General features: G+C 33.0%; 4 protein-coding genes and 1 long non-coding RNA gene across 5 annotated transcripts in view; 3 read left to right on the forward strand and 2 right to left on the reverse strand.

Annotated features, from left to right (window-relative positions):
• Positions 1-5,193: 5,193 nt before the first annotated feature.
• Positions 5,194-9,209, forward strand: LOC126708155 (major strawberry allergen Fra a 1-3-like). The gene is made up of 2 exons (XM_050407965.1): positions 5,194-5,407; positions 8,914-9,209. The coding sequence occupies exons 1-2, from the start codon at positions 5,194-5,196 to the stop codon at positions 9,207-9,209; spliced, it is 510 nt and encodes a 169-aa protein (XP_050263922.1).
• A 714-nt stretch (positions 9,210-9,923) lies between these two features.
• On the forward strand, positions 9,924-10,962 carry LOC126710031 (pathogenesis-related protein STH-21-like). Its single transcript, XM_050410414.1, has 2 exons — positions 9,924-10,294; positions 10,521-10,962. The coding sequence occupies exons 1-2, from the start codon at positions 10,111-10,113 to the stop codon at positions 10,817-10,819; spliced, it is 483 nt and encodes a 160-aa protein (XP_050266371.1). The 5' UTR covers positions 9,924-10,110; the 3' UTR covers positions 10,820-10,962.
• Positions 10,963-11,276: 314 nt separating this feature from the next.
• On the reverse strand, positions 11,277-11,771 carry LOC126710032 (uncharacterized). The gene is made up of 2 exons (XR_007649557.1): positions 11,701-11,771; positions 11,277-11,600 (listed from the first exon to the last, which is right to left on the reverse strand). It is a non-coding gene; the product is annotated as an uncharacterized LOC126710032 (long non-coding RNA).
• A 50,698-nt stretch (positions 11,772-62,469) lies between these two features.
• Positions 62,470-70,808, forward strand: LOC126708869 (fumarate hydratase 1, mitochondrial). Its single transcript, XM_050408857.1, has 17 exons — positions 62,470-62,848; positions 62,956-63,073; positions 63,389-63,538; positions 64,081-64,191; positions 64,358-64,441; positions 65,593-65,691; positions 65,778-65,828; positions 65,919-65,968; positions 66,300-66,381; positions 66,541-66,635; positions 66,715-66,781; positions 66,877-66,927; positions 69,170-69,265; positions 69,673-69,771; positions 69,882-69,911; positions 70,010-70,075; positions 70,392-70,808. The coding sequence occupies exons 1-17, from the start codon at positions 62,694-62,696 to the stop codon at positions 70,476-70,478; spliced, it is 1,491 nt and encodes a 496-aa protein (XP_050264814.1). The 5' UTR covers positions 62,470-62,693; the 3' UTR covers positions 70,479-70,808.
• Positions 70,809-71,272: 464 nt separating this feature from the next.
• The window catches only part of LOC126709993 (protein EXORDIUM-like 2), a 1,230-nt gene continuing 413 nt past the window's right edge, over positions 71,273-72,089 (reverse strand). The window contains exon 1 of the mRNA XM_050410376.1: positions 71,273-72,089. This exon is cut by the window's right edge and continues 413 nt beyond it. Coding sequence (XP_050266333.1) covers positions 71,477-72,089 — 613 coding nt within the window. The 3' untranslated portion in view covers positions 71,273-71,476.

Raw genomic sequence — 72,089 nt, forward strand, 5'->3', positions numbered from 1 at the left:
TTGCACGACATATTCTTGATTTGCATAATGAGATTCGCAAAAAAATTTAGGTAAGTAATTTTCAATATAAAATTCATGCTGACACTCATCGGCGTCACACAGAGTTTCAGGTAAGGGATTATGTCATGATTCGAATTCAACCTGAACGGTTTCCCTTTGGGACCATTAAGAAATTGCAGGCTCATAGTGCCGATCCATTCAAGGTATTAAAACGAATGGGCCCAAATTTATATGTTATTGACCTTCCTCATGATTATGGTATTAGCTCCTCCTTTAATATTGAGGATCTAGTTGCTTATAAAAGCCCCACAGCTATTCCTGTTACCCCTTTTGATGAGCCTTTGCTTGATCCTATTGATGCCCTTATTCCTACCCCTTTACCTTTAAATCTGCCCTATGCACATAAAGAATCTATTGATGCTATTTTAGATGAGCAGATTGTTTCTCCCAGGGATGGAGGAGTTCATTGTTTCCTAGTTCGGTGGTGAGGGCGACCAGATTCTAACTGTACATGGATTACTCGAGATGAGCTACAACAACTGGATCCTGACTTGTTGGAGTACTATCAGAGCTCTTTAGATTTCCACTCGATGGGGTTGAGTTCTTTTCACCGGGGGGGAGTTGGTGCGGACACAAGGTACAAACCCCCAATTATACGCATGTATGGGAGGAAAAGCAAAAAAAAGACGGCCCAACCTATGGCCTTATGGATGGAGCTTGTTAGTTATTCGGTTTGAGATTAAGCAAGCCCGAGCATTTAATAATTAGGATTTCTTTATGCATTTTATTATTAGCTATTTAAGCACTTCTTTTGATTATTATAAGACAGTTTTAAGAATTATAAAATTATTGTGTTTCTTTTTATACTGGTGCCAACTCGAGTTTGCTTGGTGTCGACTCCATTTTGCTTGGTGCTAACTCCAAGCAACCCTTAGGTGCTGACTCCTAGGGTTTAGTCTTGATTCCATTATTGTTTGATTGTTCTATTGAAATAGTGTGGTTTTCCTACGTCAACATGTAAATGTCTTTATATTTTATAGTTTTAAATATATGCATTTCATGGGGAGGAAACCAGCAACGAGACTCCAAAACAAAATTTCAAGCATTACAAACACCAGAGTACCCCACTTTTCAGAATGAATCATGGCCTGCACTAATGATTCCGTGCCATCAACCTGCACACCAGATTTGGCCCAAAATTGTCTATCAGATAATGTGCCAAGTCAACCAATACATCAATTGTGTTCAACAATCCCATAAATCTATTAAAAAATAGTACAAAATAACATCACACTGTTGATGATACATACTGTAGTAACATTGTTGTCAACAATTACCCATCTCGCATGTCAGTCGATACACTTTCACGACATATAACTGATTTTAATTAGCAACTTCTCCAATCTCCACGCAACAATTGGAGGGCGCACTAAAAAGATGAAATTCCACAATTTTTATTTTTCATTTTGGAAAAAGAGAAAAAAGGAGGTGAGAGGGTTAATCTAAAGCAGTAAAAATTTCAGATTTTTTCCCCTTCAATACATTCCAGCCTGGTCCAAACTAACTTGCATGGACATATGCTTATTGTAAAAGAGAAGCATAATGACTCACAGGTAATACCCTAGTACAAAAGAAAGAGAATTACCCAGTTATTGTAACATTGTGGGCTTTCTAAAATGTTTGATATCAACCTGCATTTACAGAGGGTTTAATTTTTTGTTTTTAAAAGATGATTTAACTAAACAGGCAATGTTTTCGTAATTTTAGTGTCATTATTCCAATTAAACATTATGCATCACATTGCAGAGATGTTAAGACAAGCTAATGGTATGCATCATATAGGTCCTTGTTGTGAAAATTGGGTGAAATAAATCTGTTTACACAAGATTAAAGAAGAGAGAGAGAGAAGATAATATGACACAAGGAATTTACATGATTCGGCAATATGGTTACATCCACGAAAGGCGACAGAATAAATTTTCACTATAATTGTGGAGATTACAATAATGACTTGAAGACACTCTCACACAAACCCTTACCCCAAATACACTCTTGGTTCTCTCACAAATAAGTAGAGAACATCCTATTGTATTTAGATAAATTGAAAGACACAACTTCCTAGCTCTGGTGCACACAGAAGAAGTCATTTTGCTATCTCCCTAGCTCACGTAGGAACTCTCCTTTTCCCTCACTCCTCTTGGTCTCAATTGCTCCACCTCTATTTATAGCTAAGCTCCAGCCAAAATACCAACACATGAGAGACTTCTATGAAGTCAACAATAGTGGTTAAGCAATTTATTGCCACGGAATTCATTCAATTCGGCTAGCACACTCTTCTTGACAATTCATGAATTTAATGAAGTCACATATTTCAGTTGCATGTCAAGTGTTCTAGACCAATGGGAATGCAAGACTTCTATTAACCAAGAAGTTAATAATTGTTCAAGTCGGTTTTGTTTCCATGCAATAATTTCATGGAACAATTTCATGCAACTTTGAATGCATGAATATTGTTCAAGTCAGTTTTGTTTCCTTGCCATTTTCTTTGACTATTCATACAACATAGCATTTAATGCTTAGCCAAAATGTTAATCCACCATCATTAAAATTCAAGCCATTTCAACAGTCCTTGTCATAAAACCAAAGAGTAGATTTATTGGTGTTATATATCATAGTCACCATCTATGTTTGTGGATTCTAGAGGAAAAGGCTGAAAGCAAGCTTGAAGAACTAGCAGTGCCGACTAAATAATGGAGCAAGAGAGGTGGTCGTCTAAGGCCCCAAGTAAAAAAAAGGCCCCCAAATTTTAACCAATAGGGTTATTTATAATCAATAAATAAAATAATATTTTTTTACTAGATGAAAAACAAATAAAAAAATAGAGAAAAATGCAATGTCCACAATATTTTTTACAACACTTTTACAAATATGCTAAGTAGGTGGTTATTACAATCTATTATTGATGGCAAAAAAATAATTATAGTGATATTTTCAAAGAGAGAAAAAAAAAAAAAAAAAAAAAAAAAAAAAAAAAAAAAAAAAAAAAAAACTTAAAATCTAGGATTTGTTATAAAAAAATATTGTGAATATTGTACTTCTAAAAAAAAATAAGAATAATAATAAGAGTTTAGTTAGCAAACTTTTATTAGTTCTCATTTAAATCTACCACTAACACCACTCTTTTACTTACTATTATCAATCTACCATATCAATAAGTATGAAAAATTTTGTCAAATTTTTTTTGTTTATAAAATTTCTTTTAAAAAAAAAAATTTACGTAGTTTATGTTAATTAGTAGTAATTTTGCATTTAAAACAAGATAATCAATTTTCGCCTTAGGCCCCCAAATACATCAAGCCACCCTTGAGAACCAGATAGTATGGCAAGACCTTAATATTTTAAAAGATTGGAAATATATGGAAGAGGATGGTCTCCCATCATTGGGCATTCCACCCTTTAAGAATCAGGCACTGTCACTCAAAGGTAGAAAATGATGCCAACTCTAAAATCGATTCACTACACTTCCCACCTAAGTTTAGAGTCAATACATTCATCTGTGATATATATTTTTTGTGATAAGTTACATTCATCTGTGATATAAAGATTCTAAAAATTACATTCTAATCTCAAAGCACTGAAAGCCAAACGAAATCTAGGTACCTTTCAAGATTAACTTCTCTAATCCTATAGCTTCTTTGACTTCTCAACAAAGAGAAATATGAGCAACAGAGGGAAATGACCTTCAGAATTTGAAACTTTTATAGGTTGAAAATCTCTACATACTACAGGCAAAACTTGATTTGAGGTCACATTTGCACTTCTCCTGGACATGTCAAGAATTCTGCAATCAATATAAAGAATCTAAAGTCACACTTATTTCAGTATGCCATGATAATTCCATGGCTTTATGTTGAAATCAAGTTATATAATTTTAAGGTAGAGAAATTGCTAATGACCAGAACTTACAAGTGATGATTTCCTTTGACCTAATTTTTATTGAAAAAATGGATAAACAGCCCTTTATTGGAACCCCCATCCCCAATATATATAAATAAATAAAACTTTTTGAAAAATAGGTCAAGATAAACTCAAGCTTGAGTTTGACATATCAAGAGATTGTAAACTCTTCTATTTTCTCCATGATATTCCCAATTTAACAAATCAATTATTGATATGGGCTACTGGGTTTGATCTCACCTGATGGTACTAGTCATAGCAAGCTAAACTTGGGTCACTTTTACATCATGGGGATATTGGTCAATTAATCAGAGCACAATCTAGAATGATGAACTTACTATGAAAAAGATAATGGTTAGGAACAAGCCTGATGCTCCTGCCGTGATGCACATATAGCTCAATGTATATACAGTGGCTTACAGAAAGGAACACCTGATATACCTTACAGAAATTACTTGCAAGAAACAAAGTGAAATTTACAAAGAGCTAAAAGATATAAATCAGATCTCTATTACAAGAGAAAATACCTAGCAACTCCAAAACATTTCCTGCAATTAATAGAGGGAATGATAACATGGACCATAAATGGACCCTCTGCATTTGGTCCTGAAGAAAAAAGATAAAAGTTTATAGGATCAAAAAAAGCTATCAAAGAGTCACGTCAAGACTAACTGTAAATCAATAAGTCATAGCTAAAATTATGCCTACATGTTATGAAGCAACAGGAAGAACCATTGTACCTTAAAATGCACGTGTGTGCCCAAATTGCAATCCCACAAAACATGTGATAGCAGCCATCAATGAACTGGAAAATTTTGTAAGAAAAACAAATTAACAACCGAGTACCAACAACCAGCACCTATCGATGAGGATGGTAATGAATAACGCTTTAACATTTTCATTGCCATTTTTTTTTTGGGGGGAGGGGGGGGGGGGGGGGGGGTGGGTAGGGGCGGAATTGCAATAAAGAAAGTTCTTCAATTGTATTTAAAAATAAACTGTGCTTTGAGTGCCTTCTCTCTACTACATTATAAATTGTCACAGTTCACTAGTTAATAATATACAAGGAAACAGAAAAAAGGAATGCCATTATCAGACCTTAATATGCCCTGTGGATCATATGGTGCAAGGCACCACCCAGGTGCATTTTGTGGCAGAGGTCCATAGTCAGGAGAATTAATACTGCATTCCTGAGCAAAACTAAGATTAAGATAATATCCCCCTGATGATCAAACAATGGAACCTATGGATAGGGAGTTCAAGATAGCAATTACACAGGCCAAGAAAAATAATCTTTGTTCTTCTGTACGCAGGATGTTGATAAAGATGATGTTCACCAAGAATAACTTGATCAATCAAGCCAACCGTACTACAAGGAGGCTCAAGACTGCCCCTCACTTCACAATGAACCTATTGAACAATTTATCGTTTAAATTAGTTCCACTTGAGGGTAAATGAAATGAATAAGTTCCACAAACAAAATGGGATACAAAAAACATATACACGACTTCAAGCAGTCAGCAACTATTAGCTTGTCTGCAAACATGTGGGGAAGCACCCATCACATAGATCTCTAGATTCATATTTTTTTCCTTAACATAATTTAGTTAAAACAGTGGTTCCATGTATACAGCAATTACATGTTCTCACAATGTAGATCTCTCTCTTATGAAAGAAAATCATTTCTAATCGATTATTTGACAAAAATTGGGCCTAAAGAAGTGCTTTTGGGCCACCTTCAGATTCCAGGACAAGCAGTCAAAGCTGCTGGCTACTTAGACAATTCTAGTTGCAAGCAAACTTGGTTACTGGAATTTGAACGACAAACTATCCAACAAAAGAAAAACAAGAAACCAAATAATTCTATGTTAGAATAATGGTTTACAGCTAAATAATTGAATTCACCATTTCCTAACAACTTAAACTTCTGGGACAAGTGGTAATTTACCAAAGCAGGGTGATTTAGAATTCAAACTCCATCTCCACTTTACCTTCCATTAAAAAAATTAAAAATTCAACATGTTGGTCCGGCTTATTAAGAGGGAGTTTGAACCCACACATGATAAAAAGTGTTAGAATAATAGTTAAATGATTAAATTTATCATTGCCCAACAATTAATCTTTTGAGACAAGTGGTAATTTATCAATGTCCAATACACATGCCATAAGAAAATGGGTCATAAGATCAGCTTAAATTCACACGCTACCCAACAAAACAAGTGAAGCATGTGCGTCTAATACAATGTGGAAAATAGGCCCAACATAGGCATCCAGTGATTAATACTGACAACTAATCATTTTATGGCATATTGTTCAAAAATCAAAATCATACATGAAAAGATATGAAAGTAAAGAGAACATCTTCTGTTCTAAAGTACCAAAATTGGATTGGCCATTTTAGACATACACCATTGTTAGTTTTTTTAAGACATTCTCCACTCTTCTCATGTGTGTGCTAAAAATACTTAGTATTCTCAAAAAAAAAAAAAAAAAGTACCAAATTTGAAAGTCTCAGGCTATCTTCATCGACAGATTGACATATTGATAGAATGTTGCCAATGAAAAACTTTCAAGAAATTATATGATTCAACTCACAATTTGAATACTAGATGCATATCTAGTCAAATTATTTTTAAAAAAATAGCATGTAATACATGCATATGTATAGATACTTTTAAAATTAAACATAATTTGTATCATAAAAATATAAATAATTAGTCAAATTATTTTTTTAGAAAAGTAAATGTAATTAGTCACATATTAAGATTCTTACCTAAATTTAATACTACTTATGATTTTTTCTAATTTTTAATAAGATAGAACATGTGGTGATTTTTGTTGTATGGTGATTTTTATTGAGTATATGTGATTGGTTTTTATTTATTTATAGTTTTATAATTTATTAATATTAGATTCTTAGTATTTTGCACTCGTTAACTCACTTGGCACAAAGATTAAAAAACTTAAGTGGAGACATGGCACAAACTTAAGTAAATAACTAGTCGCAGCCCTACGCGTTGCGCGTAATAATTTTTTAAATAAAATACTATTTTAATCCCTAGACTTTATAAAGAGTTTTTTTTTTGTGTTATTATATTTAATTGTTGATTTGATTGCACTATAAAGTTTTTAATGTCCTTTGTATAGCCATCTCTATTTTATTTCTTACTCCTTTTTGCCACCATTTTATTTTCCAAATAACAGTTATTAATTGACATTTGATTTCATTTCTTTTTTTCTTCCTTCATTTATTCTTTATTACTTTGTATGTTCCTTTGCTAGTTGTAAATTTTATGGTTATTAATAAGAAATAAATATCATGGATGACTTAAATAGTTATAGTTGTAGTTATGTTAGTGGTATGTCAAAGGTTTTTTTTTTTTTTTTTTTTTTAATGGGGGATGTGGCTGAATTTAAATGTTAAATAAAATGATATGAGAAAAAAAATAAAAATAAAATACATAACAATAAACACTAACTTATCCAAATAATTCTATGTAATGTAATAATAGTACATTCTTATGTACTATTTTTAATTATTTATAATGCAATATGATAATATATAACAATCAAAGTCATAAAATAAAAATAAAAATAAAAAAACTTAAAACCAAAACTAAATCCCATCAACCAAAATAGAGTTCTAAAGCATAGAAAACTTTATCAAGCTAAAATAGAGATGCAAGAAAAATAAAAATAAAAATCCACCAAAAAATTGAGGGAGAAAGAGTATGAAATAACCACCTTTTTGTGAGAGAAAATTATGTGAAGAATGGAAAAGTGAATGACAAATTTATACTAAGAGGATGATAATAAAAAGAAACAAAATAAAGGAAGATAAAAGGAAAGAGGAAGAGTGATATCAAGGTAGAATGTTTGGGGAGATGAAAAGGTAAAGAGAAGGAGAAAGGTTGGAAAAATTGTAAATGATATAAAAAAAAATGAGTACAATTTGATGAGCACAATAAAAAATTACATTTTTTATTTTTTAAAACAAAAAGAGAGAGAAAATATAAATAATTTAATGATAAGGAGGATATGGTTGAATTTCAATATTGAGTAAAATAGAAGAGAAGAAAAAAATAAGAAAAATTAAAAGATATAACAACAAACACTAAATTATCCAAATTATGGTATGTAATGGAATACTATTTTATTTTTATCTACTATCTTTAATTATATATAATGTAATCGGATAAAATTTAACAATCAAATAGCAAAATAATAATAATAGTAATAATAACTTAAAACACGAAACTAAATCGTATCAACCTAAATTAGAGTTCTTAAAAACACAAAAATTTATCAATCTAAACCGGAGATACAATAAAAAACAAAAATCCACCAAAACATTGAGAGAGAGAGAGAGAGAGAGAACCTTTTTGTGAGAGAAAACTATGTAAAGAATGGAAAAGAGTGACAAATTTATAGTAAGAGAGAAGGGATAAAAAGAGACAAATAAAGAAAGATGAAGGGAAAGATGAATAGCAATATTAAAATAGATGGTAGTAGGGAGACGAAAAGGTAAGGGAAAAAGAAAGGTTGAAGAAAGTGTAAATATTTAAAAAATAAGTCAATGTAAAAAAAATTATAGGAAAATTGGAAATAAAAAAGAAATATATATAGTAGATGTTAAAACCGACAAAAATAAATATGTAAAGTCAATAATCTATTTATACATACATATATATATATATATATATTTGTAAAAAAAAAGGAATAAATAATAAATAATAATTATGTGGCTAATGACGTGGCGATGAGGTGGCACAACAGGAGCTCAGCAGTAATAAATGTCACGCTTCAACTTTTAGTAATAAATAGATAGATTATGGTATGATCTCCACATAAATTTAGACATATGACACAAAATTGGATTCTATTTATATCTATATTAAAGCTGGATTTTACAATTTTTGAAGTTTGATATAACATTTTTCTTTTTGATCTTCTTAGGAAGTCATTTTAAATACTTGAAGCACAAGATCGATGCCCTTGACACTGCGAACTTTGTGTGCAAGTACACCTTGATTGAAGGAGATGTGTTGGGTGACAAGCTTGAATCCGTTGTTTATGAAGTAGAGTACGTTGCCTCAGGTTCAGGTAGTGTATGCAAGACGACAAGCCACTATAATACAAAGGGTGACATTAACCTTAAGGATGAGGATATTAAAGCTGGCAAAGACAAGGCAATTGGAATGTACAGGGTTGTAGAGGAATACCTCTTGGCCAACCCTGATGTCTACGCTTAAGTAATCACTTACCAATCAAGTCACTACATACCATTTGTCTCTATTTCATATGGTCTTGGTAGAATGGTAGGATTGTTTGTTTTTTTTTAGGCTAAAACTGTCTATGATTTGTAATAAAAACTCTGCAGCTGAAGCGTTAGCTTTGGCTGATTTGTTACAGAGATGTACAATACAAATTGTGTGGGTATATTGTACTTTTCATGAGTGAATGAGACAAGTTTCAGTGTTTTATATATATATTTATATTACTATTTTTTTGCTATTTTGCAATCGTCAATCGCAATGTGTTCACCAGCTGGATACTCTCTAGAAACTATACAACTGTAATGAATCAATAATTAATTAAATAGTTTCAAAACCAATTACCATCCATATCTGAAAGAAATTTCTTTTGAAAATTGATTGAAATGACTTTGCTTTTAATTGACTAAAATTATAAAGCCACTGGCTGAAAAAAAAAAAAAATACTATAATTTTTACCCCATTTTCTGAATCAATAATTTTAACAACATTTTATCGTACTTATACCATTATCAGATTCACAAACAACTTTGGATGCTTATAGAAGTCTAGAAGACTTTGTCTGGCCAATGCCAGAGCAATGCATTAATAGCTGCGCAATGAGCTTGATTCCACTCCAGTTGCCACTGACTAAGAAAAGGGGGTCCCACTGCCACAGCTTGGAATCTCTGACTAGTTTTGTGTTCACTTCAGCCTGCCAGACTAGTAGAAATGTGGAACAAAATTCCACACCTTACATCTAAAATACAAGTGTACATCATTCTCAGTTAATTTAGATATACTTGGCATCTTATAAATTCTTTTGCTGATTAATTTATCAGCATCTTTTGTAAAACACTTTCCCACCCCCTGTTCTGTTTTCAATTTCTAGACTAGGAAGATGGGTGTGATAAGTTTTGCTCAAGAGTATGAATCACCAATTGATCCTGGTAGATTATTCAAGGCCTTGATAGTTGACTCGCATAATCTATGCCCAAAGCTCATGTCTCAGTCCATTAATAGCATTGAAATCATTGAAGGAGATGGAGATGTTGGAAGTATCAAGCAAATTAATTTTGCTCAAGGTATGTAACAAATATTGCTATTTGTCTTTGTTTTTTTGCTAGGAAGCTATGCTATTTGCCACAAAATATTAGTATTAGATCCTAGTAATTAAATAAATAAAGGGTAAGGCAGCCTACTAAGTAATTTTTTATTGGCAAAAGTGGGAGTTTTATGCATAAAAACAACCTTTTGAGATCTTAGTAGGTAAAATGTAGTATGTGCTTAAATTATGTCTACAATATGCAGGTATTCATTTCAAACATGCAACGCTCCGGATGGATGAGCTAGACACGAAGAATTACCGGTGCAAGTACACTATAGTTGAAGGAGATGTGTTGGGAGAGAAGCTCAAATCCATTAAGTACGAGGTGAAGTTTGTAGCTGATGAACATGGAGGCTGCATTTGTAAGATGTTGAGTGAGTATTACTCGGATCAAGAAATTGAGTTCAAGGATGAGGACATAGAGTTTGGCAAAGAAAGAGCAACAGAGATGTACAAAGTAGTGGAAGCTTACCTCTTGACAAATCCTCATACCTATGTTTAATTAATATTGCTATAACAAATCCTCATGTTATGCTTTCTCAACAGACGTCTGAATATCCTACTGTATGTTTGAATGATCTTTTATTGAAATTACACTACTAGGTTTTAATAACTGAAGTATTCAAAAAATTTCATAGCTCACAATTCTTCTTGGTCAGTAAGTCTTCTTTTAATAAGTTTCATCCAGAAGTGAGATAACATAAAAGCACAGTTTGATACACTCATGGCCATTCCAAGTCCCCTGGTTTTGGTTTACCATTGTTAGGGACTTTTATGTGCCTTTTTCTTTTAACTACCAATCAACCCAAAACCTCATCTTCACAAATCATAATCACAAGACAACAAAAAAGACGGTATTTAAAGCACTATTAACATCCTATATACAATTCTTTTTAGGGTAAAGTATATATTTCGTCTCTATTCTTTAAAAATTTGCCGTGTTAAATAGTTTAAATAAATAAAAAATTGCCAACACCTGGACTAATATGTCAGCATTTTTAATTTTATTTTATAAAATGTCGGCATAATTTTAAATTCGAAAAAAAAAAAAAAAAAACAGATAATTGAATTCCCTAACTCACATCTATCAACAACAAAAAAACTCCCTTTCATCAAAAAAACAAAAAAAATCCCTAAGTGAAAGTCACAGTCTCTTTAAGTGTCTTTACGGTCCCAGCGGTTATGATTGGTAGGAACCTGTAGAATTCCTGTTTAAAGGGCAGCTTGAAAGGGCCTTATCATGTCCAGATGCACTAATAGGGGGACTTATGACAAACCTGAAACTTGAAGATGATACTGTTTGTAAAAGTTGATAGAATATATCAAAATATAAAGATACAAATAAATAAAAAAGGAAAAATGAAAAGCAATGCAAGATCTTACTTTGCTGCAGTGACGAAGTCAGGATCCCAAACCCCAGATTCATCAAGGGATAACCCAGAAACTCCTAACTCCTGGCTCCTGCCCCCTGTTTAACGAAATAAGCAAAATTTTGAATCAAACTAAAAAGATTTGGATTGGGTTTTTTAATAAAAAACTGACGTGCTCTTTAAAAAAAGAAAAAAGAAAAATTGATGTGATAGTCTTAAGTGATACTTGATGTGGCAAATTTTTTTTTTTTTTTTTTCTTTTAAGGCTGTTGGATACTTTAAACTTTTCTATCTAAAAGGTAATGACAGATATTAAATTGACATACATTTAAAGGTTAGGGACTAAATTAACATAATTGAAAGATTAAAAACTAAATTAAAATATAATGTAAAAAATATGAACCAAATATGTAATTTATTTATTTTTTTATTTTTTTACAAAATTAGTAAATCCTGTTTTCTAATTAAATATGTCTTCCTAAAATAAATTGTATTCTGGTACATTTATCCTTATTTTTTAGTGTTCTACCAATTTAATGTATCATAAACAAAAAGTTATATAAAACCAAAAATTTCAAAATAATTGAAAAGTAAAATTGATTCATGAGCCAAAATTTTTAAGACACATAAGACACTGATTTTTTTTTTACGTACTTTGAGGTTGCACATGCAAAATATATCTTTTAAGGCGATCTTGGATGTAGCTTGTAGGAATGATGATGACTATTGTCTATTGACTATTGCCTTATGTAAATCTCGTTCATTTTCATACAAATTCATCACCTAGAATAAATTGACTTCTACCAAATTTGTCCCTTGTTTTTTTTGTTGATGTTCTATTTTATGTATCAATGAGATACAAAATAATTAGACAGTAAGTCTTTTACACACACAAGACTAATATGAATTCGGACTCAAATGTAATATATATATTCGGCAAACTCTCAAATAAGGTTGAGGGAGCTAGAGGGGAATATTATATCTCTATATCACTATTTGACTGACCACCACCAATACATATTTGTATGACTCCGAATTTGATAAGGATAGGGTGTAAAACTCATATTTTATACTATTCAATAAGAAATTGTCACATCGACTTTTTTACTTAAAACTCAATACATCCTACCACACCTAATAACATCTCAATAAACTCCCAATTTGATTGGATTTTTAGATGGGTATTAGAATTGATTTAGTGTAATTATGCTTATTCTTTAATACTAGTGTGTAGCCTCATACATATACACAGGTACAATTAAAAATAATCACAATTATACAGTTCAAATTATACATTAAAAGATATTCAAATTATACATAGTATTAGCTTACACTTTTTTTAAATCATACATTTCTAAAATATGTAATGGTTTCTGATATATGGGTTGGATTCAAGTTCTAAGTAATGTTACATCACCCAATAACTTGTTATAGAATTCATATTTTGAAAATCTTACTGTCGAATTACATGTTCTATATGTTTTTTAACATTCATGCCAATTTTCATGTCAATTGAATGTTATTTACCGTTCAATCCATACTCATATTTTATGCATTATTTTAAATTATAAAAACATGAATTTAAACAATTAATTGATGACATGACTATTAATTTTTTATCACTTTGAAATTTTGCAAGTATAGAAAATATATGAAGATAATGTAATCTAATGATGGATTTGTCAAAATTTGCATCCCATTAAAAAATATTGAGTGGTGTAACTTGAACCCAACCATATATATATATATATATATATATATATATTTAACATTCATGCCAATTTTCATGTCAATTGGATGTTATTTACCATTTAATTCATACTCATATTTTATGCATCATTTTAAATTACAAAAACTTGAATTTAAACAATTGATTGATGACATAGTTATTAATTTTTTATCATCTTGAAATTTTGCAAGAATGGAAAATATATGAAGATAATGTAATCTAATGGTGGATTTGTCAAAATTCGCATTCAATTAAAAAATAATGAGTGGTGTAACATTATTTAGAGTTATATTAGGTGTAACTTGAACCCAATCCTATATATATGTGTGTGTGTGTGTGTTTTAACATTTATGCCAATTTTCATGTCAATTGGATGTCATTTACTATTCAATCCACACTCATATTTTATACATTATTTTAAACTACAAAAACTTGAATTTAAACAATTGATTGATGACATGGCTATAAATTTTTGATCGCCTTGAAATTTTGCAAGCATGGAGAATATATAAAGATAATGTAATCTAATGGTGGACTTGTCAAAATTCGCATCCAATTAAAAAAATATTGAGTGGTGTAACATTAGTTAGAGTTATACCAGGTGTAACTTGAACCCAATCCAATAATATGTGTTTGTGTATGTGTGTGTTTTAACATTTATGCCAATTTTCATATCAATTGGATGTCATTTACCATTCAATCCACACTCATATTTTATGCATTATTTTAAACTACAAAAACTTGAATTTAAACAATTAATTGATGATATGGTTATTAATTTTTTATCATCTTGAAATTTTGCAAGCATGGAAAATATATGAATATAATGTAATCTAATGGTGAATTTATCAAAATTTGCATCAAATTAAAAAATATTGAGTGGTGTAATATTATTTAAAGTTATACCAGGTGTAACTTGAACCCAATCCTCTATATGTGTGTGTGTGTGTTTTAACATTCATGTCAATTGGATGTTATTTACCATTCAATCCATTTTCATATTATATACATTATTTTAAATTACAAAAACTTGAATTTAAACAATTGATTAATGACATGGCTATTAATTTTTGTTCACCTTGAAATTTTGCAAGCATGAAGAATATATGAAGATAATGTAATCTAATAGTGGATTTGTCAAAATTCGCATCCAATTAAAAAATATTGAATGGTGTAACATTATTTAGAGTTATACTAGGTGTAACTTGAACCGAACCCTATATATATATATATATATATATATAATTTAGAATTTAATTGGATTTAGACTCTTCAATTTTGCACCCAAAAATTAGCTTGCCACAAAAATTAAAAAAATAGATGGACACGTGGTGGAAAATAGGATTTTAATTGAAATCCAATTTAAAATCTAATTAGATTTGGACTCTTTGATTTTTACACTCAATAGTTCATTTCGTATAAAATTAAAAAATTAAATGGGACACGTGGCACAAAATTGAGAATCCAATCAAAACTTAATTGGATTTTCTCTGATCTTTGGCTATTAATATATATATATATATATATATATATGTGTGTAATAAGCTGATATGAGATGTTGAGAATGGAATTGAGAAATTGGGTTTTACGTCACATCTTTATAGAATTTTTTTATTACGTATATGTAATGATTTCTACACTATATTCCTAGGTAAAAAGAAATTACTATTTAAAAGTTTCATATCCTACAAGAGATGTAGGCTTGTAAAGATAATCAATAAGGTGGCTAGGTTGCTATATCCTGGGGGCGGCATGCCAATGTTGTTAATTTACTAAATCGGAACTAGTAGACGGCATGTATCGTCTCAAGATAGTGACCTGATTCACGCCTCAACTCCATCACCTAAAAACATTCATAAATTAATCGTAAATTATTTATCATATTATGAGCTGCACTTTAAGCACCACAAGTTAATATCTCCTAATTTTATTCCTGTTTTATGTTGGATCCACAACGTCCAAAAATTATTATTATTTAAAATGATATTTTGAATGTTATAAAATTCAATTTATTAATTAATTTATGTCTTAGGAACAACAAATGATGATGACTATTGACTATTGACTATTGCCTTATGTAAATCTCATTCATTTTCATACATTCTTTTCATACGAATTCATCAACTAGAATAAATTGTCTTCTACCAAATCTGTACCCTGTTTTTTGTTGGTGTTCTATTTTATGTATCAACTAGTAAGTTACCCATGCAATGCACGGATAATTTTGTAATATTTTATGTAAAACGGTTCTGGATAATATTGTACATATATTATAATAAAAAAAAAGTAAACTAAATCAGAGTAAAGAAACATATACATTTTGAGATATTAAAAATTAGTTTAGTAGCTTCACTGTATATTTGTAACCTTCTTAAGATAAGATTATTATTTCTTTTTTAAAATCATGAAACCAAAAATAAATGCAAAAAAGTAACAAGACCATGAAAATCAACTAATTTGTGTTGTGTTCATATATTTCATTCCAAGAAATAAAAGTATGTCCAATTGTCTGACCGTCATCTGCTCATCGATAGTGCGACATTAAGACATGGTGTGGGCAAGTGTACATGCATGTGTCTTATAGATAATTTAAAATTAAACCACGGTATCATATGGCTTTACATTATGCACCAATATTCTCTCTACTTATATACCCAAAAAAAAAATCTAGCCAAATTACCTAAACCTAGTTCATATTTAAGCACCTAATTTAAAAAGAAAAAAAGAAAAAAAAAATTACTCGTAGGGGTTTCAGCCTCTTAATGGTGATGGGAGGTTAGTATAACAGAGGTGGTAGATTCCTCTTTCTCCCTCTTTCAAATGTTTTGTTAGTCTTAGGTATTTTATTTTGGTAATATATAATGAAATAGTGCATTTTATTTAACAATCCACACATTTTTGTGTCTCTCTATCTCTCTCCAGGGCCTTATCTAGTTAATTATTACTAGTAGCATATAAATCCATGCATATGCATGGATACACTTAAAGATATATAGTAAAATATATAATTTAATTCCTATATATATTGTAGGTGCCCGAGGACCGAGGATGAAGTTGAAGAGTTGCAACATTAGTGTGAGGATGCCATAGACCACAGGCCCGAGGAGGAAAGCCGCCCGAGGAGAGGAAGAAGTGAGTCAAGGTACTCTAAGGCATTCTAAGTGGGAGCTTAAGTCTGAAGAGAGAGAGAGTCAAAGGGCATCAGGGAAGCTTCTGGTCTAGTATGGCTTGTTGCATTCGCATTAAATGGTAGGCAACAGCTTTATCAGCCGCATTGATGATGAAGTGACCTAAACAGTATAAGTCACAGCTAAGCAGATTCCTTCCACCACCTTCTTTAGATGTTAAAAGCAAGCTTGAGTCTGAAGAGAGAGAGAGTCAAAGGGCATCAGGGAAGCTTCTGGTCTAGTATGGCCTATTGCATTCGCATTAAATGGTAGGCAACAGCTTTATCAGCCACATTGATGATGAAGTGACCTAAACAGTGTAAGTCACAGCTAAGCAGATTCCTTCCACCACCTTCTTCAGATGTTAAAAGCAATAAGTGTCGTGAGAGGAGGGATGTTAGGTGAGAATGGATGGTTGAGATATGATGGAGGTAGAAGTATATAAGGAAAAGAAGGTGCATTGGAAAAGGGATTGAGACACAAGTATCAAAAAAGAGAAAAAAGATTAGAAGAACACAGAGAGGAGAGAGTGAACAGTGCCATTTTTCTGTATAGCATCGACCTCCTCGGGCTAACTTAGAGGAGGAGTTTAGCTCATCTATTCAATAATATAAGCCCTTTCCCCCTTATTGTCATCCTCAAATAGAGCCCCCTTTTGTTGTTTGTTTCTTTCTCTCACAAATTTATTGATTTGGGCCAAGGCTGGATTGTACCACTCACTGCTCAAAGTGGGTCTGGGCCGCTGGATCCTTTGGTCCTTACATATATAATTTAAATACTATTGATAGTCATTGTTATATTTTGTTAACTCTTTAAAAAAATTTATAAAGATATTATTAGATATAAAATATAAATTGTCCATTTTTTTAATTATTGTGAAACATTTCTTTTTTATGATTCATTTATTCTAGACTCTTTGGTTTTTGTACTTAATAACTCACTTGGATGAATATTTATGATGTGGTCCCACATTTGATTCTAAAATTAAGAAATAAAACTTTTTAAGAATAAATAATTTAGGACACATGGTGCAAAAATGGAACTCTAATTTGGAATTCTAATTTGAGTTTCTCTCAGCTTCATCTATTATTATTATTATTATTATTATTATATAGATAAGACCATGGTTGTCAAAATCGCGATCTGGATCATAGGATCACAAGATTTTTCGATCCCACCTCACCAAAATGTTTAGAATCGCACTATAATCGTAAAAATGGTAGGATAGTAAAAATGGTAGGATCCCATACGATCCTACCAAAAACATGAATTTTTGGTTTTTTTTTTATGGGATAATTTTTTTGTTTTGATGAAGCTTTAAGGGTTTTTATTTTTTTCATGTTGTGATGGTATGACTTTTTATTTTATTTTTATAAAATTATGTTAACTTAAGCAAATATTTTTTTAGTTTCTAGTTCACTTGTAATCAAAATGAATGAATGCTTCATCATTTCTAATTGAAGAATTTGATGTTGACTTTGTTGCCTTTTAAGTTATAATGTTGTTAAATTTGTTTGATCAATATACTAATTTGTGTTCTATTGAAGATGGTAGAGAGTTCTTCAGGAGAGATTTCAGTGCAAAGAGCAAGCACTTCCTTATGGTCACGGGTTTGGAAAGCAAGGGTCCCCAATAAGGTAAAACTCTTTTCTTGGAGAGCATGTCAAAATATATTGCCTACACGGGATAATTTGGTTCGAAGAAGGGTGGTGGAGGATGCGAGTTGTTGCTTCTATCATAGAGCTACGGAAATGGTATTGCATGTGCTTTGGGAGTGTGGGGCTGCATAGGATGTGTGGGCAAGTAGTGCTATCAGATTTCAAAAATTTGGGACTGAGCAAGTGGATTTTAGACAGCTAGTAGCTAGTCTCATGCCGAAGCTGTCATTGGAGGAATGGGACTTATTTTGGGTGATTTGATGGCAAATTTGGCTGCAGAGGAATACGATGTTGCATGGGGGTGTCTTCCAACACCCATCACGATCTCACCAACGTGCATCAAATTATTTAAGAGAGTTTGTTGATGCTCAAGACCAACTGAGTGTACCTGTATCAGTCCACGTCCCTGCAAGTCAAGCATGGCAGCCACCACAAGGTGAGTTCTTCAAGCTGAATTTTGATGGAGCTTGTTTAGATAATGGTTCGACTTCGGGCAATGGTGCTGTTATTCGTAATGGGAATGATGAAGTTATGGTTGCTATATCTGCCAAGGGTGGTGTTGTGAGGGATAGTGCAGAATTGGAGGTGATGGCTTGTCGCAAAGCTCTGGAATTTGCTATAGACCTGGTTTTATGGAGGTGATACTAGAAGGTGATAACGCTCTGGTTATGAGGACAGTTTCATAGGCTCAACCAAACTTCTCTCGGCTTGGATTAATCTATAAAGATATTTGGTGCTTGGCTGCAGGTTTTAGATCCATCTCAATTAGCTGTGTTAGGCGTAGTGCCAATGGTGTTGCTCATGCTTTGGCAAAATTTGCTAGGTTATCTGATAATGATATTGTATGGATGGAGGAAGATCCTCCCCCTGCAGTGGATCATCTTTATATTTGGATTCTAGTCTTTTGAATTAATGAAAGTCATTTGGTTCCGATTTCAAAAAAAAGATATTACTAAAATTTTTTTTTATGAGGTGGGTTCAAGTTACACCTTTTTTAAGCTATAGATTTCTAAGAGATCTAACAGTTGAAAAAATATCATTAAATGTTAATACTTTCCACCGTATTACCTAATTAATACTAGGGTTTGTTTTCTCTCACCTTATTTATTGCATTCCACATGATTAGAGTGCACTACCATTTTCAATAACTTGTAAACCTTACATATACTAGCAGCCCACCATAGCCAACCTCCCACATCTCTACAAAGAAGCTTTTTTTTTTTTCTTGAGAGAAATCTCCACAAAGTAGCTATTGAACGATACACTAGAAATTTTTTGTTAGAATTTCTGCTTTACATTCCCATTAATAAAGAGCTGGTCGTGGTGCAAATAGTGTTGTAGACAATTTCGTTATTGGATAAATTACCCAATTACTACATTTATACAACCAGCAAGTTTAGCAAAGACTTCATGTCAAACATACTACGGGAAAAAAAAGCATTTCATACCCATTTGGAATAGGAGCAAATTGCTATATTGACTATTGATTTGCAATATCTTGTAATGACATTTTGACTAGCTCTTAAGGAGCTTCAACTTGGAGGTGCTGGAGATATATGACCCATGTTTAGGTGATATAGGAATTATTCAATTGACATAATATTTAATTGTTATATTGCTTCTGTGCCGAAATGGGAGATTTGGCTATGGTGAGGTGCTTCTTAGTAGATTAGTATGTTTGGAAGGTTATTGAAAATGAAGGGTACACTCTCTCAAAAAAAAAAAAAAAAATGAAGGGTACACAATAAATAAGGAAAGAGAAAAAAAAATGCTAGTATTAATTAAGTAATAAGGTGGAAAGTATTAACATTTAATGATGTTTTTTTCAACCATTAGATCTCTTAGAAATCTATGGCTTAAAAAAGGTGTAACTCTTATGAAGTTACACCAGGTGTAACTTGAACCCATCTCTTTTTTATATATAATTTTATCAATTATAATTGTATTTGTATATTGATTGATTGATTTTTTTGAACATGCTCATTAATTGTTACTGAGTAGTATAACTTGAATAGTTGAATGTGAAATTGTATCTTAATATCTTTCGCAGCTCTAGTATACAAATATATAATGTCTACATAGATGATGAAATGGATGATGATGATTAGGAATTTAGGACGGTGGTTATAAGAATCTTAGAATGGGAATAATTAAATATTCACTTCGTCTTAATATTCATCTTACTTTTGGATTTCATATTGTAGTTAGCTAGTTTCCATTTGCTAACTTATTTTGGATTTCAAACTTAGAACTTGGAACTTGGAAAATGTTTTCCATATGTTTTGATAAATATTTTGGTATTTGATTGCTAATTAAACATTTATTGAACTTTTTAAATACATTGGATCAAAACTTAAATATACTTGTTTTGTTAGTATAGACTTAGCAATGTATAACATGCAAATTACATCATATGATGCAAATTTTAGTTTTTTTATGGATGAATTTATAATTTACGTGATTATTCAACATACAAAGTCATTATCAATGTGTTTTTTGCTTTAAATCTAAAAATATGTAAGATCTTACGATTCACGATCCAATCCTACAATCTACGATTCCACCTACCTTTAACGATCCTACGTAGGATCCCAATTTTGACAACCTTGGATGAGACACAAAATTAGACACTAATTCTTTTACACAAACACACAACACTAATTCAAAAGGAATTTTTCATTAAATTGATTAAGAAAGAATTTTGTTTTAATGGACATAAAAGTAAAAAACTAATTAATTAATTATCCTCTTTATATTATAATTAAGTTTGAAAACTCTTCAGATGGAGGGTGTGTTTGTAAAATGACAAGGGAGTACCACCCTGCTGGTGACTTTACCATCAATGAAGAACAAATCAAATGTGGTAAAGAAAGAGCCATGGCCGTGTACAAGGTTGTTGAAGCCTACCATTTGGAAAACCCCACTGCCTATGCTTAAGAATAATTCCGTACTATTGCCCCTTTAAAATTTCTATGTGCTCTGAGTTCTCTCTCCGCTGAGTATTGTTGTAGCTTGTAATGACTGATTAGTAATCAGAAATTCAAATAAAAATTTTCACATTTAGTAGTTATTTGTAAGCTGCTACCTATATATGCCGTAGTCTACAACATGTGCATATGCACGGTACAAATACAAACAATCACAATTACACATATATATATGAGTTCAAATTACACCTAGTGTAAGATTTACACCATTTTTAAGTCATAGACGAGTTTTACTCTCTCTTTCCCTTTCTTATATTACACTTTACCATCCTAAACTATATTCCAGATTACACTTTGCACCCTACACTTTTCGAACGCACGTTTTGCACCCTAAACTATAACATTTGTTACACTTTGCACCCTAACGTTAAATTTACTATTGACTTGGATAAAAATTCAAAGTTTAAGGTGAAAAATGTAATCAATGGTATAGTTTAGGGTGGTAAAATGTAATTTCCTCTTATTTTATTTTAGTTTATATATATGTATATAGACACACACACACACATAAGTTTACTCTTTGTGAGCGACCGCGACCCCGACCCACTAATTTTTTCTCAAACTGGGCCTAACCTGCGCGAACGGATGTGATCGTGATGCTCAAAATGTTGAATTCGCTGTAAAATGTACTCCCCCCTAGATCAAGGGTTTTAAATGGAGTCGTCACTTATTAATTTAAATGGAAAAATAAGAAAACCTTCTCTATAAAAAATGCTTCTGTTGTATTATTATATATGACAATTTATATCAGTTTTGTAACAAAAATTTACAATGCTTTTTTGGTTCTAGATACAATCTAAGAGAGTAAATTACATTTCTTTGTTTCCTAATTACATTCCAAAAAATGTAAAATTGCATATACAAGAGCCTAATTTAGAACCCTTGATCTTAGTTCGGAGGTTAATTTACGAGATGGGAAGGGATTAAGCACCCATCTCACCTGGTAAAACTGATCTCCTAAGTTAAGGTGGCCAATATCATGTCATGTCAAACAAATGCAAATAATATATCACATGATCATGTTAATTTGCAAGAATTGTAAACAAACATGTGTTGGGGAATTTAATGTAAAGAGAAACAAAAAGTGAAATTTGTTAGATAACAATGTAAATGTAAAGAAAGCATGAAAGTAATGGCATGTTCATCCAAGAGGTTAATGTAAAACAAAGAATTCCTAACCTAGACATGTTCATCTAAGCATGTGAAGGAAAACAAAATTGTCATGTTATTTGTCATCAACATAATTGCAAAGAAAAAAAAAAATTTTAGGCATACCAATCATCCAAGCAGTTATGAGAAGAACAAAGAAAATCACTCGGACATGTTCTTCCAATTATTTAAGCGAAAACCATAATGGTAATTAGACCTGTTCGTCTAAGCATTCAAAAAAAAGAGAAACAACTACCTGAGCATGTTCATCTAAGCATGTTATGAAAAGCAAATAATAACTTAGCAGTGTTCATCCAAGCATGTGAAGGAAAACAGAGAATTGTCATGCTATTTGTCATCCACAAAATTGCAAATAGAAAAGTAAAACATTTAAGCATATTTGATCAGCCAAGCAATTATGAAAAAAAGTAAAGAAAAATCCCTTAGACATGTTCATCTAAGCATTCAAGAGAAAGTTGCGCATTAGCCTAGAAGTGTTCATCTAAGCATGTAAAGGAATATCAATGAGATATATAGGAATGTAAATCCAAGCATATCATGAAAGAAACAAATAATGACTTGGAAGCATTTATCCAAGCATGTGCAAAAACTAAAAAAATCTAGACAGGTTTGTCTAAAGTTTTTAAAGGAAAGTCAAAAAATTATGTCATGTTCATGTCTCAATCGTTGGTGAAGAGAACCAAAAATCTATGTCATGCTATTTTGAGATGGAAAGCTAAAAATTCAGCATGTGAAGAAAATCAAGGTTGAGCAACAAAACATATGTAAGCAAACAAAGATTCAAGTCACGTGAAGGCAAACAAAAACCTAATAATATGACCAAGAATGAATACATCTGTCATGTTGAAAGCAAATTAAGATGTGATCACGCAATTCAAGATTTAATCACGGAGAACTAAAAAGATTAGGACATTCCCTAGCAAGCAACAATCTGATTTTTATGAAGAAAACCAAACATTAAGCATGTGGTAACAAAGCATCAGAACAACAGGCGTGAAAGACAATAGACATTAAGCATGTGAGATATCATGAGATGGTATTCAAAAATTTGAATTACATTAAGGGATACATTTAAGTGTGTAGCATATGAGAAGACACAAAATTATAAGAGAGGAACAGGACACCATGAATGAAGCATTATATGAGAATAAAAAAGATAACCATGTACTAAAACAAGCATGATTCCACCAAATTTAGAATACGAAGGACAAAATAAGGTAAGTGTAGACACTCGATTTTGCACCCATAATTTAATCTTGGAAGACGGCTAGAATGAACGTTCATATACCCGAAAAAATCATAATTGCATTACATGCATTAATTCATTCATTGCATATCATAAAAATGATCTTGAGATTCTAACGGTCGTGAAGATATGTCTGATTCTTAAAACAGACCGTCGAATTGAAAGATATCACATGATCAAAATTTCATGGTTTGCATGCATTTTGTTTGGGTGGAACCAATCACACATGATTAAATTAAATTAATTCTGATTGGTTAAACAATAAAAATTAATTAAACAATTGTGTGATTGGTTGTTGGTTTTTGTCACAAATAAGCTTGCTTGCATGGGAATAAAGTGGATAATCAAATAATTAAAAATATTTGTAAAATAATTAAATTTTTTTAGAATATTTATCTATCGGATAATTATTACTTTAAAGACCTGATTATCAAGAAAAAAGGGGATTAATTTTTAGAATATGAATTAAAAACGTGTCTAGGTACAATTCCCAGCCCAAAAATCCTCAAAAAAGGGTCCAAAACGAACCAAAATTGAAAAAGGGGCTCAGCACCCAAGAGGGCCAGTCGGCACTCTTGGAGTGCCAATTGGCCCAAATTCATGGCCTGGCTTGAGAACCTTCTGATTAATATAAAACCTATCTTTTTCGAATTTTTAGAGTTAAGGACGCATTCCAATTCATATCTGATCTTATTTAGCTTATTTTTCAAGCATCCCAACCTCTATAAATAGAGGGAAAAGATCATAAATCAAGATCTTTCTTTCTGGCCCTTCTTTTTTGAATTCTCTACTCCCTTTACGTTAAAGACGTTCTGGAAGCCTTGGCTCTAAGAATTTCTTTTTGGTAAGTAAAGTATTTTAGACCTCAAAGAAGTGAAAATTTCTTTGATGTATAAAATATTCTTCCATTGAAGGGTACGCTTATGCAAGTAGGTATTTAATTTCATTCTTGTGTTTATTTTTCTTGTCTCTTAATTATGTTGTGTTGTTCATTGCATGGTTTTTGTTAATGTGTGTTTGATTTCATTATGACCTTGCTCACAATTTGTATATGTCATGTTCACATGTTTGGTTGGGATTTTCTTTAATTGATTGACATGTTCGTGATTTAATTTTTTTTTTCTTTGAATTCAAGATCTGCAATTAATCACCAAAACTTAAAAAAAATTAAAAAAAAAATCAAAAACAATTCTGTATTTTCATAAAATACAGATCTAAAAATTTTTCTGGTCAAAACAGATCTGTATTCAATGGTATCAGAGCCACTCTTTTCTGGCCAGTGGTAGTGTGGTTGTGTTCTTTGTCTCTTGTCCGTGTCTACCCGAATGCTTGATATTCCGTTGTTGTGTTCCCTTCTTACCATCGTTGGCGCCACCCTAGTCGTAAAGTGAAGTCCTAGAACCTAGCTGTAAGGCCCGTTTGAGCCAAGAGAGGGCGTGTAGGGCATGAGAGGTATAAGGTTGGTTAGGGCATGTGTTACGAAATGCAACGGTTGTGAGAAAAACATGATAACTGAGTGTTGAACCTAGGATAGTATGGATAAGTTGTGGAGATCCAACTCCTCTATCAGCTCCAGGACTAGTTGTCCTCCTGATATTGTAAATGAAGAAGATCACACTATTGATGATAATGAGTTGATCCCTGATTTTCATAAATGGACTATTCCTAAAGTTGATACTAAGACTATTTATAAAACTAGTTTTGTTGAAAGTGCTTTTCATTCTGCTTACAAAGCTAGAACTGTTGAACAAATTTTCTCTATTTCGAGAATTCATGAAAAATGTTGTTTGTTTACTAAAAAGAATATTAATGACTTCCTTGCTGCTAAAAAATTCAGTTATTTGCATATTGGTATGGTTCAAGTTGCTATTAAACCACTTACCCGAAAGGGTATTAATGCTTCTGTTCTCATGTGTTTAAGAGATGCTAGATTTAAGATTTTTAAAGATAGCATTCTTGGTATGATCACTGCTTCTATGTATGATGGTCCTGTTTATTTTAATTGTTATCCTAATCTTACTCTTGCTTTGGATGATCCTAATATTGTTAAAGCATTGACATTGAATATTGCTTCATCTGGTTATCACATGGAAGAAGATAGTAAGCCTTTTGCTTTGATCTACCGCATTTATTATAAACTAATGGGTACTCAAATGAATCCTTGTGCTATGATTCCTAGAGAACCTTCGGGTAAAACCATGTTAATTCAATGTTCAACTCCTGATGCTAAAATCCAAGTTCCAAAAATGATTCAATGGCAAGATGTTAAACTTCCTAATGATTGGTTGTTAGAACAAGAAACCCCTCCTGCTAAACCCATTTTTGATGAGCTTGATCTCACCCATATTCAACAATATCTTGATGGTACTGTTAAAATAAGTTTTCAAAACAATCCACCTTTGAGGATCAACGAAGGAAGACATTCCTTTGCTGGATCTGAAAGTATTTCAAAAAGAGATCGAGAGATCAATGAATTTTTGAAAAAGAATTTGGAAACATCCTCTGATTTAAAGCTAAAAGGTATTTCAAGTGATAAATCTCAAATTAGCTCTGTTTACTATTCTACTAAACCTGAAACTTCCACTCCATTTAGTAAAACTGCTAATGAAGATGAGGAAGACATTGTTTCTGTTACTCCATCTGATTTTGATTCTCCTATTGAAAATCCTCCTGTTTACCAAAATCAATTAAGAGTTTTGACTGTTTTAAATGATGATTTTGAAATTGATTGGGATTCTTTGTACAATGAGTTTATGCTTGCAACAAACAAAACCAAGAGAAAATATTTCCAAAATAATTTTGCTCAGTCTGATAAAGACCGTGTTAAAAGAAAATGGTTAGAAATGATGAATCAATTGAAAAAACATATTTTGTTTTTTGATTTTCTTGAAAACTATTATGTTCCAAATAATGAGGTTTCAAAACAACATCTAAATGTGATAAAGAAATCAAATTTTGTTAAGATTGATAAAACCATTATTAGGTCTAGTCATCCTCCTCTTGATTCAATTTTGATAACTACTAAGAAAGATGAAGTGACAAAAGAGGAAGTGAAGGCCTCTCCTTTCAAAATTGCTGATGATCAAACTCCTATTGTTAGCCTTATTGAACAAAACAATTTTACTAATCAATCTTTGCATATTATTGGTCAACAGCTTAACCATATTGAAGAAAAAATTGTTGAAAAATCTGTCTCTGTTTTTGAAAAATCTGTTCCTGTTAAAACTGAGGAACCTTTGATTGATTTACCCAGTCAAAGAAAAAACGTTATGTTTAAAACTTCTCAATCCAAGACTCTTGAAATTGTTGAAAAAATGCTTTCTGATTTAAAAGTTAAAACTGAGGGTACTTCTACAAGTACTTCAGCTGCTCGGACTATTTCCAAAGAAGAAATTGTTTTTGAAGAAAATACAGAATCTGATACTGTTTCTTCTGTTCCTGCTAAAAGAATCTTTGATGATGATTTCCCAGAAATTAAAAGATTTGTTGGAAACACCAAACCCATGTCTTTTACTAAAAACCGGTATTCAAAACCTACTCCTCTTGATATGTAGTTTGAAGAGAGATCTTTTCAAACACAGTTTTCTGTCTCTACTGATAAGCCTTATGAATGGAATATTGATGGTTTGTCTGAACAGGAAATCATTGCTAAAATGATTCACATGTCTATGATTAGTATTGCTTATCAAAATAACCATGATCTTAGTCAACCTGATATTATTAACTTGCTTGTTACTGGTTTTTCTGGTACTCTTCGTAGATGGTGGGATTCATATATCACTGCAGAATCCAGAGAGTCTATTAAACATGCTGTTAAAAAGAATGATGAATGTTTGCCTATTTTTTATGAAAGAATTGTTTGTAATGGTGTCAATACCTTGATCTATACTATTCTCAAACACTTTGTTGGTACTCCATCAAATATTTCATCTCATGATTATTTAAATAATTTGAGTTGTCCAACTATGTCTGAATACAGATGGTATCAAGATGTTTTCATTTCCAGAGTCATGCTCCGGAAAGACTGTCATAAGTTTTATTGGAAAGAAAAGTTTATTGACGGTCTGCCTTCTATCTTTGCTCATAAGGTAAAACAAGAATTAATGGGTAAAAATGATTCTATTGATTATGATAATTTAACCTATGAAGATATTTTCAGCACTATTAAAAAACTTGGTACCAATAGGTGTAATGATAAAAAATTGTTAAAACACCAATCAAAGTACAGAAATAACTTTGTTAAACCTAATGATTTCTATGCTAAGAAGAGACGTGTTAACTGTGGAAAATCTGGACACTTTAGTAAAAATTGTAAAAGAAAACCTAGTAATTTAAAAAAACAAATTTAACATACTAAATATTGATAATTCTTCTGATATTGGTAGTAGAGGTTCTTGCTGCAATGTTATTAGAACCAATGTTCTCACCAAGAGTAAAAAGGATAAAACTTTGGAAAAATTTAATAAAAAGAAATCTAAAGAACTAACTGTTAATGATTTACAACATAAAATTAATATTGTTAAACAAGAGATAAGCGAATTAAAACATGATTTTAAAGATATTAAAAGTGATAAAAATAATCTTAAACAAGGACTTGAGCATAAAGATGGAGATGAATCCTGTCAACAAGCTCTTCTTTCTGGTAAAGGTATTCCTGATGATGTCACTATTTCTCAACTTGCTCTTGTTAATAAAATAATTCCTCCAAAATGGTTTACAAAAGTTAAAATTGTTGTTTCTCTTGATTATCATTTCACTGTTATTGCTATGATAGATTCAGGGGCGGACATGAACTGTATCCAAGAAGGACTGATTCCTTCAAAATACTTTGAAAAATCTACTGAAAGATTGGTTTCTGCTAATGGTTCTCAGATAAAAATAAAGTATGAATTGAATAATGCTCATGTATGCCATGCTAATGTTTGTTTCAAGATTCCCTCTGTTCTTGTTAAAAATATGACTGATAAAGTGATTCTTGGTTTGCCTTTTATAAATGCTTTATATCCTTTTCTTGTTGAACATGATGGAATTACTACTGATCCTTTTGGACAAAAAGTAAAGTTCAAATTTGCTTCTAAGTTTGATATTGATACTAATACTGCTTCAAACATGATTCATGCTAAAATTAAACATCTTCAATTTCTTCAGCAAGAAGTTAGATACAAGAAAATTGCTGAACAAATTTCTAATAAATTGTTGCAATCCAAAATTGATAATTTTCAGAAAATGTTGATTGCTAATGTTTGCTCCGATGTTCCTAACGCTTTCTGGCATAAGAAGAAACATATTGTTGATTTGCCATATGTCAAAGATTTTGATGAGAAAAATATTCCCACTAAAGCTCGTCCTATCCAAATGAATGTTGAAACTGTTGAATTTTGCAAAAAAGAAATCCATGATTTGTTGCAGAAAAAATTGATTAGGAATAGCAAGTCTCCCTGGTCTTGTTCTGCCTTTTATGTCCAAAAAAATGCTGAGATTGAAAGGGGAACCCCAAGATTAGTCATTAACTACAAACCCTTGAATAAGGTTTTAGAATGGATTCGGTATCCTATTCCCAACAAGAATGACCTTGTCCATAGGCTGAATGAAGCTGTTGTGTTCTCCAAGTTTGATATGAAATCTGGGTTTTGGCAAATTCAGATTAATGAGAATGATAGATACAAAACTACTTTCACCACTCCTTTTGGACATTATGAGTGGAATGTTACGCCATTTGGTCTTAAAAATGCCCCAAGTGAGTTTCAAAATATCATGAATGACATTTTTAACTCCTTCAGTCATTTCACCATTGTTTATATTGATGATGTTCTTGTTTACTCTAGCTCTATTGACGAACACTGGAAACATTTGAATTAGTTTCTAGATACTATCAAAAGAAATGGTCTTGTTGTCTCAGCCAAGAAGGTTAAACTATTCCAAACCAAAGTTCGTTTTCTTGGCTATGATATCTCTGAAGGACAGATTCGTCCTATAGATAGAGCCATCCAGTTTGCCGATAAGTTTCCTGATGTTATCATTGACAAAACACAGCTCCAAAGATTTCTTGGGTCATTAAACTATGTTGCAGATTTTTACAAAGATATGAGGAAACAATGCAAACCTCTGTTTGATCGGTTAAAAAGTAATCCTCCTCCTTGGTCTGATGTTCATACTTCTATTGTTAAACAAATCAAAACTCATGTTAAGACATTGCCTTGTCTTGGTATTCCTACTGTTGGTGCCTTCAAAATTGTTGAGACCGATGCCTCTGATGTTGGTTATGGTGGTATTCTAAAACAAAGAGTTTCTCCTGAGTCATCTGAACAAATTGTTTGTTTCTATTCTGGTATTTGGAACAATGCACAGTTAAATTATAGTACTATTAAAAAGGAGATTTTATCTATAATACTATGTATTTCAAAATTTCAAAGTGATTTGTTAAACCAAAAATTTGTGTTACGTATTGATTGCAAAAGTGCTAAATATGTTATTGAAAAAGATGTTGAAAATATTGCTTCAAAACATATTTTCGCTAGATGGCAAGCTATTTTAACCGTTTTTTATTTTGATATTGAATATATTAAAGGATCTCAAAATTCTATCCCTGATTTCCTTACCCGTGAATTTCTGCAGTGTCACAATGGCAAGTAGAAGACCAAAAGATAATCCTCCTGCTGAAACCTCTAAACAAATTGTTAAAAAAGAACCTGCTTCTCCCCTTGACATAACCAACCATTTCACCACCCTAGGAACCATCCCTAGGATTAATTACTCCATTGTTCTTGCTTCATCTTATGATCCTTATGCCTTAACCCCTGTTAACCGGCCCATTAAAACTGTTTTTCCAAAAAGTTCCCCTCAATACATCAAAAAACAATATTTCCAACACCTGTTTTATGTTGAACCCAATAGAGCCTCTATTTCTGATCCTCTCAGACTTGCTAAGAGTTATTTCCCTCCGAAGTTTCATTGGATTCCGGAACATAGGGAAAAGAATTTAAATTATTATTTTGATCTTCTGTGCCATGAAAGATCTATTATTATTAACACCATTTCAGATCATAAAGACACTTCCAAAATTATTTACCACAGTGTTTACTTGGTCAATTTTATTTCTGAAGAAAAATGGGGCTCTTCTCTTACATCTACCAGAACAATGCCAAGTTCCCCCATTCCTTATTCATATTATGATTATATCATGGCTTGGTCAAGATTCATGCTACACCAGAATGAAAACATGTCTCATTCCTGGTTTGTTAACTTTGACAAAAATTTCACTGGTGATTTGCCCCTTTGGTTCAACCGCTGGTGGGCCCAATTTGGTCCTACTACTGAGTTATTTCCTGTACCATTGCTTGATGCTTACGACTGTTTCAAGAAATGTTATAGGTGTGATGCTTATGGAGCCAAATTTCCTACCTTGCTCCATTTTGTTAAAAAATATAAGATACCTTGGATATTGAAATGGCAATATGAGAAAGATGGTGATGTTCTCTCTAGGCATTGGTATGTAAAATGGTGGGGCAAATTCCCTCACACTCAACGTATTATTACCGTTGTTGCCTCTATTTCCAGAGAATCTTCATCTGCTACTACTTTGCCCATGGCAAAAGATCATTCCCCTGTTCAAACCCCTGCTCCTGCTGATGCTCCCTCTTCTTCTTCCGGCAAAAATGTCCAGAATAAAAGTTCCTCTATTGACAATTTGAGAAAGAATCCTGATGCTCTTCTAGCTTTACTCAAATGGGCAGAAGAAGCTGTTGCTAATCAAGAAGAATCCAAAGCCTCCTCAGAAGAATCTGTTGCTCACAACCCCTATTTCCCATATGACCAGGAGCTGTTTGGACATGATGAAGATAACACTCCAGATCTTCGAGAAGATTGAGCTAATTTGTCTAGCCTGCATAAAGGCCAAATGCTACACTGTTTACTAGTGGACTTTTACTGTTAATTTCCACGCTTGATGATAATGTTCTAAAAAGTTGATTCTCTGTGTTTCCCGTGACTTTTAGTCACACCAAGATTGCTTTCTGTTTACTAGTGGACTTTTACTGTTAATTTCCACTCCTGATGATAATGTTCTGAAAAGTTGATTCTCCGTGTTTCCCGTGACTTTTAGTCACACCAAGATTGCTTTTAGTAATTTATCTTTTACTGTTAACTTTTACTGTTCACGAGTACTGTTTACTCAAAGCTTTGCCTATTTAAGGGGGGATGTCCCTTAAACATCTCAAGCAAAGTTTTAGTTCTGATTTCTCTTCCCTTAGAACTAGCCTTCTTAGAGAGAGAACCCACCTTGCTTCTACTACTACTACAACCTTGTTCACCTTTGTTCACTACAAGCCTTGTAATCCTACTACTGTAACTGTTAACCTGTAACTGTTGAGATCTTGTATTCACTACTACTACTGTAAGTGTTTATCCTACTTTCAATAAGAAGTATTTTTAGTTCTATGTTCATTACTTTACTTGTTGCTACCGCCACATTGGACGGATTACCGCCATACCAGACGGTTCTAAATTGATCTGTATTTTCATTAAATACAGATCTGAAAGTTTTTTTTGAAATTTTTCTGGTTAAAAATTGACCTGGCATACAAAACATATATGTATTTTCATTAAATACAGATTTGAAAATTTTTCTGAAATGGTTTTCTTCTTAAATAAAAAACTACAGATTTTGAATTTTCAAAGAGTGAATTAATAGTTAGGTTAAGGTTTTTTTATGTCATTCCATAAATATGTGATGCATGCATAATAGATTTAAATTATGAATATGAATCCACTTTTAAAAATCCTATTTTTTTTATCCCTTACAAAACATATCTGATTTTTATTAACCAAATCCCATTTTTTTATCCCTTACAAAACAAATTTGATTTTTGTTAATCAAATTTCTTTTTTCTTAACTTTCAAAGAAAACAGATCTGGTTTTCTTTAAGAATAGGGCATATTCATAAGACGAATTTGTTTAAATTAATTTTGTCAAGCAAGTGTTTGTTACATGCATTATAGCATATCATTCAATATCATACAAAAGGGTATATAATGGTCGTTTACCAAAAGGGTATATAATGGTCATTAGAGTCTAGAAGACCGGACTTCGTCTGGGCGGAATAGGTGCCTAACACCTTCCCATTCCGTAACCTAGCCCCCAAACTTAGGTTTTTGGATAATAGACTAGTGTTTTATCTTTTGTTTTGGTAGATTGTAACTAGGATCAAAGTTTTGTAATTTTTACATAGATTGTATTTTAGGACCAAAGACTTGTAAAGTTATTCTACCAAGTTGTATTTGTATAATCAATTAATGACATTTGAGGAATTTTTGGACATGTGGATTGTATTTTATTTTTTCTTATTTTTTTATTAAAAAAAAAAAACAAGTGGCAACTCCACACAATTACCCAAAAGAGGGGTGCCCTAAGCACCCAAATCTCTTTTAAGAGCACCCCTCAAGAAGTGCAATTTCTCACAATGGCGACTCCACTGGGGATGTCGAGGGCTAAACTTCGTGTTAGATTTTAAATGACCAATTATATACCCTTGTGTTTTGTATGATGTTTTTGTTTGTTTGGTTGCTTATGTCCTGAGATGTTTGTATGATATTTTGTTTGAATTTGCCATGTTGGTTGTTAAAAGCTTTCCCTAATTGTCATAGTGTGTGCCATCAAAACAACAAATATGAATGCACCCATCTCAACAAATGGTGGTAGTAACCATGGATCACCAGTCTTCATTAGATTCGGGTACCTAGTGGTGAACTCACCAACTCATAGCCCAACAAAAAATAACTCTCAAGACAACAAATTTCCAAATTCTCAAAAATTTTCAAATCTTCAAACATAGGATTTTTCAATTTCTTGCTTGTTCCGAATATATGTGATTCAGAAGCATTCCATTTCTTTGATTGAATTTGAAGACTTAATCTAAAAAATTTCATAATGAAGAAGCAAATTTGATTACATGTTTTTAATGATTTCAAATCCTTTTTAGCCAATGAGATCGAGTTAACAATTGAGCATTATGATTGGTCAAAGTTGTTCAAATGATCACCTTTTGTTCATTTGAAAAAAATAAAATTTCAAAAAATCTCATTCTAAGTAAATTGCTTTTTTTTCAAAGAGAGAGAGAGAGAGAGACTCATTTCAAAAAATTCATTGTTCAAAAGAAATTTCAAAATTTTGTTCGAACTACGTCTGGACTTAATCCTCTATGAGAGAGGTACGTAGACAGCCTTTTCAAAGGCCCAATTACAATCACCCAAAAAGAAACTTCATTTCAAAAAAGAAGATTTTTCAAAACTTCATCTTTGAAAACTTTTTTTGAACTACGCCTGGACCTGATCCTCTATGAGAGAGGTACATAGGCAACCTTTTCAAAGGCCCGGTCACAATCACCCAAAAAGAAACTTCATTTCAAAAAGAAGATTTTTCAAAACTTTTTTTTTCAAACTTTGTTTGAACCTGATCCTTTATGAGAGAGGTACGTAGGTAGCCTTTCCAAAGGCTCAGCCACAATCACTCAAAGAAAACATTTTTTAAAGTCTCCAAATCAAGATATTTCTTTGTGTGAATTTAGGCTAGGAGCATCTGTTTTACATTAAACATGTCATCAATTTTTTTTCAAGCATATCATCAATTTTCTGTACAAGCATGTCTAAACTAGGGGCATTGGCCCAAAGCATTTTTATAATAATTGATTACTAACAAGCTCATGGAAAGAATCTTTTGCATGAGGTGGACATGGATCTTTCATCAACTCAACGTTCACCATCAATCTTCAGTTTAGATGCTACCATATGTCCTAGAAAAAAGGCTGAAAATGCGACAACTGGACAAGGCTCAAGATGTGCCAATCGGCACTCCAACAATGTCGATTGGCCCATCATTCGAATAGTCCTTGTTTTGCCAAGTTTTGTGATTTTGATCCTGTTTTACTCAAATTTTGCTTTATTAAGATCCCTACACAATAAGATTTTTCGAAATTCACATTGATTGTTGAACTAGGGGCATTCGGCCATGCCTCATTCATTTTCCAAAAAAAAAAAAAAAAAAGACCATCATCATCATCTTTTCAAAAAAAATCAAGTTTTCCAAAAATCATGCATCATTTTGCAAACTAGGGGCATTCGGCCATGCCTCATCCATTTTTTTTTTTAAATCATCTTTTCCTCAAATATCAAGGTTCTAAAAAATCATGCATCATTTTTGCAAACTAGGGGCATTTAGCCATGCCTCATTTATTTTTCAAAAAAAAAAATTATCACAATCATTTAAAAAAAAAAAAACAAGATTTCCAAAAATCATGCATCAATTCGTAAACTAGGGGCATTCGGCCATAACTCATCCATTTAAAAAAAAATCAAAAATCATTTTGCTTAAAAAAAAAAATCAAGATTTCCAAAAACATACTACAAAGGGTAAACTATGAGCATTCAGCTACGCCTCATTCAGGTGAGATCACCCATATGAAGACCTTCCAAGTTCAAAGTTTTGAGTAACAAGGTCATATCAGGTAAACTCTAAACTTTTCTGAATCAAGTACAATTTTCTTTCGAATAAGTTCATACATGCTATACATTGTAGGATCGACAATAGTTCTCCTATACATTGTAGGATCAACAATAGCTCTCTTACCTTCAAAGGATCGACCTTAGTTCTCCTAAAACTCATAGGATCGACAATAGTTCTCCTATACATTATAGGATTGACAATAGTTCTCCTACCTTCAAGGGATCGACCTTAGTTCTCCTAAAACTCATAGGATCGACAATAGTTCTCCTATGTACTAGGATTGACAATAACTCTCCTACCTTCAAGGTATCGACCTTAGTTCTCCAAAAACTCATAGGATCGACAATAGTTCTCCTATACATTGTAGGATCGACTATAGCTTTCCTTCCTTTAAGGGATCGACCTTAGTTCTCCTAAAACTCATAGAATCGACAATAGTTCTCCTATACATAGTAGGATCGACAATAGCTCTCCTACTTTCAAGGAATCGACCTTAATTCTCCTAAAACTTATAGGATGGACAATAGTTCTCCTATACACTAGGAAAAACAATAGCTCTCCTACTTTCAAGGGATCGACCTTAGTTCTCCAAAAACTCATAGGATCGACAATAGTTCTCCTATGCACTAGGATCAATAATAGCTCTCCTACTTTCAAGGGATCAACCTTAGTTCTCCTAAAACTCATAGGATCGACAATAGTTCCCCTATGCACTAGGATCGACAGTAGCTCTCCTACCTTCAAGGAATTGACCTTAGTTCTCCTAAAACTCATAGGATCAACAATAGCTCTCCTACCTTCAAGGGATCGACCTTAGTTCTCCTAAAACTCATAGGAATGACAATAGTTCTCCCATGCACTAGGATTGACAATAGCTCTCATACCTTCAAGGGATCGACCTTAGTTCTCCTAAAACTAATAGGATCGACAATAATTCTCCTATACATTGTAGGATCGACAATAGCTCTCCTACCTTCAAAGGATCGACCTTAGTTCTCCTAAAACTCATAGGATCGACAATAGTTCTCCTATGTACTATGATCGACAATAGCTCTCCTACTTTCAAGGGATCGACCTTAGTTCTCCTAAAACTCATAAGATCGACAATAGTTCTCCTAACATTGTAGGATCGACAATAGCTCTCCTACCTTCAAGGGATCGACCTTAGTTCTCCTAAAACTCATAGGATCAACAATAGTTCTCATATACATTGTAGAATCAACAATAGCTCTCCTACTTTCAAGGGATCGACCTTAGTTCTCCTAAAACTTTTAGGATGGACAATAGTTCTCCTATACACTATGATCAACAATAGCTCTCCTACTTTCAAGGGATTGACCTTAGTTCTCCTAAAACTCATAGGACCGACAATAGTTCTCCTATGCACTAGGATCAATAATAACTCTCTTACCTTCAAAGGATTGATCTTAGTTCTGCTAAAACTCATAGGATCGACAATAGTTCTCCTATGCACTAGGATCGACAGTAGCTCTCCTACCTTCAAGGGATCAACCTTAGGTCTCCTAAAACTCATAGGATTGACAATAGCTCTCCTACCTTCAAGGAATTGACCTTAGTTCTCCTAAAACTCATAGGATCGACAATAGTTCTCCTACCTTCAAGGGATCGACCTTAGTTCTCCTAAAACTTATAGGAATGACAATAGTTCACCAATGCACTAGGATTGACAATAGCTCTCCTACCTTCAAGGGATCGACCTTAGTTCTCCTAAAACTCATAGGATCGACAATAGTTCTCCTATACATTCTAGGATCGACAATAGCTCTCCTACATTCAAGGGATTGACCTTAATTTTCCTAAAACTCATAGGATCAACAATAGTTCTCCTATGTACTAAGATCGACAATAGCTCTCCTACCTTCAAGGGATCGACCTTAGTTCTCCTAAAACTCATAGGATCGACAATAGTTCTTCTATACATTGTAGGATCGGCTATAGCTCTCCTACCTTCAAGGGATCGACCTTAGTTCTCCTAAAACTCATAGGATTGACAATAGTTCTCCTATACACTGTAGGATCGACAATAGCTCTCTTACCTTCAAGGGATCGACCTTGGTTCTCCTAAAACTCATAAGGTCGACAATAGTTCTCCTATACATTGTAGGATCAATAATAGCTCTCCTACTTTCAAGGGATCAACCTTAGTTCTCCTAAAACTCATAGGATTGACAATAGTTCTCCTATACACTAGGATCGACAATAGCTCTCCTACTTTCAAGGGATAGACCTTAGTTCTCCTAAAACTCATAGGATTGACAATAGTTCTCCTACCTTCATGGAATTGACCTTCGTTCTCCTAAAACTCATAGGATTGACAGTAGCTCTCCTACATTCATAAGATTGACTTTAGTTTTTCCAAAATCAATAGGATTGACAATAATTCTCCTACTTTCCCCAGGATCAACAATAGCTCTCCTACCTTCAATGAATTGACTTTAGTACTCCCAAACCTTTGAAAAAAATCAACCTCAATTCTCCCGATCCCTTGGTTCATAAATTCCAAATTTGAATAATCTGAGTTTTCAATCCTCATGATTCTAATATAAATTTTCTCATCTATGGCAGGAAAATTTCAGGCTTCAAAACACAGATTGGGCGAATAGAGTTCTCAATCATTCTAAGTCAAAATGGGCAAATAGAGCTCTCGGTCAACCCAGATTCGGATTGAGATAGAGAAACATTTCAATCACCTTAGATTCAAATTGAGATAAAGAAGCCTCTTAGTCACCCCAAATTCAGATCAAGATAGAGAAGCCTCTCAATCGCCTCAGATTCAGGTCGAGATAAGGAAGCCTCTCGGTCATCCTAGATTCAAATTGAGATAGAGAAGCCTCTCAATCACCCTAGATTCAAATCGAGATAGAAAAGCCTCTCAGTCGTTTTAGATTCAAATTGAGATAGAGAAGCCTCTCAATCACCCCAGATTCAGATCGAGATAGAGAAGCCTCTTGGTCACCCCAAATTTATATTGAGATAGAGAAGCCTCTCAATCGCCCCTAGATTCAAACCAAGATAGAGAAGCCTCTTGGTCACCTCAGATTCAGATTGAGATAGAGAAGCCTCTCAATCGCCCCCAATTCAAATTAAGATAGAGAAGTCTCTTGGTTACTTTAGATTCAGATTGAGATAGAGAAGCCTTTCAATCGCCCTAGATTCAGATTGAGATAGAGAAGCCTCTCGGTCGCCCAGATTCAAACTGAGATATAGAAGCCACTCGGACACCTAAGATTCATATTGAGATAGAGAAGCCTCTTAGTCACCCCAGATTCATATTCAGATTGAGAAGCCTCTCAATCGTCCCTAATTCAAACTGGATAAAGAAGCCTCTCGATCACGTCAAATTTAGATTGAGATAGAAAAGCCTCTCAATCGCCCTAGATTCAAACCGAGATAGAGAAGCCTCTTGGTCACCTCAGATTCAGATCAAGATAGAGAAGCCTCTTGGTCGCCCTAAATTCGGACTAGGATAGAGAAGCCTCTCAGTCACCTTAAATTTCAAGATTTAATTCAGGTTCATCAAATTATCAAGTTGATCAAGTATTCATAGTTCTCATTTTCAAAACAATAAAACACTAGTTCTTTGTCCTAAGGTTTTAGGTTCTAGAGTTAGGTAATCTTTGAAAAGTCAACCTCAATTAAATCATGGCTACTAAAATCAGTGTCTTTGTTTTACATTGACATTCGCTTTGCAAGCTCTATCAATGAGGGGCATTCTGTAGACACTCGATTTTGCACCCATAATTTAATCTTGGAAGATGGCTAGAATAACCATTCATATACCCGAAAAAATCATAGTTGCATTACATGCATTAATTCATTCATTGCATATCATAAAACTAATCTTGAAATTCTAACGGTCACGACAATATGTTCAATTCCTAAATCGAACCGTTGGATTGAAAGGTATCACATGATCAAGTTTTCACGGTTTGCATGGATTTTGTTTGGGTGGAACCGATCACGCGTGATTAAATTAAATTAATTCTGATTGGTTAAACAATTAAAATTAATTAAACAATTCTATGATTGGTTGTTGGTTTTTGTCAAAAATAAGCCTGCTTGCATGGGAATAAAGTGAATAATCAGATAATAATAAAAATTGAGGATAATTAAGTTCTTTTTTAATATTTATCTATCAGATAATTATTACTTTAAATACCTGATTATCAAGAAAAAAAGGATTAATTTTTAGAATATGAATTAAAAATGCGTCTAGGTACAATTCCTGGCCCAAAAATCCTCAAAAAATGGTCCAAACTGAACCAAAATTGAAAAGGGAGCTCGACACCTAAGAGGGCCAGTCGGAACTCTTGGAGTGCTAATCAGCACATGGCAAGTGCCGATGCCAATTGGCCTAAATTCGTGGCCCAGCCTGAGAACCTTTTGATTAAGATAAAACCTATCTTTTTCAAATTTTTAGAGATAAGGACGTGTTCCATTTCATATCTGATCTTATTCAGCTTATTTTTCAAGCATCCTAACCTCTATAAATAGAGGAAAAAGATTAGAAATCAAGACCCTTCTTTCTGGCCCTTTTTTTCAGACTTCTCTACTCCCCTTATGTTAAAGATGTTCTAGAAGCCTTGGCTTTAAGAATTTCTTTTTGGTAAGTAAAGTACTTTAGACCTCAGAGAAGTGAAAATTTCTTTGATTTCTAAAATATTCTTCCATTGAAGGGTACGCTCATGCAAGTAGGTATTTAATTTCGCTCTTGTGTTTATTTTTCTTGTCTCTTAATTATGTTGTGTTGTTCATTGCATGGTTTTTGTTAATATATGTTTGATTTCATTATGACCTTGCTCACAATTTGTATATGCCATGTTCACATGTTTGGTTGGGATTTTCTTTAATTGATTAACATGATTGTGATTTAATTTTTTTTTTTCTTTGAATGCAAGATCTGCAATTAATCACCAAAACTTTAAAAAAAAAAAAATCAAAAACAAATATTTAGTTTCATTAAATTCAAATCTAAAAGTTTTTTCTGAAATTTTTCTGGTTAAAAACTTATCTATATTTTCATTAAATACAGATCTGAATTTTTCAAGCATACAAAACAGAAATGGTTTTCTTAAATAAAAAATTGCAAATTTTGAATTTTCAAAGAATGAATTAATAGTTAGGTTAAGGTTTTTTTTACGTCATTCCATAAATATGTGATGCATGCATAATGGATTTGAATTATGAATATGATTCCTCTTTTAAAAATCCTATTTTTTTATCCCTTACAAAACAGATCTGATTTTTATTAACCAAATCCCATTTTTTTAATCCCTTACAAAACAAATCTGATTTTCGTTAATCAAATTTCATTTTTCTTTACTTTTAAAGAAAACATATCTGATTTTTCTTTGAGAAGAGAGCATATTCATAAGACGAATTTGTTTAAATTAATTTTGTCAAGCAAGTGTTTGTTACATGCATTATAGCATATCATTCAATATCATACAAAAGGGTATATAATGGTCATTAGAGTCTAGAAAACCAGACTTCGTCTGGGTGGAATGGGTGTCTAACACCTTCCTATTCCATAACCTAGCCCCCAAACTTAGGTTTTTGGATAATAGACTAGTGTTTTATCTTTTGTTTTGGTAGATTGTAACTAAGATCAAAACTTTGTAATTTTTAGATAGATTGTATTTAGGACCAAAGCCTTGTAAAGTTATTCTACCAAGTTGTATTTGTATAATCAATTAATGACATTCGAGGAATTTTTGGACATGTGAATTGTATTTTATTTTTTCTTATTTTTTTATAAAAAAAAATAAATAAGTGGCAACTCCACACAATTACCCAAAAGAGAGGTGCCCTAAGCACCCAAATCTCTTTTTGAGAGCACCTCTCAAGAAGCACGGTCTCTCACAGCACGTATTTTAATGTTAAAAACAGCCTAAACTAAACTAGTGCAAAAATTTAAAGAATATAATTAACTACTTACCAGCATAGAGCATAAATTAAAGGGGGGGTGATCACTTAAAGGGCTAGGGAGAAAGTAAGGAAGTACTAAACTACAACCAAAGTAAGAACAATGGTTGCACCACTGCTTTTCTTTTCTGCTTTCTCACTAGCTCTCTAGAGGGAATAGGGGTCTAGAAAATGGAAGAGATCTTCACTATTTATAGGGGAAGGGATGGCTTAGCTTTAAAACTATGTTATTAGCTTTAAAGCTAGGTTATTAGCTTTCTTTTGAAGCTAAGGGCCTGATTGGTAGTAGGAATTTTGTGTTTGTTTTTAAGACAATATAAAAACATTTTTCAAAAAATTGAACTTAAAAATAGTTTTTAGATAATAATTTTTATATTATACATGTTTGGCTCCCACTTTTAAGAACAATTTTCAAAATACTAAAAACAAAAAATAATTGTTTGGGCGACCATTTCTATTTTTTTGGATTTCCAAAAAAAAATATTTACAAAAGGTGACGTCTAGAATTTGTAGATTACTTATTTTTTATGGATAATGATAAGGGAGTAGAGCTCATCATGTATTTCTTTTTTTCAATGATAAGTTTTAAATTTGAAGTGTGGATAAGCTCCTTAATTTAAGAAATTAAAGAGTTTAGACAAATATATGGAATCCACTGTTTTTAATTTATTTACAACTATGTCATTAAAAACATTTTCTGTATCCTGAAAACACCTCCTTAGCCGTTTTCAAAATCCTATTATAAACTCGTATTTAAAAAATATTAGCCAATCAATAAATTCAAGTGTGGGACCCGCCATTTAAATATTAGCCAAGCAAAACAAAAGGTATATTTAAATATTCTTACCAAACAGACCCTAAGGGAGGAGATAAACCTATTTAGATAAGTTGGAACGGATTTGGTGTTGATCCCCATTTTAATTTTGAAAGGAAGTTAAAGATGATGCTAAACTTGTGTTATCTTCTACACCTGTTTCGTATTTTGACTCTAACTTTCTATTCAAAATTCTAATTGATTCAAGATTGATATTTTTTATAAGGAAATTCAATTCTCTACAACTTTTTCAGAAATAGAGAAAACCAAATTTCAACATTTTTCAGGCCATAAATGTGATTCAAGTTGCTGCTGAAAGTAGTAACATTTTTTTGAGCATTTTTTTGTTTTTCGAAATTTTTTATAAAATGTATCTTATGGTTTTTAGACCCCTTAAAAACACAATTGGATTAACCTAGGTAATTAGCCAAGTTGTTAGTCCAAATTCCAAATCTAGGTTATCGCAATCAAACAATCATATCATGCAAAGTAGCGGAAAGATAAATGACACAAAGATATGATCACCAGGAAACCAAACCGGTAAAAACTTGGGGAGGATTTAACCTAACTATTCTCAAGGTAAACCTGAATCCACTATCTTGAAAGAATCGAAGTTCATACAATAAGACTTACAAGCTCTCACGCTCGACTTCTTATTGCTACCCACCAGTAGAGCTTACTGACACGACCACATGCAAGCTCCCATGGACTCCTTTCTTGGATTCACCACCAGATACAAGCACACCTGCTTGTGTTTCTTTAAGCTTCAATGGTAGCAACTGAGTTGATCATCAAGGTGTAGATAAAATCTCCTCCTTGAAAACCCTAAGTTTATGTAAAGGAAAGCTCCTCTAGATCTCACAAGAGATTTACACAAATAGAAATATGAGCCACACTAAAACATGGCTAGGGATTGCCTTTTATACTTATGACAAATTAGAAAACCCTAAACCTTTTAAACAAACTAGGACTGAGTTGGAAAACGCATTCTGCCCGAGATTCGATCCATCGAGCCTAAGCTTCGATCGATCAAGCCAGGCCGAAATGCACAGTAACTTCTGTATTAGCTCGATTCCAACTTTACATAAAAGATACAACTTTGAACAAGACTAATCACTACTATACACATTGTTTTGATCATGATTTGCCAACAATACACATTAGAGTTCTAAATACATAAAAACCTAAGTCTTTAAAACCTAACAAACTCCCCCTTTGGTAATCCGTGACAAAACACAACTAGAAGCTCAAAGTTTACAAAGAAAAGCCCTTTACAAAACAAATGCTCATAAAACAAACTCAATCCTAACTACTATCCATCAGTTGCAAGTGTAGATAGCAGCTCAATTGAATCAACCTGTATATTTCCTGAAACACTAAACAAAATGCATAAACGCATGTGTGGAAAAATACAAGTAAACAAAATAAATTCTTGATTTCAAACAACACACAATAAAGACATATATCAATGAAAAACTCATAAATATAAATCAATAAACAGTTGAAAACAAGAAACATATAAAGCAATAAAAGTAACTCCCCTTAACATGAATATCCCAACAAAAATATGGCGAGAGCTAAAAAGATAAAAAAATCAATGTGAAGCACTTAGATACAATCTAAACTCCACAAGCTCCAACCAACAAAAATACTCTCCCCCTGAAAACAAAAACTCTACAAGCTCAAAATGTACTCCCCCTTTTTGTGACGGAATGCCAAAGGGCAATCAAAATCCATCATCAAAATGGAGGTGGCAGTGAAGATCGTCTAAACTATGCCAACTCTGCACGCAAAGCACGGATCTCATCGAGCACGTCCACCAAAATCTGTCCATGAGCCGCCTGAACGGTCAAGACATGATCCAACGTACGTCGAATGTCTGAATCATCCGAAGTAGTCGGTGGAGGAACATCAGCATCAGCAGCAGCACCAGATGTCTCAGCAGCATCAGCACCCGTAGAAGAGGGAGGAGGGGGAACGGCACCAGACAACACACCTCTAGGACGCGAAGGTGCAACACTCAAGTGAGCAGCCCTCTGCCTAAGAAAGGTGGCACCTATGGGAGCAACAACATGAACAGGCTCACCGGAAGAAAAACCATCTAGACCAAGAAACAACAAAATCCTATGAATGAAAATAGGATGAATAAGCGCATGCCCTACGACAGAACTCCTATGAACCTCGTTCAAAGAACGAAGGAACAGATGAGGGAAACTGATAGACGCACCAGAAACAAACGCATACAAAAACACACATCGCTCTAGAGGGATGGTGTGGAGATAAGAAATAGGCCACAACGAATGACACGCTATCCTAAAGAAAAGATAGGCAATCTCGGTAAGCTCAGCGGACGTGATCTGAGAATCAGAACCCCACTGGATAGAAGACCCAATGATGTATGACATGACAACATCTAAGGGTGGAGACTCATTATAGGGATAGTCAAGCTCCCGAACAACCGGAACCCCAAAAGCGTCAGCCACTACCCGAGGAGTAATGGTGAACTCAACACCTCGTATCCAACTCCTAACAAGAGTGTTGGAATCATAGACGTGTCAAGAGAGATTCGAGAAGAACTCTCTAATCAGGGCGGTCGGGGGTGGATGATCTATCTCTAAGAGAGACAACCAACCTCTAGACTCAAAGTTAGCCCTAATGGCCGGATCAATCTCATCTAAAATCACAACATGCTCAGCCCAAATCTTACGCTTACAGTTTAGAGTCTCAAAGGCCTCTCTGCTTTTATCATTTCTAAACACCTCACTCCTAAAGGGAGACTCAGAAGAAGTGGAGGGGGTCCTATGGGCTTTAGTTTTCCTAGGCATGGTGCTAGGATAAGGACCAAGACACAAAGTAAAGGAACAAAACAACAAAAAAAAAACACCAAGAGCAAACTACAAGTTAGCACAACAAAAATATAGAACAAAAATTTATATGATGCATGAACAAATTAAATGGCATGATGCATGTCCTAATGCAGTGCAATTAAGTTCAAATTAAGGCTGTGTTTGGTTCGCGTAAAATCATTTCCGGAAAATATTCTATTTTCCGAAAATGCTATTTTCCGGAAAGGAAAACGTTTTCATGTGTTTGGCTATCACAAAATTCATTTTACGGAAAATTAATTTTGGTGTTTGGTTCATTTCATCATTTTACCAAAAAATGCATCAAATCCGGCAAAACGCTCGTCCGACGAGCGGCGCTCGTCGATCGACGAGCGCGCTCGTCGGACGAACGCGCTCGTCTCTCGTCGATCGCTTGGACGAACGCGCTCGTCGAACACGATCGTCGATCGACGAGAGACGAGCGCGCTCGTCGATCGCGCCGCTCGATCGACGATCGCGATCGTGCACCACGCCGCTCGTCCGCGCGGTGCGATCGTCGGACGAGCGGCACAATCGTCGGACGAGCGGCACGATCGTCGATCGCGCCACTCGTCGGCGCGATCGTCCCTCTCTCTCTCTGATCTGGGCTCTCTCTTCTCTCTCTCTCTCTCTCTCTCTCTCTCTCTCTCTCTCTCTCTCTCTCTCTCTCTCTCTCTCTCTCTCTCTTTTTCCGGAAGTGAATTGAAGTGAAAATGAAGGCAAAAATGGGTTTCCGTGGTCAAAGGGGAAATTTGTGGTCAACCGGAAATCATTTTCCGGAAAATAATGTTTTCCGTGACAGCCAAACGCATGCATTTTCCAGAAAATCATTTTCGGAATCACTTTGAAGTCGATTCAAACGCAGCCTAAGTTCAAATTCACAAAATTGGCTTGAGCATAGAGTTTCTAACACAAGATAGATTGATCATCATACAAGATAGATTTCAGAAAATAATAACCAATTACATCAAATCAACAAGCCAATTTCATCAATTTAACCAAATTTGAACAAAATCCCCAATTCGGGTTAATTACAAGCCCTAGAACTTTCAATTTCTCAAAAACCACAAAATTGATCAAATTAAACCATAAGGATCATGATTATAACATCCTAGAACAAAAACCCAATGTTATTTTCACAAAATACGGTTTGTATCATCAAAAACCCCAAAATATGCTAAGTCCGAAAATAACCCCTCAATGCATGAAAAATGCATATAAAACTGAAAATAAATGAAAAGGAGAGGGTAATATGGACATACCGGCTTATGGAGAGAAAAACCTTGCAAAAAGATTGGTCGAAAACGACAAAAAAATCTCTATGGAGCCTTGCCAAGTCAGAGAGTTTTGAAAAAGTTTTGAAAAAGTGAAAGGAACAAGTCAAAACTGATATTTTTAAAAACCTGATTCACGAGTTTCGATTGATCGAAAATCAGTTTCGATCGATCAAAACAGATAGAGGCTCTTTAAAAAATTTAGAACAATTTCAAAACAATTTCGATTGATCGAAAATTAGATTGGATCAATCGAAATGGACAGAGGCTCACAAAGTTTGAGAAAAAAAACACAGTTTTTGAAAAGACATTTAGGAACAACTCAAAGCATTGACATTGAGAAACAAAATGCATAAGTATGTGATGATATGATTTTCAAAAACAAGAATTTAAGCCCAGATTTCCCAAAATTAAAATTTCTTGCATTCTCCATAACTTTTCAAGCGTCAAATCAATTTTGCATAGAATTCAAAGTAATTGCAAACTTGGTTGGTCAGACCAAAAACACACAATAACATGTACAATGTTTAGCAAAGAGTAACTTGTGTAGTGTGTGCAACTAGCAAAAACTTGAGATACATGTGAGGTGATATGTAAATAGCAATCAATCACAAAATCTACAAAATTCATCACATAGAATTTAAAAGAGACTATCACCTAAAGAGTTACATCATATAACTCCCACATCTTCTAGATCATAAGCTTGCAATCATGTAAGTTTCTTGAATTTTGCCTCGTAAGATATATACCAATTTTAATTTATTCAGAAACTTATTAAAAAGCCAGGATAATGTACACACCAATTTTAATTATGTGATTTGGCATCAAGCCTAATAGTACACACCAATTTTAAGTATTAAGCAATTAAACCGAGGCTACACCTTATGTTCTTTTTGTGCATGTGCTACATTTCTCGAGTACAAAATCTTACAATATGCACTAAGGTGTTCATGATTGACTAGTGAACAGTGATGAGATGGTTATTTATGTCTTTCTCTAAAAGTTCAAGTCCGACAATCGAAAAAACATGTGACTTCAAGATCAAGACAAAGTGATCAAAACCATAAACATCTTTTTCACACAACATGCACTACAAGGCTTCAACTAGTAATGTGCAATAAGTAAGCTCATCAAGGCTAAACAAGGTACAAAAGACATGTTATGTGAAAATAAATTGACCAACCTTGTTCTCAAAAACCAAGAAACTAGTGCAAAACACAATTTGCTTCCTTTTTCTTCCCTTTTCCCTTTTTTTTTTTTTTCATTAAAAAAAACACCTAGAATGAAATGCATGAATGTTATGCAATGCAAATCCTAGAAACAAAAAGAACAAAACCAAAGAACAATGGTCACAAAGGGTAGAACAATGAAGCACAAGGACCATGTCAGAAAGACTCAATTAGTTCGAGTCTTTTGCGTCCAAAACCTTTTAGATGCACCATGAGCATTGAAGTTCTTATTCACATGGGAATGATTACTAACTCCAGGATTGGAATAAAGGTTTAAAGCCTTTACCAATTCACCAATGAGTACCATAGGATCTTGTGCTTGAGGCACAGGTATCTTTGATTTGTTTGCTCTCTTTGCAGCTTGTAGCTTGTAACAGTTTGGACAAATGTGTCCAGACTTTCCACAAAAATGACAAACCCATGCAGGTTTATCATGTGTCTTGTCCTTAAATAGGGTAGGCTTTTTAGGTTTAGACTCTTTCAGATCAACCCTAATCTTCCTAGATGGTGAAACTTCTATGGGTTTGACAACCTCACTCACAAGGGGTTTGACAGTTTCACTCACAATCTTACTCACAGAAGGTTCAAAAGAAGATGAAGGGACAAAGTTTATGGAATGGGGAGCAGACACAGAGATGCTTTCAACATAACCTAATCCAGATTTGTCAGAAGGAGACTTTTGAACACTCAACATTTGATCAAGTTTAGAACTAGCAGATCTAGCAACAGATAAATCAAGTTCCAAAGATTTAACTTTATCAAGCAATAGCATATTATCAGTTTTCACATTGTTCAAAAGTTCATTAGCATCAAACAATTTTACAAGCAAATTCTTCTTATCAAGCTTAAGAAATTCAATTTTCTTCAAACCAAGTTCAACATTCATAGCATCCTTTGCAGCAACTTTGCAAAGTTTATTGTAGGCCTCTTCAAGATCTGCATCCTTAGAGAGTTCCCCATCAGAAGGGTTCTCTTCAACAGATATGCTCTCATTGACTACAGCACTAGCAGTGAAAGCAATGAAGTTTCCATCCTTGTCACAATCAGACTTATTATCAGAAACTTCACCATCACTAAGGGTTATAGCTATAGCCTTACCCTTAGACTTCAAATAGGTAGGACATTCAGATTTCATGTGACCATACCCTTGACATCCAAAACACTGAGGACGCATAGAATTATTAGAAGATTGACCTACTTTTTCTCTAGGTTTATCATTATTGTTAACCTTAGTGGGATCATTCTTCCTAAAGTTTCTAGGTTCAGCAGTGTTCGTGCCTCTTGCCTTTCTGTTACTATTCCTGAGAAAGTTTCTAAAGTTCTTGGCAAGGTAAGCAATCTCTGTAGCAGAGAGCTCATCATCAAATCCACCAACCTCAACATCATCAACTGACTTAAGAGCCATTGATTTGGATTTGTTAGTTTTGGGTAGGTCCAACTCATAAGATTAAAGAGATCCTACAAGTTCATCAACAGGGATGGAGTCCATATCCTTACTTTCAGTAATGGCAGTCACCTTGGGTCTAAAGTCTTCAGTTAAATATCTAAAAATCTTCCTAACAATTTTAGGTTGATCATAGATTTCACCCAAGTTAAAAGCAGAATTAACAATATCATTCAATTTAGCATAGAATTCATCAAAAGATTCATCATCAGACATCCTAATGCTTTCAAATTTTGAAGTCAATTGCTGCAATTTATTAATTTTGACAGCCTTTGTGCCTTCATGCACAGTCTGGAGGATATTCCAAGCAGTATGAGCAACCTCAACATTAGAAATTCTCTTAAATTCCTCCATAAAAACAACGTTAAAGATAGCATTCATAGCCTTGCTATTAAACGTGGCTGCTTCTTTTTGAGAGGTTTGCCACTCACTAACAGGAGTAGTGGGCTTCTCCCATCCGTATTCAACGGAGTTCCAGACTCTCTCATCAAACGATTTCAGGAATGCTTTCATCCTTACTTTCCAATAAGCATAATTATTCCCATCAAAGTGAGGAGGAATAACTAGAGAGTGTCCGTGTTCCATGACAACAGGGGTCAAGGATCAACTCAGTGATCAAAAGATCAACAACAAGAGAGTAACCCGCTCTGATACCACTTGATAGTTTTTAGACCCCTTAAAAACACAATTGGATTAACCTAGGTAATTAGCCAAGTTGTTACTTAGTCCAAATTCCAAATCTAGGTTATCACAATCAAACAATCATATCATGCAAAGCAGCGGAAAGATAAATAACACAAAGATATGATCACCCAGGAAATCAAACTGGTAAAAACCTGGGGAGGATATAACCTAGCTATCCTCAAGGTAAACCTGAATCCAATATCTTGAAAGAATCGAAGTTCATACAATAAGACTTACAAGCTCCCACGCTCGACTTCTTATTGCTACCCACCAATAGAACTTACTGACATGATCACGTGCAAGCTCCGAATCCATGGACTCCTTCTTTCTTGGATTCACCACCAGATACAAGCACACCCACTTGAGTTTCTTTAAGTTTCAATGGCAGCAACTGAGTTGATCATCAAGGTGTAGATAAAATCTCCTCCTTGAAAACCCTAAGTTTGTGTAAAGGAAAACTCCTCTAGATCTCACAAGAGATTTACACAAACAGCAATATGAGCCACACTAAAACGTGGCTAGGGTTTGCCTTTTATACTTAGGACAAATTAGAAAACCCTAAACCTTTTAAACAAACTAGAGCTGAGTTGGAAAACGCATTCTGCCCGAGATTCGATCGATCGAGCCTAAGCTTCGATCGATCGAGCTAGGCCGAAATGCATAGTAACTTTTGCATTAGCTCGATTCCAACTTTACATAAAAGATACGACTTTGAGCAAGACTAAACACTACTATACACATTGTTTTGATCATGGTTTGTCAACAATACACATTAGAGTTCTAAATATATAAAAATCTAAGTCTTTAGAACCTAACAGTATCTTTTCCTTTATCCAAATTTTTTCAAAAGAGCAAATAAGATGCCATAAAGGAAATAAGACATCATTTGATCGGGTGGTCTAATTGAGCCCCATGACATACCATTGTGATCGTTAGAGTATCAAGATTTGTTTTGTATCACAAATCTGAAGATCTAATTGTTGAAATTACGATCATGCCCCTGGTACAACATTACTATTTTGTCCTTAATATTTGTTAAATGCAAGTTGTAAAATAAGGTGTCACTCTTTCTTTATTTTTTTTTTGTTTATTGGGTTTTTGTTTTTTGATGGTTTAATTATATTAGATTCTTTGTCTTTTGCATAGCATTAACTCACCTAGAACAACAACAAAAATAATAATAATAATAATAATAATAATAATAAAACTTAAATATAACACATGACGCAAAATTAGACAACAATTAGAATTCAATTTAGAATCTAATTGGATTTTTCTCAGTTTTGTCTTTAATTATACTAGTGTATATCCCCGTGCATATGCACGAGTATAGTGGCGGACTCAGGTGGGGGCCCAAGCCCCCCTGGAGCCTTTTTTTTTTAAATAATAATTATTATATATTTCATTTTTGTAGTTGGACCTCATTCCAAAACCTTAGGCCCCCTTCTTCCCAATCAGCCTAGCTAGTCTAACCCAAATGGCAACTATCCAACTCAAAAACTTAACAAAAATAATAAAAACATTCATAATGATGATTGAATTTTAGCAAAAAAAAAATTTATTTTACCACTAAAGAACCAAAAAAATCATGTGTTATTGGAGAAGCTAAAGCTAAATTTTTTACAACTACAATTAACTGCAATAAGTCATTAAAAATAAAACACAATATTTTATTAAAATTATACCTCTTCCTTCAATTAAAAAACTCAAATTCTCTCTCTTCCTTTATTATTTTAATGAGTTGTTTATATTATTTTAAAGGGGAAATTTTACTTTACCACCCTAAACTATACCTCATGTTACACTTTGCACCCTAAACTTTTTGAACATTTTGCACCCTAAATTATGATCCCTATTACACTTTGCACCCCGACGTTAAGTTTGTTGTTAATTTAGATGGAAAAATATGACACCACGTGAAAAGACCTAATTGCCTCTCTTTTTAATGCTTTAAAAATAAAAGATAAATTACACTTTATGATGTTGCGGAAGCTACAAGAAAACAAATACGTTGCTTTCTGAATGGAAAAAGAAACTAAACTCATTAGCTTCTAAATGAAAACCTCGAATCCACGAGGGGTCCTTTGAGTCCACAAGGTAATAAGGTCTTGGAATCCACCAAAGAAAAATAGACAAAGTCTGTATTTTTATAAATCTGAAAACTAAATTGCCTTGAAGGTAACAATATGTTTATATAGTAAAAGAAACCTTAAGGCAGCTATGAAAATACCTAGAAACCCTAATCCGTGTTAATCACGTAATTAGGTGGCAAAAAAGTGATTTTTGCCAAAAATAGCAAAATTTAGATAATTATGGAAATTGAAAATACTGTCTTTAAGAGACGTCCCGAAACAGATAGGGCCTTATTCTGACTTTTAAACTAAAATTTATTAAGGAAAATCAAATATTACTATAAATAGCCAAAACACTGTTTTTGGGGCCTTAACGAAGAAATTTGCATAAATTTAGGCGACGTTCATATGAGTCTGGATCAGAATGCTGTTTCCCTTCAACCTGCCAAATTTCATGCAATTTCGACACTGTTGCTCCGATGACCTCTACTGGCTCCCCCCCTTTGATCTTGCGTTGTGACTTCTGGCGCTTCTACTGCTCTAAGAAGGCATGTGTTATCTGTTCTACATCACTTTACCACCTTAAACTATACTCCTTATTACATTTTGCACCCTATACTTTGAATTTTCATCCAAGTTAACAGCAAACTTAACGGCACGATGCAAAGTGTAATAGTGGTCATAGTTTAGGGTGCAAAATGTGGATTCAAAAAGTTTAGGGTACAAAGTGTAACATGAGGTATAGTTTAGGGTAGTAAAATGTAATTTCCCCTATTTTAAATAAAGTGATTAAAAATAGAATATTTGATATTGGGAATATTGTAAAGTGAGGTGGTAAAATAGATAAAGTAGCTTTTTGAGGTACTAAAAGCTAAAATTTTTAGCACCATCACTATTAATGCTCTAATTTCAAAACAAAACAAAAAAAAACAAAAAAAACAAAAAAAAAAAAAATCCTAGCTAGCCTAGTATTAAAAAAAACATTATTTTGTTTTTGTTCTTGTTTTTGTTTTTGTTTTTGTTGATAGATAATTACATCTTAATGTATTTAGAAACAACGATTTTATGTATTTATAATTTTTTTAATACTATATGGATGCCTATTTGGAGTTTTTTTTTTTTCTTTATACTCCAACTCCTACTAGTTTAAAATCCTGGATCCGTCTTTGCACGGGTATAATTAAAAATAATTACAATTATACAGTTCAAATTATACTTTTTTTATAGAAAATATTCAAATTATACATGATATGAACTTATACTTTTTTTAAACCATACATTTCTAAAATATGTAATGGTTTCTCATCTAATATATATATATATATATATATATATGATTTAGAATTTAATTGATTTTAGACTCTTCAGCTTTTGTACCCAATAATTTACTTACCATAAAAATAAAAAACTTAAATGGACAAGTAGCGAAAAATTGGACTCCAATTTAGAATCTAATTGGATTTGAACTCTTCAATTTTTACACTTAATAATTCACTTGGCACAAAATTAAAGATTAAATAAGACACGTGGCATAAAATTGAGAATCCTATTAAGATATAATTGGATTTTAGCTTTGGATATTAATATATATATATATATATATATATATAGGTTTGCTATGTAAAGATCATGATTATTCAATGCTGATTTATTTCATTATTTGTTGGAATGATTGATTGGCAAATGTATTTCATATTAACACACCACACATGGTTGTATATGTCAAACTTGCTGTCTTCTTTTTCACCCTCTTTCGTATAATATGTCACATTTTGGCTAGCATCTCCATGACAGTTTGACAACTCGTTTGAATCTATAGAGCAGGATTCCTTTATTTGTGTTGGTAACAGTTTTACAGAATATGTTTTTTAGTCTACAATTTTATGAAAATACAATCAATCTTCACTTTGATCATTTCAAGCAACTCCAATGATTGCAAAACCAACCATTTTCAGATGCAACGAGCTATTTGAGTAATTGTCAAGTTATTAACAGAATGCATAGTCATCTTTAAATTTAGAGAACATGCAGCTCCTTAATGGAAATTTTCACTATAACTAAAATTTTTCTAAGAATAGAAATAAATAGAAACATCAAAAGAAAATGGTATTCAAGTTCTATTGCACTAACTAAATAAATTTCATTGTACATGATGGAAGAATTGATGGTTTGTTTGGAATTCGTTTATTTTGCTGAAACTAAAAACTTTTTGCTGAAAGTATTGTAGATAAAGGTAAAAGTTAGCTGAAATAGTATAATGAGACTCATGAATAATACCAAAAAGTGTAGTGGGGCCATGAATAATAGCAAAAATAAGTTGAATAGTAAAATAAGCTGGCTTTTTAAGTTGAGCCAAACGCACACTAAGGGTCCGTTTGGATACCACTTATTTTGCTGAAAACTGAAAACAATAAAAAAATAATAAAAAAGTTACTGTTCACGCATTTGGCACTATTCATAAGTCTAAAATCACTCTTCATGGACAATGAACAGTGCCAGATGCGTGTCCAAAAAAAAAAAAAAATCGCAACGCGAGAAACGCAATACCCAAACACCACCTAAATGTGAGAATTATCGGGATATGACATAACTTGTGGAAAAATTCAGTGGGAGATTGTGAATCCTTCAAGAAAATCACCAAGAGATAAACACAACTATATGGGAAAATTGCCCTCCTGAATTGAACGTGTAAATGAAAGAAGCTTTTTAGTATTTCATGAACCGATTGAAATTGAAGGAAAAAAATTGTGATTATAGGTAATGATTCCACAAAAATATAGAATAGCTATATGGATATGAGGGAAGAAAGCTAGTTGAGGGAAAATTAGAAAGCTAGTCCTGGAGGTCTGTACATGGTTCAAGAAACACAAATCCAGAGAAATTGGTTACACAATCACTTCTTTGCAAACTCAAAATTATAATTAATAGTCAATGATGAAATTGAACTTTTCATCTGTAAAGATTATAACATATCAACTAAGATGATTTATTTTAATCATGAAAGTGGAAACTTCTAATTAATGCTCTAGTTTGTATCAAGCGTGTAAGACACATGAAAATAGACTATTATAAGATTCATTATTCTATTAATAATTGTTATCTGAATAATAAATCTTACTAATCCTATTTTCATAGCCTTTGATAGATGTATATACATTTTAAAAAGACCCCTTTCCTGGTGCATAGGTACACGTGATGTAAACAGGAGAAATCCTTCAACTTCATAACAACCTAATAAGAGCCTATTAATACTATTAACAGAATTACAAACATATTTGGGAAACTTGCATAGTGGACTTTTTTTTTCCAAATTTTAATACTGTATCGAATATACTATACACTATTTTTTATGGTGGTAACTGGGATCCACTTCAATTATTTTCTTTTAAGTATATAGCTAGAACTTAACTAAGAAGTCAATATGGCACAGAGCATCAGAAAAAGTGGTTGGAAATATTTATATATATTGTTTTAATATCAATATTCTGGGAATTCTTGACTTTGCCTATTGTTTTTTTTTTTTTTTTTTTTTTTTTTTTTTTTAACCTGAGATGGAATTCTACTCCTAAGTTGTGGTCTAATTTTGTCCTTAATGTACTTAATTATCATGGTGGTTCTTAGAATAATGGTTAACAATCCATTTTAGGAAAGTTTTGACACCACTTTTATAGAAAATGAAAAAAAATGTCAAAATATTAATTTCTTTTTCTTCTTTTTCCATAAAAATTTTCTTTAAATAGATTGTTAACTATTACCCTAAGAGCATCTACAGCAGTGGAGCTAAAAATTTAGCTATTTGGCACTTACAAAAGTCACTTTATCTATTTTACCTTTTCACACCCCACAGCAATGGATCTATATTTTTAGCTATTTGATTAAAATAATACAAAAAAAACTCATTAGAATACTAATAAAAACTTCCACAGCAAACTTCAGTAACCAATCACAACCACCTCCACCATCAGCCACAATCACACCCACAACCACAACCACCACCACTAGTCCACAGTAGGGGGAAAAAAACCACTAACCCAAATCCCCTAACCACAACAAAATCCACCTCCCCCATTGCAGCACAACCAAACCACAGCCACCATCATAGTAGCCTCAAGCTCAACCAAAAAACTAGCAACCAATTGAAAAAAAAAAAAAAAAAAAAAAAAAAAAAAAAAAAAAAAAAAAAACTCACCCTCAAGATACCCAAGCCAAGAGCACACAATACACACAATTAGAAATCTTAAAACCTAGATATACAATCCAAAGAGACCCACATAGCAACCACAAACCACAACCCCAGCAACCCACCCACAAACCCAACGGCGAAGTGGAGGTGAGGGAAGAAGAGTACCAACCGTTTCTGCACTAAGACCACCCACAAACCGTTTCGGCACCAAACCCAACCACGAACTCAGCAGCGGCTTGGGTCGGCACTGGACAGGGGCTTGGGTTGGCGCTGGGCAGGGGCTTGGGTCGACAGCGAGTGGAGGAATTGAAGCTTGTAACGATAAGAAATGAAGAGTGTGAGGATCAACTGAGGGGAGAGAGGAGCAACAGGTAGAAATGGGGAAGGAGGAGAAAGAAAAAAAAAATTAAAATATTCTCCATAAGTGTGAATACAAAATAAATTTTTTCTTTTTTTTTACCTTTGAGCTACAGTGCACATCTATCTTTAGATGTGCCCTGTAGCTGAGAAGCCAAATTTTTTTGCTATATCTCCACTGCTGCAGCTCCATTTTTGTGATTGGTGGTGCTAAAAATAGCAATATAACTTATAGGTACTCAAGAATTCTTGGCTTTGGCTTTGGCTTTGGCTTTGGCTTTTTGGCTTGATTGCCTTGCCTTGCCTTGCCTTGAGTACCACTAGTTTGGTTAACCAAACTAGTGGTACTCTTTCTCATTGGTTCATGCCTTATAAGGTAGAAGGAGGGAAGTCATCTTTCCAATGTGGGACAAAAAGAATACAAGGCAAGGCAATCAAGCCAAAAAGCCAAAGCCAAAGCCAAGAATTCTTGAGTCCCTACATAACTATTTAGCACCACTGCTCTGAGTGCTCTTAGGGCACCTGTTAGCATTTCCCATATTCTTATTCTTAAGATTGTCATAGCCGTGAGATGCATGCTACATTTCTTGTTTTCTTTGTCATGCAAATATTTTATATCTGGTGCTTTTTAAAGTCTACTAATGTAGGGCCTATTTGTTTTGGCTTATTTTATAATTTGATTGCATATCGTTCTTAAAACTTTAATATTTTTTTAGATACATTTGAACTTTTATTCAAAATAAAATAAACCTAACAAAATTTGTTAATTTCAACAAACACTCGATTGTGATTTTTAAGATCTCCTGGTTTTGCAAATTGTTTTTGTTTAGTCAAATGGTGTTTATAAGTTTTACTAGTCCAATTTCCTTAATTTTCAACGATTATCTTTTTAGTAATTGTGCGTTTCAGTTAGCTCAACTGGTAAAGGCTTTTTTTGTTTCACCTATACCAAAACGTAAGGGCTGAACTAAGTGTAACCTTGTGGGGGTCATTAGCCATGGCCCCCAGAAATATGTATGTATGTTTATATATATATATATATATATATATATGGGTTAGGTTCAAGTTATACTTAGTATAACTTTAAACAATGTTACACCACTGTTAAATTACATTATCTTCATATATTCTCCATACTTGCAAAATTTTAAGGTAGTCGAATATTAATAGTCATGTCATCAACCAGTTGTTTAAATTCAAGTTTTTGTAGTTTAAAATAATGCATAAAAGATAAGTTTATTAATTGAAAGGTAAATAACATCCAATTGACATGAATGGTATGAGTGTTAAGAACATACAGCTCATGTAATTCAACAGTGAGATTTTCAAAATAGAATTCTATAATGAGTTATTGGGTGGTGTAAGTTACACAAAGTGTAATTTGACCCCAACCCTATATATATATATATATAACTAGGCCGACCAAGCAAAAACTTATAGTTCTGTCTTTGTCAAAACCAATTGATATCTTAGTCTAATAATAATAAAAAAGTACATTGTAAGTTAAAACTATATCGTAAAAAATCTTGATTATGTACATTCCAACTATATTTTTTATTCAATTATTCTCAAACGGTCCTCTATAAAAAGATCAGGGGTTGGGTCAATTAGATACGTACCAAATGTTGAGCTATTGTGCTGCATTAAAGTTGATAAATAGTGAGGAGAAAATATGTGCCAAAATCTTTGTTGCAGATTGTCAACACTGTGTTTTGTTCCATAGCTAAAGTTATATATAAATTAACTACATCTCTCGCCTATTAACATGCTTTTCTTTTTTCTTCCTTTTTTTTTCCTTTTTTTTTCTTTTTTATGCAGGTTGTGGGTGCAGACTTTAGCTATCTTGGACTAAATTGACTGGTAAGTCATTTGAAGATCCTCAAGAATTACTTTATATACATGTTTTAGGATTGGCTATGACTAAATAGTGTACTGAAAATCTCTCAGAAATTTTTTTGCTAATTGAATATGATGGTGTGGTTTTAAGGTTTTGCTCGGGTACACAATATAGTTCAGTTTGTTTTGGATTTTGGATAAGCAGCTTGATCGCTATGGGGGAGAACTACTGTACATGTCCTCAATGTTTTGCTGTTTCTTCTGGCTCTTCTTTACCCAGCACTGTATGTTCTCTGTTTGTTGATTCGCAGCATTGGTCCTTAGAAAACTTTTCTTTTTTCCATTGAAACTCACCTGCTGCTTGCTGTCATTTTCGTAACATATTTTGACTGATTGTGGGGTTGAATTCATGCATTTTTTTTATATTTACCATGATGGGATGGCCATGAAATCATATTGATGGAATTTTCAAGTAATTAACATCCAAATTTTATATATAGTAGTTTACATGTATTTTTCATGAAACTTTGTGTCACTAAAACAAATTTTGTTTTGGGGGGGGGAGTAGAGAGTTCTAAACTCTAAAACTCTATAAATCAAAGCGAGGTTGGTAAAAGTATTGTAATATACCTGAAAAGTTGTATACTTCCTGGCGGTACCGCTTCCAAAGATTAACAAAAAAAAATGTTAGTGGAAGTATAATAAGTGTCCGTTTGGCAAAAAATTATTTTTGCCAATTTATTTTATTATTTAATTTATTTTTGTTATTATTCATAGACGTCACTGTATTTTTTGGTACTATTTATAAGTTCTACTGTACTATTTCAACTAACTTTTACTTTTATTTATAATACTTTCAATAAAAAATTTTCAATTTCAATAAAATAAGCGGATATTATACGGATCCTAAATATGCGCTACCTTAAGTTATAGTATATAATGAGAAAGATCCTATAAAAAAAAAAAAAAAAAAAAGTATAATGAGAAAAAAGATCCTATAAAATATTCGATTAAAAAAAAGATCCTAAACCGGTCATTTATCTGTTCGTTTGTTTGATTTTTTCAAATAACATATCTAATTATCTCTTTTATTTGCTAGATGCATATGATATATCATACGATTTTTTTTAAATAAAAAATGCCGCGAGTCCCCTGTTTACCTATATGATTTAAAAAAAAAAAAAAAAAAAAAAAAAAAAAAAAACAAAACATATATCTTTCTGAATACATATCAATTCCGGCCCGCACAACCATGTGAAGCAGAATCTTTTTTGTTTTTTTTTTTTTTTGGGAATAAAATAAAGGATAAATTTGAGTAATGCCAAAGAGACACCATTTTACACGTGCAAATCTACACCATTTACTTTTAAAAAATGGTGTTGGTGTAGATTGCGTGTTTGGTTGTGTAAAATAACGTGTTTTTGGCAATTACTCAGGAAACAAGTTTTTTTCTTTTTTGATAAATTCAGGAAACAAGTTTTGCTATTAACTTGTCGTAATCAATGAATAAAAAATTATCATGGTCACGTATTTTTATAATCTAACTATTATATTATATATTTTTTTATGTTGTTAACAATCATGTCAAATTGCAAAAACATAATCATTGTATTAATCCGATGTTATATACTATTTGATTTATTAAATTATTATGTTATGTATTTAGACTACAAAAACTTAAAATATAAACATTTAATTGATGACATAACTATTAATATTTAATATTTTTTAGACATGGCAAAATGGACGGATTGGGTTAGGTTTGGATTGGGTCAAATGGGTTGCTGGTAAAAAGGGACATTTTAAGTGGGTTAAAAATGGGTTCGGGTCAATCGGATTGCGATTCGAATCGGGTTGGGCCGGGTTGACCTGTATTTTTCATATGAATTTTTTTATAAAGAAAACAACATGTATTTGCCATTTGGAAAGTCATGCAACAAATTACTTGATGTAAAATGCATTACTTTGAATTCACCACTTATATCAAGAATAAACTACACTTATTAATATTTATTCAATAATTTTAAAAATATACAAATCTTAATATTGCTATCTAAAACAAAATAACACAAAGATAAGTAAAACAAATACACAAGTTTTATTTCTACACAATATCAACATCCCAAAATATAAAATAAAATTACAAATGACTTTTTGGATAATTCATTTGACAAAAAATAAAAACATATAAGAAATTTACAATCTTGAAAATTAATTTTATAATCTATTGTCAATTGTGGTTGGCACTCTATTTCAATTTGAGATATACATTAAAGTTTGATTGTTTACTTATTTATATATTGTCTCTTTTATGAATATCATATCATTGTTAAGCAATACACACTTTAGGAAATATCATAATTTATTTTGAAAAACAGTTTATTATGGACATAAATTGTTAAAAAATAGGTCTAAGCATTCATAATTTATGTTAATTTGATACTTTGGCTTTACTATTTTCACACTTGTAAATGTTTCTCACACATGTCTATAATTTTAAATTTATATTTTTAACTGTACTATAACCAGATTACCTTGGCAAGTACTTTGCTATTTGATATCTAAAAACTTTACTCATTACAAAATACTCAACCATTCATCTTTTAATTAATTTGCATACAATTATGTAAATGTCTCAATTGTTTACTTAAAACTCACAACAAACAATTAAATCAATATTGTCTTAATTTTATTATTTTTTTACCCAAAAAAAAGTTTTAAAAAATGATTTTGGTTTGGGTTGGGTCAGGTTAACCCACAAAAAACACAGGTCAGGTCACGAGTCAACCCGTTTTTGTTTTGGGTCAAAAAAATCGGGTTCGGGTCAGGTCAAGTCAAGTCAGAAAATTCTGATCCATTTTGCCATGTCTAATCTTTTCTAAATTTTGAAAGCATGAAACATATAAGAAGAAAATGTAATCTAATAGTAGATTTATCAAATACACGTCTAATAAAAAGATATTAAGTAGAGTTGTAGCAATTACCTAGTACCTACAAATAAATTCTCTCTAAAAAAAAAAAAAAAAACTACAACAAAGTTTGTAATTAAACTTTGTCCTAAAACTTATGTACAACTCCTACACATAACTGGATTGCATTTATTTTTTTTTTTTTTTTTTTTGAAAATGAAAAATGCTGCATCCATAATATTTTCACAACAAAATCATAGATGGTAAGTTATTATTAGTTCTAATTTGAACTTATAATTAAAATTACTTTTTTACTCACAAATAATAACCAATAAACAATTTGTCACTTAGAATTTATTATAAAAGACTTGTGAAAATATTGTAAACATAATATTTATTTAAAACCAATTTAAATTCTATAAGGATGTAGCGTAAATTCAAGTTTTTCTCCTCCAATCTTAACATGCCACATCATTATATTATATATTAAAGAATATGCACAATCACACTCAACTTATTCTAATACTCATTACCACTGCGCACCCTTAGTATGATAGTCACTCCACAAGTATAAATATTTGTGAGGTGTTGGGGGCAAGAGTAGGGTTCAAGTCTCCAAGAGGAAACTTCACACATATATACACTTAGATTAGGCTAGAATAGAAATTTTATCTTGTATCCAAAAAAGAAAAAAAAAATTTAATACTCATTTGAAAATCCAATTTAACTATGAATTTATTAAATGTTACTATGTGTGGTAGAATGTATTTAATTTTTTATGTGTCAATTTCTTATTTGATGGTGTAAAACTCAATATTTTTATTTTTATTTTTAATGGGAAGTTGAACTCAATATTATTTGTGTTATATTGATATAGTAAGTGTACTAAATCTAAGAAACTATTAATCCCACACTGAAAAAATGAGTGTGAGTTTAAAAGGTTTAAAGTTTATGTTGTGTATCCAAGAGTTAGACCATTTTGGATATACACCATTGTAAATTTCTTTAAAAAATATTCTTCCCTCTCTTTGTGTGCATGTTAAAAATACTTAGGGTATGTTTGGTAATTATTTTTTCCCCCTATTTTCTGTTTTCAAAAACAATTTTTTATTTTTGAAACTAAAAAACTTGTTTGGCAATCTAAAATGGACAAAAAACAAAAATTGTTCTCAAAACTCAATTTGTGAAGGAAATTGAAAACATGCAAAAACTGTTTTCAGTTTCTAATTTTCAAAAGTCAATGAAAATATGCATTTAATTTAATGAATCTATTTTATTTAATAAGTTAGTATTAAAGTTCAAATCCTAGTAACAACATATTATAGTATTTTCTATTTTTTTTCCTTCAAAAAACTTTTTTTTTTTTTTAATTTCAACTAAGCAAATATATTTTTGATTTCAAAAATACAACAAAATTATTTTTTGTTTATATTCCCAAAAACAAGTTTTTGAAAAAAAAAACAAAAAAAAAAAAACTGTTGCCAAACATAACTTTAGTATTCTAAAAAAAAAAAAAAAAATTCTAAGGAGGTGTTTGGTAGAATAATTTAAGTAATATTGTTTGTAATTTTTTAAATTACATGTGAATAAAAAACTATAAAAATATATATATATATATTATTTAAAATATAAAAATTTAAGTTTTAACTTGTCTAACAAAGACCCTCAGAAATTGTAACCAAATTTTGTCCCAAAAGGGTTAAAAAGGGTCCCAATACAGTCCAAGAGAGTCCCATTACTCCGGCGTCACGTGCCGCGCCGCCCATAAGAGTCAATAGTAATTATTCAATTCAATTCCAGACCAAACTAGCTTTCATTTCTATTCCATTTCTCTGTTCCTCGACAGAACGAAGCTGAGCTAGCTCCTCTGCCTTTTCTCCTCGTCTCTTTGAATTATCGTCTCTCAGGTCCAAGTCCAGCAACAACAACCCTCCTCAGAAATGGCGATGTACGCGTTGCCGCGCCGACTCTCAATCTCGGGTGGATCAGCGATCGGTGCTCTGCGTTACATTACTACTACTGTTTTGAAACCTTTACCCACATCCTTTCGAGAGGAGCGTGACACTTTTGGCCCAATCCTCGTTCCCTCTGACAAGTTCGTCTCTCAAACTGCTTTTATTGGTTTTGGAAGCAAAACAATTACTTCCCTCCTCTTCTTTTTCTGGGTCCTTTTTCTTAATCGTACAAGTTTGGTTTTTTCAGGTTGTGGGGGGCACAGACTCAAAGATCGTTGCAGAACTTTGACATTGGAGGCGACCGTGAAAGAATGCCTGAACCAATTATTCGTGCCTTTGGTATTCTTAAGAGATGCGCTGCCAAGGTTTCTTCTTCTTTTTTCTTTTCTTTTTTTTGTTTTTTATAAAAACTTTTACTGCCATTTCTTTGTTAAGTAATTGAAAATTGATTCCTGAACTTACATTTGGAGTTTTGTTCAATTGGGTCTTTTTCATTTTTGTTGTTTAGTCGAATTTTAGTGCAAAGATTGCATTTTTTCAGTGTAGCTAATAATTTTGGTTGGTTTAACATTATGTTAAATGTTACACATTTGCGAGAAAGTATGTTCTTTAGTGTATATTTTCAGAGGTTTTTAGCAGAGGAGGTTTTGTTAAGATGTACTTAACAAGTTATGTTCCAGGTGAATATGGAGTATGGTCTTGACCCAATGGTAGCGAAAGCAATCATGCAAGCTGCCCAAGAAGTAGCAGAGGGAAAGCTAAACGATCATTTCCCACTTGTTGTATGGCAAACTGGAAGTGGAACCCAAAGCAACATGAATGCCAATGAGGTTGGTGCTGGTTTTTGTAGTTTATTGGTTTTTGTACCTTCAGTATTTATGCTGTAGGCACCCTATTTAAATTGCTTTCATAATTTGATTAAGTACGTTTGTCCGGAAAGTAATTGTCATTGGATTATGATGGTAATATTCATCGAGTAACAGTGAGCAAATGAGAGAGAGAGATGCATCGGTTAATTTTCATGTAGATAGTTCCTGTCAAAAATAAATGTGAAGTTGCATTTGGTAGTGCACAAGATATTCCATGTAGGAGATTTTCTAGACCAATGAAAACGTGCACACGCACACACACACAATTCAAAGCTTCCTTGTAAGTCCTCATATCATATCATCTTGGATGTGACAAAATGTGGTGTGGTTTATCCTTGAAGCATATAGTTATTCTTCTATTAAGCATATACCTTTTGCAAACTATGCACAGTGTGGATTTACCAGTGTTTGGGTGGTCTAGAATTTCTGACTTCTTGTGTTTGGTCTTCAACATGATTTTTTGCCTCTAAAAAAAATTGTGTTGTAATCATGTAATATTCCAGGTCATCGCCAATAGAGCAGCAGAGATCCTTGGCCATAAGCGTGGTGAAAAGGTTGTGCACCCTAATGACCATGTGAACAGATCACAATCTTCTAATGACACCTTCCCCACTGTAAGTCTTTTGTTTTCTTTTATGACCATGCTTAATTGATTTTATTTTTAACTCATTCACCACTTGGAAGGAATCACTCCTCCCTTCTGTTTTTATTTGTTTTTCTTGTTCAACCAACTGGTTTCTTGCTGTCTTTTGTTAAGTAATGTGGTTTTCTTGTATCCAGGTGATGCATATTGCAGCTGCAATGGAAATAAATTCAAGATTGATACCAAATTTGAAACATCTGCATACCTCACTAAATTCAAAGGTTTGATGATTATTTCATCCTTTTTCAACAGCAGATTGATACATGATGGCCAAATTAGACTGTTGTTGCTGCTCCATGTCTTATACACTGTGTTGGATATTTCATCTTCAAATATCCTTTTTAACTTTGAGTTGTACACTTGGATTCAGCCCTTTGAGTCATGTGGTTTGACTTCTTATTAGATTCATTCTATTGTTGCTTTTATGAAGTGAACTTGGCTACACTAGGTGGCCTGATTAACCATCTTAGTGAGACATACATATCCTAACTTTATAACTATTGAAGTTCAAAAGATGCCTTCTCTCTTGTCTATTTTCTATGCAGAAAAGTATTCACTCACACACACTCTCTCTCTCTCTCTCTCTCATGATTTACTTTAATTTTGCATTTATGAATTATCAAGTAATTTATGTGCATTTGCATGTGCAACTAAGTATTCAGTAAAAAGTATAACAAGTTCAGTACAGTTTTGAACTTTTCTGACATGCTTTTAATGTGTTTTCAACTATCTGTGCTTTTAACTTCTATTGCTGCACTTGATGTGTAGTGCTCTTGTTGACTAGATGATGGCTTTTGGTTACTACATTCTTCTTTTCTCATGACACTCTAGCATTAAAATATACCCCCCCCCCCCCCCCCCCAAAAAACCCCCACCCCCGACTCAAGAGAACAATGAAATTAAAAGGAAATGACTTAGGAGTTAGCAACTAGGCTTGCTTGGAGTCAACACCAAGCAGAAGAAAACCACTAGAAGTCAGAATCTAGGTTTGCCTAGAATTGGCACCAGACCAAAAACCAAACCAAACTTTCTTCCATCAAAATCATCTCCAAAAGGAGTACAATAGTTTGCTTATGTAGGAAAACTAATCCCTAATTCTATTTGGCACAAGAAACCCTAATTGCCTTATTACAAAAATAACCTTGCTTACAAATTTTAAAATACTAATAGCTTGATTAACTGCTAGGACCTAAAAAAAAATATAACTTACTTGAAAAAGTAAATAATATTAATTAAAATAAAAATCTCCTTGTGTCTCCCACATAACGTTGCTATGTACATGCTATTATTATTTATGCATCCGTTGTTAGCATTGTGTACTGCTTTAGCTGTACTACCATAATGCCTCTAATGCTTATTTTGTTTCTACCAGTCTGTTGAATTCAAAGATATTGTAAAAATCGGACGCACTCACACTCAAGATGCTACACCTTTGACTCTTGGGCAAGAGTTTAGTGGCTATTCTACACAAGTAAGATGACATATTTGGCAGGAAGGATAGACCAAGCTTGATGTTTGTTGTGAAGGACTTCTGATTGCTTTGAGCTTTTGTTGCAGGTAAAATATGGAATTGACCGTGTCTTTTGCACTCTACCTCGGATGTATCAGGTTATAAACTCATAAAGTGTTAAATCTTTAATTTATTTTCTTTTGTTCTCTCCTTTTAGTTCTGACTGATTGGAGACTTTATTTGAGCAGCTTGCACAGGGTGGTACTGCTGTAGGCACTGGATTGAACACAAAGAAGGGGTATGTTATTGCTTTAAGGTTGAAGCAATTTTACTTCTTTTGGTATTTTGTGACGTGTATTGCTCTAAATACAAGTATCTTTACTTGTTCTCATTTTTCTCAGCCCTTTCTGTAGATGATTTCCCCTCCTCCCTATCTGCCCTTGTAACACCTTTTTTCCTTATTGTCTCAGAAAATTATTCTGATAAAACTGTAAATCATGTCATGGATTTGGCAATAATGAACATTAATTCTGTATTCTTTCCTCTAAATATTATTCAGAAAGAATGCTTTTCCGCTTCTGTTGTTCTGTTCATGTTTACTATGACAGTAGTTTTCTTCTATAATTTAGGTTTGATGTGAAGATAGCTGCAGCAGTAGCTGAGGAAACAAACTTACCCTTTGTTACTGCAGAAAACAAGTTTGAAGCTTTGGTTAGCTTCTGATCCTGTAACTCTGCTTTTGTCTGTTCATTTTCTATCCCTTTTGTGTTGTAAGAGTGGATGTCTTACTATATGAGCAACTCATGCTTTTCATCTTGTCCTACTTGAGACCAAGAAGGGATGTATGCTCATATGTTTCATTTTTGGCAGGCTGCACATGATGCTTTTGTTGAAACCAGTGGAGCCCTTAACACAATTGCTGCTTCTCTGATGAAGATTGCAAATGACATACGCTTATTAGGAAGGTTTGTATGCCTAGTGTGACTTGCATTTTTTATTTATAGTTCTCTCTTTTAAGTTTTTCACTGTGTTTCTCTTGTACAGTGGTCCACGTTGTGGCCTTGGTGAACTCATTCTTCCTGAAAATGAGCCAGGCAGCAGTATTATGCCCGTAAAGCCCCCATCTTATTGCACAAGTCTTTTAATTTATTTATTTTTAACTAAAAACCCAAATTTCGTCACTTTACTGAACCTATTCTGTTTCAGGGAAAGGTCAATCCTACACAGTGTGAAGCTCTCACCATGGTCTGTGCTCAGGTAAGTTTAGTGTCTTGAATCAATATTCGATATATATATAAAAGCAAAGACCTCATGCGAGACGAGAGTACATGAGGAGATGTCAAGTGGTGCTTTAATTTTGCATTTAACATTTTTTTACCTCTTTCATTAAGTTTTTTTTACTGTTACCCAAAAGTTCACATTAACTATTTTACTGTTATCTCATTAATATCTCATTAATTGTCTAAGTTTACATCACACCTGTCTCTATTCTTCATGTCTTTTAGCATGCCCACTGTTTTAGTATTTTAAAAAAAGCAAAAAATAAAATAAAAAAAGTAAGAGCTAATAGTAATAACTAACTAGATAAGGCTCTGGAGAGAAATAGAGAGACACAAAAATGTTATGAATTGTTAAATAAAACGCACTATTCCACTATATGTTACCAAAATAAAAGATCTGAGACTAACAAAACATTTGAAAGAGAGAGAAATAGAAATCTGAGGGGTCACAATCTCCGTTATACTGGCCTCCCACCACCATCAAGACACCAAAACCCCTACTGGTATTTTTTTTTCTTTTTTCTTTTTAAATTAGGAGCTTAAATATGATTTAGGTTTAGGTTATTTGGTTGGATAATTTTTGTTTTTGGTATATAAGTAGAGAGAATATTTGGTGCCAATGTAAAGCCATATTCTACCATGATTTAATTTTAAATCATCTATAAAACACATGCATACACATTTGCCCACACCATGTCTTAACGTCGTACTATCGATGAGTGGAAGACAATCAAAGAATTAGGCATACTTTCATTTCATGGTATGAAATATGTAAACACAACACAAATTAGTTGATTTTCATGGTTCTATTCCATCACTTCATAAAAATCATGAAACCAAAAATAAATGCAAAAGAGTAAGAGAACCATGAAAATCAACTAATTTGTGTTGTGTTCACATATTTCGTACCATGAACACAACACAAATTAGTTGATTTTCATGGTTCTATTACTCTTTTGCATTTATTTTTGGTTTCATGATTTTTGTAAGAAAAAATTAATCTTACCTTAAGAAGGCTACAAATATGAAATGAAGTAATGGAATAGAACCATAAAAATCAACTAATTTGTGTTGGGTTCACATATTTCATACCATGAAATAAAAGTATGCCTAATTCTCTGATTGTCTTCCACTCATCGATAGTACGACGTTAAGACATGGTGTGGGCAAGTATGTATGCATGTGTTTTATAGATGATTTAAAATTAAATCATGATAGAATATGACTTTACATTGGCCTAATTTGTGTTGTGTTCACATATTTCATACCATGAACACAACACAAATTAGTTTATTTTCATGATGAAAATATATACGAAATTCTCAAATTTGTGAGATGCAAAAAAAGAGAAAAATATACGCCAAAGAAAAATAATCACACAAGACAATATTTACGTGGTTCGGCAATTTGCCTACGTTCACAGAGTTGCAAGAATTTTACTATTCTTAGGGAAAAATTCAAGATGCGGCAGTACAATTTTCTCTCAAAAACAAAACAAAACCCTAAGTGAAATGAAATTCTTGCAACTCTGTGGACGTAGGCAAATTGCCGAACGACGTAAATATTGTCTTGTGTGATTATTTTTATTTAGCGTATATTTTTCTCTTTTTTTGCATCTCACAAATTTGGGAATTTCGTATATATTGTCATCATGAAAATCAACTAATTTGTGTTGTGTTCATGGTATGAAATATGTGAACACAACACAAATTAGTTGATTACAAGATACGGCAGTACAATTTTCTCTCTCAAAAACAAAACAAAACCCTAAGAAAACCATGAACTAAGCCTTCGAAAATCTCCCATTAAAAGCCGTAATAATATTATTTCGGGTCGGGTCATAATCCAGATCAAACACAAATAGACTCCACAAAGCCCAACATGAAGCTACTAAACTAATTTTTAATATCTCAAAATATATATGTTTCTTTACTGTAATTTATTTTACTTTTTCTTTATAATATATGTACAATATTATTTAAAACCGTCATACATAAAATATTACGAAATTATTCATACATCGCACGGGCAACTTACTAGTTTTGGTTAAAGTAGGGACTTATTTGCAAGTAGTAACTAGTAAGATGCATAGAAATCAGACTTTCTAAGTCCTCGTAGATAATTCAATCTTGCCGTGTACTTCTATAATGATTGGTTTTCATTTTTAAGTATCATTTAAAAACCTTTCTTGATATTTATTTATTTTTAATGTCTTTCAGGTTATGGGAAACCATGTGGCCATCACAGTAGGTGGTTCCAATGGTCACTTCGAACTTAATGTGTACAAACCATTGATTGCCAGTGGTCTTCTACATGTATGTTCTATTGTCGCATTATTGTAATTATACTTATTGGAGGTGCCAAGTGCATCCATTATTCAACATCAATTGGCCATGATTGGGTAGGATACATCTTATTCTATCTGGCAGTGATTTGGGCCAGAAGTTAGCAAGCGTGGCTGTTATGCTTTGGTAATTTTCAGACCATAAGTTGAAAAGAGCTATTTGGGAGTTTGTAAAGTCCTATAATAAAAAAGTATAATGTGGTGGTCCTGTGGACCTGTCTAGAATAGTTTTATTAGGATGCCATTTGAAATTTCATAATCTCTTGATATCTTCATGCAAAATTTAATGCCCTGTTTACCAATAAACACACACCCTACAATCTTGCTCCACTAGTGTTTATGTCTTCTTATACAACTAGTGTTTTTGATTCCTGACAGTCTGTGAGACTGCTTGGAGATGCATCTGCCTCCTTTGAAAAGAACTGTGTGAGAGGAATTCAAGCTAATAGGGAAAGAATTTCAAAATTGCTGCATGAGGTGAGTTGATACAGGGTACAAAATATAAATCTTTATATTTTTCTATGTTTTAGATTTCAGGCTAATCTATCGTCTGTTGTTGCTATGTGGCATTTTGCATGGTGTCGCAGTCACTGATGCTTGTCACATCTTTGAACCCTGTAAGTTTCCACTTGTGTTTCACCTGTTTTCATGTGTACACTTTCCTTATAGTTTCCCATGCTTTGTGTTATAACTTTTGTTGTTGATTTTATTCCAGAAAATTGGTTATGACAATGCTGCTGCGGTTGCCAAAAAAGCACACAAGGAAGGAAGTACTCTGAAGGTATGATTCCTTTTTCTTGTCAATGCAATTCAATATGTTTGGTCTCTTGTGACACTCATTTAATCTATTGGAATGACTTATCATTCGTTCCTGAGTAGATGGCTAAGGATGCTAAAAGCAACTGCTGTAATAATATATAATATCCTCTTGTTGGACTTATGCATCTCTCAGCTTGTGTTTGGTTGGAATGATGGGTTTGACTTTAGGAAGACGATCATGTTTACAGTGGCGTGTTTAATGCTCTCTTCAGCAATGGTGTTTTCTTGAAACTTTGGATTGCTGAAACATCTAATCTAACCAATACTTAACTCTGCAGGAAGCTGCATTGAACCTAGGAGTGTTAACCAGTGAAGAATTCGATACTCTTGTGGTGCCAGAAAAAATGATTGGCCCATCTGATTGATGAGATTATCAAGATCTTGAAGCTCCTGAAATTTCCCGATGCTTCATTTTGTGCATTATTTCTCCCAATCAGTTTGATTAGGAATTAGAAATCTGATCTTCAGCAACCCAAATAAATAAATAAAAGAAGAAGAAACTCGATAGATTTATTTTTTTCAACTTACAAAAACAATATTCTTGAGGTTTTCTCCATGGCTGGCTTGGGTCTTTGGCAGGGTGACAACAGCAGTTGATTGGGAAAATGAGTGGAGAGCCTCCCCCATTTTGTAATGATTGTATCAAAGAAACCAACAGAATTTATGATATTGTGTTAAGACGTAAATTGGGATTATTTTGTCTGCGCTCTGGAATCATTTTAAAGTAATGTCTTTGTTTCTTTGTTTTTTCTAATGCTGGTGCTGAGTACTATCTTAAAAGTACTATCTACTATCTATCATAAACTCATTAAATAATTCAAGACGAATGAGAAGTAAAGATGGCAAAAAAATTATAAAAGTAAAAATAGCCTTCAGTTACGTTGATGGTCTGTTGGTCGGTCCGTTGACTGGTTCTGTTAACAGAACAGCTGTCTCTGTTAGAAAAATAAATAGGTGTCAATTGAGTTTTAAAATTCTTGGCGAAAACATAGACGTTTTCATGTATTCCATGATTCCAAGCAATTAATTGGGTGAAGACGGTGAAGTTAAGAAAAAAAGAGAAATTTGTTGAGCCAGAGATTCTGTTCAATGATTGGTTTGTAGCCAACAGAAATGTAATTGTAGCCTAGCAATCAACTATTCCCCAAACACAAACACATGATGTGGCATCACTTTATTATTATTTTTTTTTTGAACTTACATTGTTTGCACATATAACTAATATATAGCACACAAAAATTTAGACATGAAATATGATTAACCCAACAGAAAACTGAAAAATAAAGTTAAATATCCACTTTTGTCTATCAAGCCCTGCTTATAGCAATGCCTTTGCCTGTAAAAATTAATTCATGCCCCTTAATTAGTGGATGACCTTGCACTTTGAGCTTGTCAGCTCCCATATAGCTGGAAGGAGGAATTTCCTTCCATTAGCACCATACGCATTATAACTTGCCTTGCTGATTTTATCCACCATCAAATTTCCAGGATACCCTGAATAAGCTCCTTCACCAAATATCCCTGGACATGCTGTGACAGCCTCCAATGGAGCCAAGGGGTCACCTTGAAAATACCCATTCTTGAAAGGATTAGTTGTAGCTCCTGCAATAATTGTTGCAATGTTCATAACCATGCCATCAGCCCCAACACCATTCGGTGCAACAAGGGCTTGCTGGCCTGGTGGACCATAAGCTGGAAGTGAATAAGGCCATGCACATAATCCAGGGCACTGCACCAGAGGGTTTCCTATATGTGCATAAACTAACCTAGTACGCTTTGTATACACCACTATGTTATCATGAAAACCACATGATCCCATGCAAAATCGTTCTACAATCACATCTCTAGAAGTCAAAACCAAGTATATTCCATTAGAGTCAAATGGTAATACTTTGGTCTCTATCTTGTGTTTGACATAGTTTGCTATTTGGGCGCGCTTAATATTCTTACCTAAAGAATATATGTCACCAATTTGT

The sequence above is a fragment of the Quercus robur genome, chromosome 12 (assembly GCF_932294415.1).
Source record: "Quercus robur chromosome 12, dhQueRobu3.1, whole genome shotgun sequence".
Taxonomy (NCBI): Eukaryota; Viridiplantae; Streptophyta; class Magnoliopsida; order Fagales; family Fagaceae; genus Quercus; species Quercus robur.

What these genes read in the sequence shown, in the direction of transcription:
- LOC126708869 (XM_050408857.1), top strand. Translation starts at nt 62,694, where the DNA reads ATGGCGATGTACGCGTTGCCGCGCCGACTCTCAATCTCGGGTGGATCA. An exon ending in TTAAGAGATGCGCTGCCAAG is followed by an intron (nt 63,074 to 63,388) that starts GTTTCTTCTTCT and finishes GTTATGTTCCAG; the next exon opens with GTGAATATGGAGTATGGTCT. An exon ending in CAGGCAGCAGTATTATGCCC is followed by an intron (nt 66,782 to 66,876) that starts GTAAAGCCCCCA and finishes ATTCTGTTTCAG; the next exon opens with GGAAAGGTCAATCCTACACA.
- LOC126708155 (XM_050407965.1), top strand. Translation starts at nt 5,194, where the DNA reads ATGGAACCTATGGATAGGGAGTTCAAGATAGCAATTACACAGGCCAAG. An exon ending in TAAATTAGTTCCACTTGAGG is followed by an intron (nt 5,408 to 8,913) that starts GTAAATGAAATG and finishes TGATCTTCTTAG; the next exon opens with GAAGTCATTTTAAATACTTG.
- LOC126710031 (XM_050410414.1), top strand. Translation starts at nt 10,111, where the DNA reads ATGGGTGTGATAAGTTTTGCTCAAGAGTATGAATCACCAATTGATCCT. An exon ending in GCAAATTAATTTTGCTCAAG is followed by an intron (nt 10,295 to 10,520) that starts GTATGTAACAAA and finishes TACAATATGCAG; the next exon opens with GTATTCATTTCAAACATGCA.